General features: G+C 46.3%; 3 protein-coding genes across 4 annotated transcripts; 1 reads left to right on the plus strand and 2 right to left on the minus strand.

Moving 5' to 3' along the window:
- Positions 1-3,821: 3,821 nt before the first annotated feature.
- Positions 3,822-11,928, plus strand: RFC2 (replication factor C subunit 2). The gene is made up of 11 exons (XM_083875521.1): positions 3,822-3,968; positions 4,984-5,053; positions 5,870-5,911; positions 6,293-6,399; positions 7,531-7,632; positions 8,372-8,472; positions 9,500-9,657; positions 10,012-10,077; positions 10,525-10,605; positions 10,948-11,061; positions 11,717-11,928. Exons 1-11 carry the CDS (start codon positions 3,850-3,852, stop codon positions 11,825-11,827), a joined length of 1,071 nt encoding a protein of 356 aa, XP_083731647.1. The 5' UTR covers positions 3,822-3,849; the 3' UTR covers positions 11,828-11,928.
- A 4,094-nt stretch (positions 11,929-16,022) lies between these two features.
- Positions 16,023-26,748, minus strand: LAT2 (linker for activation of T cells family member 2). The gene is made up of 12 exons (XM_083875332.1): positions 25,810-26,748; positions 24,992-25,031; positions 23,544-23,587; positions 22,660-22,714; positions 21,856-22,015; positions 21,180-21,290; positions 20,628-20,658; positions 20,424-20,494; positions 19,921-20,020; positions 19,129-19,191; positions 18,213-18,297; positions 16,023-16,980 (listed from the first exon to the last, which is right to left on the minus strand). Exons 1-12 carry the CDS (start codon positions 25,892-25,894, stop codon positions 16,962-16,964), a joined length of 864 nt encoding a protein of 287 aa, XP_083731458.1. The 5' UTR covers positions 25,895-26,748; the 3' UTR covers positions 16,023-16,961.
- Positions 26,749-37,816: 11,068 nt separating this feature from the next.
- On the minus strand, positions 37,817-49,369 carry EIF4H (eukaryotic translation initiation factor 4H). Of its 2 annotated transcripts, XM_083875087.1 has the most exons (7): positions 49,276-49,369; positions 43,709-43,890; positions 42,741-42,805; positions 42,537-42,633; positions 41,819-41,884; positions 39,818-39,976; positions 37,817-39,697 (listed from the first exon to the last, which is right to left on the minus strand). In XM_083875087.1, the coding sequence occupies exons 1-7, from the start codon at positions 49,332-49,334 to the stop codon at positions 39,561-39,563; spliced, it is 765 nt and encodes a 254-aa protein (XP_083731213.1). In that variant the 5' UTR covers positions 49,335-49,369; the 3' UTR covers positions 37,817-39,560. The 2 variants fall into 2 exon arrangements, with proteins under 2 accessions (XP_083731213.1, XP_083731214.1); XM_083875088.1 differs by lacking the exon at positions 41,819-41,884.
- Positions 49,370-50,989: the final 1,620 nt, after the last annotated feature.

Below are 50,989 nucleotides of genomic sequence, written 5' to 3' on the forward strand. Positions count from 1 at the left end.
AAGGACAAGTTAACACTTGCATATACTGACAACATCATCCCATTTTGCTCTAGAGCTCAAGCACAGCAGCTCTGCAGGAATCAGGGCCCCTGTCACTCTCAGGTGCAGATACGTCAGGCCCAGGAAACCTCCTAATACAGAAATGGTCTATTTCATAAAGCACCAGCTCAGCCTCCCTTCTAACAGCCCCATCATTACTTTCACTCCCACTATTTGTTCTAGCTCTGCTCTCTGCTTTCAGCCTCAGTGACCACAAGATAAAAGGGGTAGTAGCATGAGAATCCAGACCACTGTCTCCAGCCTAGCTGGAAAGGGAGAGAGCACAGAGAGGGAACAACCTGCAGGGGCACTGCAAACTCCACACGGAGTGAGGCCATGTGTGCTCTGTGACCTACCTGTGGCTGTGAGACAGCAGCAGGCTGCAGCTGGAGCTTTAACTGCAGCACTGGGGCCAGCAATGGACAGCCCAAGGAATTTCTCTTAATACTGCAATTTAAGGTCTCAGCCCCTGGCCTTCTAGACCTGCAGGATTGTTGTCCTGATCTTTTTCAGCCTTCTGATATTTGCATTTTTGTACTGGAGTTTCTCACAGATTGTAACATAAACAAAGGGGATGTTTTTGCTTTCCTTTCTGGAGGAGGGACAATTGATGGACTTCTCATTTGACCAGTGGGGTCAGAGAGGTGTCAACCTCATTGCCCAATCTCTGGTCAAACTCCAAAAACTATATAAACCCAAGGGATAAATAAACCACCTCCTTTTTTGCTCTTGCAACCAGACTGTGTGTTGTTCTTTTGTGCCCGTCTAGCGACACAGGATAACATGCACAAATGTTGGCCCTAACAGTAACAGCTGAACTCACAGATTTAACCCAAAAACAAAACAACCTGGAATAGTAAATGGTTCTCCCCTCTCTCCCCAAACCACTGCACGTAAAGAAATTTTTGTTGCTTAATATACAAAGCCATACCTTTTGCTAACAATTGCCTGAAGTTAGTTTCCTCTCATGCTTTATTGCTTTCTGGGATTTACACCTCACATCACCCTCGCTCTTGCTTTTCACTGTCTTCAACTACTGCCTCATTTTTAGTGCCTTCACTTATTTCAGTTTGTTGTTCAAACTCCAAACAAGCCACTCTCACATTCACCAACCACAGCATGCAAAGCAGCAATTCTTCTGCCACAACTTCTGCATTTACCCAATTCTCTGACAAAACGTGTTGAGCTGAGCTTTGGCTTCCCCATGAGGACTAGAGCTTGAGCCCTTGACTAGAGCTGGTCTGAGAAAACTTCCATATGATCTTTAGAAAACCTGCTCCCTACACCTCAAGGATCTGCAGCTGGGACTTCCTTGCTGCTGGGCCAACCACAAGACCATGATTTATTTCTCTGATGGGGATCTCCACTACTAATAATAGATGCTGTTTGAATACATCTGAATACACTGAGGAGGATCACTCCCATTGCTGAATAAAGCATTAGCAAAAAGCCCTCCTCATACTCTATACTGATTACAAGTAATTACTTAGTAAGCTTTTATATACATCTTTTGGGCTGTGAGGGAGAAAGGTCTGAAAGAATCATCTTAAATTCAGGAGTGTTCTCCTTTCAGGATAACACAGTATATCTGCATACACATGTGTTTAGGCATTGCTGATGACACATCAAAAGTTCTGCTATTTCAGCACTGAATTTGGGATTCATTTACCTCTGGATGTATCCTGTGATCTCAATTGTCAGACTACAATAAGAACAGTTCGGATTTTGGAACAAGTTTAAAACTTTCAGCTCACATTTGCCTGCCCACTTGCCACATATCCCTATCAGTATTGTTGTGTCTTCAATAAACACTTGTTCTGCGTTTGATAAACCCGTGGGAAGCTCCTGCCTGTGCTGGGGCTGCAGCTCTTTAGGAGACCATGCTCAAAACCACATTTATTTCAACTCTTGGCAGAAACATGTCACACAACCTGTCATCAGGCTCTCTGCAATGATTCTTATCATTAGCCTTTCTTATTGTCCTTTGAGTGCTTATCAGCAGCAATTCCACACATAGACTGGTGGGATTAATGCTACCCAGGAAAATGATATCTTATCTAGAGGCTGGTACTTCCTAAGAGCAGAGCTGCTGTTTAATTTGGCAAGAAATCAAAGCATATCCAGGGTGCTGCACTAACAGCTGCTGTCACCAACACTATTTCACTGTCTCATGTTGGGTTCTGATGAGCACTGCAGAAAATTAAATCTAAAGAGTAACAGAGTGAGTGTGAGTATTACAGGAACAAACAGTCTGAATATATTAAAAAAAAAAAAAAGCCAACTCTCACCCTCACATGCCATATAATTGTGGTGTTATTTAATTATCTTCTTTACCTCCAATGGAGTTGGTTAATCCACTGTTGATAGTTACTCAGCCAGGCACATGAAGGGTGCAGAACACTTCCAGTTTTACCCTTCCATAACAGTTATCCTACAGCCACTAGGAACCACTACAGCTATTAATAAAAACAATGTGCAAAACAGGATTAAAGCATTTACCATAAAAAACTCGGGTATGAGATTGCACTTTGCAAAAACACAAATTTCACCCTTCAGTTTTAGAGTTTTAGGAGAAACTCACTAAACTCCATCACTGTCGGGCCACAGGCAGAACCAGTTTAACAGGCCAAAGGCAAATGCTCATATATCAACCTCAAAATACCAATAACAGGCACTGACAGTAACACTGGAATACAAATGTTGTGATGAGTAAGAGGAAGTTGCTCCCTCAGAGGAGCATCACTGCTCACACTGAGCTGCAAATATGGTCAGTTCTGGGTTCCTGCCTCACACCAATCTTAAATTAGAAACACTTCCCAAGGAATCAGGGCCCAGACTGAAGGACAGATGCTCTGTGCACTGAGCTAACACAAATGTCATTAATTATGTGGAGCATGAACAGAGCTGAAAGATGTACCAAGGCCCCAGTAACTACTGAGGTTGAAAATTAATACTGATTTCCAAATTCTAATGCTATGGATACAACAACCCAGTTCTGTCAGGGGCTGGTAACATGTAGGGGCACCAATGAGCTTAGTACTGTAACACTTCATCAAAATTATCAATTAAGGGGAAAAAAAAGGAGTCTTGACTAAGGTGGATGAGCCACCTTTATTTAACATGGAAAAGCACATTTAGAATAATAGAATCTCAGAATGGTTTGGGTTGGAAAAGATCTTAAAACGCATTTAATGTCACACTCTGCCATGGGGACACTTTCCTGTAGGTCAGATTGCTGCAAGCCCATCCCAGCTGCCTTTGAACACTTCCAGGAAAGGAGCAGCCAGAGCTTCTCTGGGAAATCTGTATACATTATATGTGTTCAATAAACAGAGCCAGAATCATCCCCCTCACTATAACGTAACTGCTTACAATATTTTGCAAGGCATCTGCTATTGTTTTTTTTTGTTTGTTTGTTTTTGGGTTTTTTTTTGGGGGGGGAGGTGGGGGGGCAGGGATAGAGGTAGATAGAAGAAACAAAGTTTTAGACCACTGAAATGCAAACATGCTATTTTGTTATCTTAACACGCGGTAGGGTAGGGTGGGAAGCCCAGAGAGTCTAAACAGACGAATATAGGCCCACCCAGCCGAGTTGCGCGCGGCCTCCCCTCACCAACAGCTCCTGGCACGGCACGGCACGGCCGCCTGCCCGCCCCAGTGGGCAGCCCCAGGAGCCGGTAGCCGGCCGGCGGGCGCACACCCCGCCTCTCCCCGCAGACCCGCCCCGGAGGCGGTGCCAGCAGCGCGGCCCGCCCTTCCCTCACGGCAGCGGCGGCGGGGAGACGGGCCGGGAGCGCCAGCCGCGCCGCCATGGAGGTGGATGTAGCGGAGGACGAGAAGGCCGGGCCGTCGGCAGGCGAGAAGCGGGGACCCGCCGACTCCGCGGGAGCCGCGCCCGGCGGCGGCAGCGGCCACTACGAGCTGCCCTGGTGAGCTGCGGCCGCGGGCCAGGGAGAGCGGCCGTCCCGCGCCGCCATGACTGCCCGCCACTGCCAGCGGGGGCGGGACGAGGGCGGGAGGGGCGCGCGGTGATTGGTGCAGAGCGGGGGGGCGGGCCCGTGTGCGGCATAGCCAATGAGCGGAGGGCGGGGCGCCGGTGGCGGGAAGGCGACAGTCAGGTTGAGGCGGCTGAGGGGAGTCGGTCGTGGCTAGAGCCGCGCGTTCAGGGTGCAGGAGCTCAGTCTGGCCCGGAATCGGTGACTCTGCCTGCACACTGTGACCTGTCCCGTCTGTTGCCGGGACTGGGAAGGCAGGAATAACAGAACTGCAAAATGGTTTGGGTAGGAAAGGACCTTAAAAGGCCGTCTCGTTCCAGCCTCCTGGCAGGGGCACTTTCCACTACAGCGGGTTGCTCCAAGCCCCGTCCAGCCTGGCCTTGGACACTTCCAGAAATCAACAGTGAAGAAAATCCGTTGTTTTCCTTTGTAACACAGAGAAAGTCAGCCCTGCACATATGAACACACAGGGTGGCTTCTCCCCTCAGGCTGAAGCACCGAATTTCTCTTTGAGTTGAGCATTTTTTCCTTCCTTTTGCTTTTTTATACCAATGGAAGAAAAACCTTTCAGGGTGGTGAGGCCCTGGCACAGGTTGCCCAGAGCAGCTGCCCCAGCCCTGGAAATGTTCAAGGCCAGATTAGAGCTGGAGCAGCCTGGTCCAGTGGAAGGTGTCCTTGCCCCTGGCAGGGGGATGAGATGAGATAGATGGGATAGTTTTTAAGGTCCTTTCCAAGCCAAACCATTCTGGGATTCTCTATGATTAGTGTTGTGGAATGCTGTGGTGAGCAATGACAGACACCCTGCAGCACTTGCACTGAAGACATGTACAGCTGTCTTTGTCCTGTGCTCTCTTGACATAATCCTCCTTGTCCGTCCCTCTAAAGCACTTATTATTGGATTATACTTGTTATTGGATGTGGTGAAGTGTGTGGAGTTTTGCTTTTACAGGGTGGAAAAATACAGACCCATGAAACTGTCTGAAATAGTTGGAAATGAAGATACTGTGAGCAGGTTGGAGGTGTGTACCTGTCCCTGTATCTTTCTATAAAAAAACTTATCTCTGCATAGATCCACAGGCTAGTAAAAACACTGTTGTATTTTTACATTAATACTTGAGTATGTGGAAGAAAGCTTCTTGATTTTACTTTAAAAATTACAAGTTTTACATGATACTAGAGTGGTGTGTAATGAAAATTTGCCTTCTTCAATTGGGTTGTTTAAAATTGACCATTTGATACAGTTTAGAGTATTTGTAGCTGTTATAATAATACTGTTTCAATTAATAAACATAATTCATATAAGAACAGAAAGAAATATAATTTCTTATATTTTTTGGTTTTATTTTGGAAAATAAATGTTTGCCATATCAGTTCTTCCCTAAAAGTGTCTAAGGTGATGTTGGACAGGGCTGGGAACAACCTGGTCTAGTGGAAGGTGTCCCTGTCCATGGCAGGGAGTTGGAATGAAATGGGCTTTAAATTCCCTTCCAACTCCAGGTTTCTATAATTCTATGACAAATTTCTCTCTGAACACAGTCTTTGTTAACAGAAAGATTATACTAGCAAGTAAATATTTAAAACAGATGCAAAGGAAAGGCAAGAGTACTAAAGACCAGTGGCTTTTAAATATTTCCCTGTTATTCTAGGAGCTGATTTCTAACAGTTCAGTTAAAAAAAAAAACCCAAACATATGAAAGCAGCAAGGTTCAAAAAATGAAAATATGAGAATAACAAAAGAAGCTTGTTTCTGATGCTTAAAATAGAACAGAATTCAAAACTATTTGTTCATGGTATTTTTTTTTCTTACGTAATTTCTTATTATCATTCTTTCTTAGGTCTTTGCAAAAGAGGGGAATGTACCGAATATTATAATTGCTGTGAGTATTGCTGTGCTGTATTTCAGTGTTGGTCCTGGATTTGAAATTCAGCCAGGGTGACCTCCCAGTAGAGTTCAGCTTTGTGCCTGAGTTTCCTGCTGAGGGAAGTGTTGGTGGTGTGGTCTTGGAGCAATGTTCTTGGTAGAATACACAGGGAAACAAGTTTAAATCTACCTCAGGTCCCTGCTGAAACACATCTTGTGCTTCTCCCTGCAGCACGTCAGGAGCAGAATCCTGAGCTCAGGCGCAGCTTCCAGGCTGATGTTTTCTCTGCAGTTCCTCTCTTGCAGCCTTTTTTATGACTGAGGAGATTTGTAGAGAGCACAGCTTAGAAACTTGCATTAAAACTTACCAGCAGTTGTTGCATTGTCCCATTTTTAGGGCCCTCCAGGGACAGGTAAAACCACCAGTATCCTGTGTTTGGCTCGTGCTCTGCTCGGTCCTGCACTGAAGGATGCTGTTCTGGAGCTGAATGCCTCAAATGACAGGTGAGAATGAATAAACCTTACCACATTTTTAATGAAGAAGCAAGTTTCCATTAAACCCAGGCCAGTTTGATAGGCTTAATGCTATAGTAAGGCCTCTAAGAGTTATTTTAGTGCAGTCTTTCCAACTAAAAGTTAGGAGAATACCAATCTTTGGTGTTCACCCATCAAAACAGATATTATTTCTTGATGTTTTATAAACTTTATAGATACTTTCATATGTGAAAATAGAAACAAGTAGAGTGAAGAATCCATAATGGTACTTTTTTTCTCAAATTTATTTGAAAGAGTTAAGCTTCTCACTGCATTCATGAGGATCCTAAGAATGAAAAATAAACAGGTTGTTTATACTCAAACTCTTCAGTGCTCAGAGTGAGAGGGATTAGGGCTATAAGGGCAGTTGGGGATTAAAATGTAGGATCAGGGTGTTAGATGTGTAGAGGACACTGACTGTACACCAAGGATTCAGGCATTAAGAGCAAATTATATTTCCCAAGCTCTGTTCAGACTCATCCTGAAGTCTTCTGACATTTCCTGGTGTGTTGTCTGAACACAATACACTTTACCTACTCTGTTAGTATCAGTTATAGAAGAACTACAGAATCACAACATTCTTTTTCTAAACAGAACAAGAAAGTAAAATCCTCTCTTAAGAGAAGTAGGTCTTTGAACAGACTATTTCTAAGAAAGTGTCTGTGTTGTGTTGATCTGATTCAGTCTATTCAGCTGTACTTTTTAAACTCTTCTGAGCTACAGCTGGGGCTGTGGATGGAGCTGTGGGAAGAACTGGCAAAGCAATCTTAAATGCTTCTGCCTTTGTTTATTTATTACCCTTCCCTCGTGCCAAACACAAGTGATTTTGTGGTGGTGCTGCAAGTAAGGTTAGTGGCTTTGTGTATATTTATATTGCTGCTGTTAAATTATTTTCTTCAAGACCCCCAAAGCCAAGGATTGTTAGTGCTTGAATCTAGATCAGTTGGACAGTCTGGCTTAAAGCAGTTGTGCTGAAACAGCTGAAGGGGCAGAAACATACGGCAGTAGAACCAGGAGCACTTCAGCTGCTGTGGCTGCTGAAAAAAATCTATTCTGTGTTTTCACCCAACTGATCATGAATCAATTGAATTATTCTTCCAGAGGCATTGATGTTGTAAGAAACAAAATCAAAATGTTTGCCCAGCAAAAGGTCACACTTCCAAAGGGTCGGCATAAAATAATCATCCTTGATGAAGCAGACAGGTATGTTGTTTTTTTCTTGACATCAGCTACTGTGTGAAATGTGCTGCATCTCTCCTGTCTGTGGAGCTCCAGTCTTGGGCAGTGTTGAGTGTTTCTATCAAGCTGTTCAAAATAAGTTGTTAGGAAATGGATATGGATTGAACAGTGATCTTATGGGAGTGCTCACAGCACAAAAGATCATTGCTTCAAAAGAGATGCTGAATATTGACGTGGAATGCTCTGGATACAAAACAAAGTTGTTTACTGGAAGGATGCCCCATCCCTGGAACTGCTCAAGGCCAGGTTGGATGCAGTTTGGAGCAACCTGCTCTAGGAGAAGGTGTCCCTGTCCATGGCAGGGGGTTGGAACTGAGTGAGCTTTAAGGTCCCTTCCAACCCAAACCATTCTGTGATTCTGTGATTCCTTCTCTTTGAAAAGAGCTTGGCTTGTGTTGAGAATTTCCCTAGATGAAAATGGGACATTCTCCTCCGCCATATTATTAGCAGTGTTCCCCAGAGCATTAATGATTTAATTTTGCATGTTATGGATGTCATTTTGCATGTTATGGAGGTCTCTGTGACTACCTGCATTGCAGGGTGGTTTATTCACAACAAGAAAAAGTTTAGTTTATCAAACCAGAATATTACAAAGCACAGCTTAATACCAGTAAACTCTGCAGGTTGTATGAAAATAGTTCTTAGGCTGCACCTGTGAGTGAGTGGAGGAGAAAATCTGTCCTGACTCCTTTTCTCCCCTCAGCATGACAGATGGAGCACAGCAAGCCCTGAGAAGAACAATGGAAATTTATTCTAAAACTACACGCTTTGCACTGGCATGCAATGCCTCTGACAAAATCATAGGTGAGTGCTGCTGGTTCCTGGGTGTTCATGTCATATGTTCCCCATACTGTTGGCTCACTTCCAAGGCAGCTTCCAGAAATACCTTGATCCAGTTTGCTGCAGGAAAACGTGGGACTTCTGAAAAATCAAACCACCTGTACTTCAGCTGATAAAAGAGTTTATTTGTGTAGTCAGGGCACCCTCAGAGCAGCCCTTTTTGATGGATAGGGCCATATGTGACTGCAGAAGCAGATTTCTCATGCTTTGGCTTAATCTGCATCCAACTCTGCTACAGTTTAGGATGTTTGATGAATTGTTTACTGAGTATTGAACCCTGTTTGTCCTTTCTGAATCATAACCTTAAGTTTGCCTATAGGTGAACACATTGCAGACCTTTAGACTTCTCTTAAAAAAATTACATGATAAACATCTTTATTCAGAAATGCAAGAGAACAGAGGAAGCTGAGCTTTGTATATATTTCCACATATTCCACAAAACTCCAGTTTGGTCTTAAGGGAAGGACTGTAACTTGTGCTCTGGGCATAAAGGGATTAAAAGTGGGTGGGGAAAGGGGAATTTGGGAAGTTTTTTGGGGAGATTTGAGGAAAATTCTGGAATTTTTTTGCGACTTTTTTCCTAATTTTTATGGAATTTTTAAAGGGATTTTTACAGGTTTTTTTAAGGGGTCTTTTGGAGCCATATGGGCATGAAGGGGTTAAAAATGGGCCGGGGGGAGGTAAATTGGAAAGGGGAATTCGGGAAGTTTTTTGAGGGAGATTTGAGAGAATTTTGGGGGAAATTTTTGTGATTTTTATTTGTTCCCCGATTTTTAGGATTTTATTCCAGTTTTTCCCTGGTTTTTCCCAGTTTTTAGCCAATAGTCCGCAATTCTATGTGCTTTAGGATAGGCTGTGTTCTGCTTGGACCTTAACATGCCCTTTTTCTTGTTGGAATTGTTGGAAACTTTTTTGAAATGAAGACATGTGTTTGGTTATGATGTTTTTTGAGAAAAAGAGAGAGGAGCTAATTTCACATCTCTATGCTCAGAGCCAATCCAGTCCCGCTGTGCAGTGCTGCGTTACACCAAGCTGACTGATGCACAAATACTTGCCAGGCTGCTGAAAATTGTTGAGAAAGAGGATGTGGCATATACAGATGATGGACTAGAAGCCGTTATCTTCACAGCCCAAGGTGATATGAGACAGGTAAAAGATAATGAAACAAAGGCTACTATTTAAAGCAAAAAACTTTTGAATTGCAGCTTTCAAGGATTTCTTGATAAAGGTAAAGCAAAGGAGGATGTGACTTGTGACCCAAGAGTAACTAAAATGTTTGCTTTTGTGAGGGTTCAAAATGGGTTAAAAGTGAATTGTTGGGAAGTGGATACCAAATTTGTGGGAGGAAATAGAGTCAGCATAAATTTGTGATTTTTTTTTTTTCTGTTTAATGGCAAACTGCTTATTTGGCATCATTTCCTGAAGTGCATTTCATCCTGAGGAGGGGAGTGAGAAGTAGAGCACTTCAGAAAATAAAGTCTTTTTCTTTTTTTTCTTTCACAGGCATTAAACAACTTACAGTCCACATACTCTGGATTTGGCTTTATAAACAGTGAAAATGTCTTTAAGGTCAGTAATAGCTGGAAACAGTTTCATCAGAAGATCAGCCCATGGCTGTTGAGATTCCATTGGACACACAAACCTTTTTGTTAGTTTGCAGACAGCTCTGTGTATGTAGCAGTTACAGCATCAGGTTTTAAGTAGCCCGTGTGCCTTTTGAAAAGACATCCCTAGTGGCACTTCTGAGACCTTTGCAGCTCTATCAAAGCACACAAATCCAATAACTGCAGGGAAATCTCAGTGATAACTTGGTAATCTATTACTTGGATGTTCTGATTTCATGCTGTTGAGTCTGCCAAGACAGACTGTCTGAAAAGTCAGATTACTTAAAATCTAGTCTGTATCATGGAATATTTCAAATTCAGTACTTCATCTCCATAGAAGCTTGATGAAAATACCAGAAGTTTAATGCAAAGCCTTCTGATATTTCAAGTCTAATATTTCTCTTGGATACAGGTGTGTGATGAGCCTCATCCTCTGCTTGTGAAGGAAATGATACAGCACTGTGTAAATGCAAATATTGATGAAGCATACAAGGTTGGTTTTCATGTCTTGTGTCAGTATAGTCAGGCATTCTTTCTCTACAAAATTTTTTGTTTGCTTTGAGGGATTCACATGTGTGTTGCTGTTTAAGATGAGGGCAACACCATGTAGATGAGTTGATAAACTAAATCCCTTTTGGACAGGAGTTTGTTCAGATAAATAAGCCAACAAGCAAAAAAGGAAGTTATAGTGAAATTAATTGCTAGATGCTTGAGATTAAATCAGCTGATAAATAGTACATGCAACTTCAGAAATTGTATACAGCTGTTCCAAAGATGAATATCCTTTACTCAGGATAAGTGGAAGATAAATGGGGGCTTTTTCTTGCCTGCACAGATCCTTGCCCACCTGTGGCGCCTTGGATACTCCCCAGAAGATGTCATTGGCAATATCTTCCGTGTGTGCAAGACTTTTCAAATGCCAGAATATCTGAAGCTGGAATTTATCAAGGTTAGTACTAACTCAGCTCCTGATGGAACCTTTTGGGCCTTTTTAAGAAAAGGATGTGACTGGAGGCAGTCTCAGGGGTTTCTGTTTAAAATTTGGTGTATATTAGCACAAAGAGAATTTTTCTTGACTCATTACTGCTTTCCTTCCCGCTGCATCAGCAATTTGTCAGTGAGAAGTCACTTGAAGTTTAGCATCTGAACACCCACAGAAGTGCCAGAAGTCACTTTAGTGATCAGCTAAAATTAATAGCAGATGCAATGCTGAATTTATTAGTTACATCAAGGCCTCAAATAACTCCTTGAAAATGTTTTTCAAGTGCATACTTGATTCTAGTCCAATAGATAGTAAAATGTTATATTAAATTAACAGAGTTGAGAAACAGTAAGCTGGTGATATGAAACCACTCTTCATATTTGAAACCTGTCCTCATATGCAGGCACCTTGCTTCATATAAAGGAAGTGGGGAAATACAGGCTTTGATTTTAAAAACAAAAGGCAAATTTTAGTTGGTTTATAGGAGGAGATACATTCTCTGAGGTATGAGTGACTCAAAGCTGGTCTTTTAGCAGTAAGGGGTATGTTCTGTTTAGTCATTTGTAACATATACACAGACTGGGGGAGTAAAGAGAAGACTTGACAATGTCTCTGTCACCAGGAAATTGGGTACACTCACATGAAGATAGCAGAGGGTGTGAACTCCCTTTTACAAATGGCTGGGCTGCTGGCCCGGCTCTGCCAGAAGACTGCAGCCCCTGCAGCCAGTTAGGCACCTCCTCCAGCCTGCTGGGAAGAAACCAGGGTTTGTTGCAAAAAATGTTTCATACTTTTTTTTTATCTAGACCAATAAAGCTCTAAAATTTACTTTAACCCACGAAATTGTATGTGTTTTATAACCAGGATAGAAGAGAGGGCTGTGACAGTCCAGGGCAATTAAGGTCTGTCCAGTGCACTCAGCAAAACTGCTCATGTCCATGGTATTGAGACCTAAGCAGGAGAAACAAAAATGGAATCCTGTTGATAGGGAAAACACTTCAAACCTGGTCATGAGTGATCTCACCAAGACCAAGAAGGATTTTTTTTTTCCTTTTTTTTATTCTTGGATGCTCTGCATTTAAATTCTCTTTCCTGTCCCTGCTTGTCCAGGTTAGATAATGTCATAGTTTCAGCCTGCCAAAAAGCTACAGAATCATGTTTGCCTGTCCACTTTTGGAAACACCTTTGCCAGTGTAGATGGGCAATTAAGTGTGAAATGCAGAGAGAAAGTAAATATAAATTGAATTTGACCACCTGATATGAGATGTGAGACTTGTGTCTCCAAGCAGAGACACCTTAATATAATTAACAGAATCACAAGGTTGGAAGAGACCTTTAAGATCATCAAGTCCAACCCAGCCCTAACACCTCAACTAAACCATGGCACTGAGTGCCACATCCAGTCTTTTTTTAAACACATCCAGGGATGGTGACTCCACCACCTCCATGGACAGACCATTCCAGTATTTAATCACTCTTTCCATAAAATAATTTTTCCTACCTCTATTTCAACCTGTATTTCCCTTGGTGCAGCTTAAGACTGTGTCCTCTTGGTCTGTCAGTTGCTGCCTAGAAAGAGACCAACCCCACCTGAGCACAGCCACCTTTCAGGGAGTTGTAGAGAGTGACAAGGTCACTTCTGAGTCTCCTTTTCTCCAGGCTGAACAACCCCAGCTCCCTCAGCTGTTCCTCACAGGGTTTGTGTTCCCAGCCCCTCACCAGCCTCGTGGCCTCCTCTGGATGTGCTCAAGTGTCTCAATGTCCTTCCTAAACTGAGGGGCCAGAGCTGGACACAGCACTGAATGTCCATCCTAAACTGAGGGGCCAGAAGTGAACACAGCACTCAGTCTCCTTCCTAAACTGAATGACCTCCCTGCTCCTGCTGGCCACACCAGTCCTGATCCAGGCCAGGTGTCATTGGCCTTCTTGGCCACCTGGGCACACCTGGGCTCATGTCCAGCTGCTGTCACCAGTATCCCAGGTCCCTTTCCTCCTGGGCACTGTCCAGCCATACCATCCCCAGCCTAGAGCACTGCAGGATTATTGTGGTCAAAGTGCAGGACTCAGCACTTGGATTTACTAAACTTCATCCTGTTGGACTGTGCCCACCCATCCAACCATTCCAGGTCTCTGCAGAGCCCTCCTACCTTCCAGCAGATGGACACACACTCCCAGCTTAGTGTTATCTGCAAATTTACTAATGAAAGATTCAATACCCTCATCCATGTCATCAATAAAAATGCTGAACAGAGCTGGCCCCAGCACAGACCCTGAGGAACACCACTGGTGACTCTCCCCAGCTGGATGCAGCCCCATTCCCCACCACTCTCTGGGCCTGGCCATGCAGCCAGTTCCTAACCCAGCAAAGAGTGCTCCTGTCCAAGCCCCAGGCTGCCAGCTTTTCCAGGAATATGCTGTGGGAGACAGTGTCAAAGCCTTGCAATTAGGCATGGTCTGGTTACAGCAGTCACACAAAAGAGTGCAGAGACACAAGTTGCTGGTGCTTGCACTTCACTCTGCCCATTTTGTTGATGATTTCCACTCCAAGTGTTCAGTTCCCCACTGCAGCTGTCTCAGTGCCAAATGGATGTTTCCTGGCAGTACCAGTTGGCTTCAGCCTGGGGACTGGTCCTGTAGGGGCTAGGCACACCCTCCTGTTCTCTGACAACCCAAAGAGGTCACAGGTTTCAGCAGCAAGAGCTGGTGGCTTGGTGACTTTCCCCTCAAGTCTTCCTGCAGCTCCTCTGGCAGAGCCTGCAGACAAACCTTTGTGATTCAACGTGCAGGGGAACAAGGGAATTGGCAGCTGAAGTGCAGGGAATGCAGCAAACAGCATTTGGAATAATGGATGTAATGCTCAAAGTACATTCTTTCTTCAGTAGATACGTATTGAACTTAGGCTTTGGTTCCCAGCCAGTGAGTTACTATCAGCACAAACTCTATTAATTACACAACTAATAGTTTAGTACTGGGGCTTGAGCTGCTGAGTTTTCTACAGACACAGCATCCCAGCTTTTGTCCCCAAAAATTTAAATAAGGTTAATTTTCCTTTGACTACACATCACAGCCAGCCTACTCTGTCTTTGCTTTTTCATTAAATGTGTTCATTGCTGAATGGGGAAGGAAGAAGTGTTACCATGGATGTTTCATAAACCAGCAAACACTGTGTTTGGATGACTCAAGGCCAGTCTTTACCATGTGGGATGTGCCTGCCCACAGAGGTGGTGCCAGTGGAAGGGTGAGGAGCGTGGGGCGTCATGGTTCCTGTTCCTACCTGGTTTCAGAGGGTTTCTTCTCAACTATATTCAGTAGCTACATTTCACAGCTCCAGTTTGGAGCAGGCTCTCCTCTGGGCTAATCCTTTCCAGCTCTGCAGAGACATAATCACACTCGCTTTTCCTCAGAAGAGGAATTGTATTGATCCCAGAGGCCACAAACTCCTCCTGCTCTCCAAAGGTGTTTTTCCCCCCTCTGAGTGCAGAGCTGCTGCTTTCCAGCACTTACCACAAACTCCCCAGCTCCATTTTCAGAGCTGCACCAGCCAGAACTACTTTTCTAAAGCATCTTAAATTGAAAACAGGAAGTGACTTTCTCACTTGACTGCCTACTTAATGTGAAGAGAGAGGTAGACCCAGGGGAGATGAAAGTCTCCTTGCATTAGGTTCAAACAACAGTGTCTAGCAATTCTGGTTGAGCACTAGAAATCTTTGCACACCTAAAGCCAGTCCCTAAAGGGCAGCATGGCAGTGAACACACATATCCATACTCATTGCAAAGAAAAACCATGAGGATGTTCAGAGCAAGACTGATAACATTGGTGAGAGTTCCTGAAACAGTCCCTAGATACTCTGGATACCTTCCAGGGTATGGAAGATGGCAATGAGATGCCTGGCTGAGAAGTGCTCCAGAAGCTTTACAAAGCCAAGGATTTACCCCTCACCACAGCTGACTGCTCTGGAGAGCTGCAAAGAGGGATTCACTCAGTAAGTGAAGGGAAGATTCTCCACATCCAGTTCTGCCCTGCCTGCTTTGGCTCCACAACTTTCAGACTCAAGATTTTGGGAATGGCTGGACCTTGTACCAAGAAAATCTAACTGGTGTAATCTGCCTCCCTGCTTAGTGAGAAGAGCAGTATGTTGTATGTTCACATTCTGACCATGCACTGACCTAATGCCTAGAACTTTCTGGGAGGTCTGCAGTTGGATGTGTTGCTGTGTGCCAAGGATCTGTCACTGCTGCTAATCTCCTATTCATGAATGGCTCCCTTGGTTGGGAGATTAATCATTAACAGTGGGTAACACCACCAGACATCACCCAGAACGAGCTCACCCTTGCAGTGAGCAACCTGCAGCACTTCATGGGAAGTGGAAGCTTCTTCAGGTGCTGAGGATGAATCCCAACAGCTCTGTGAGGTACAGGCACAGTTTCAGCGACAAAAGCACCCCTTGCCTGCCTGGGAGCCTGTGCAGAGCCAGCACAGGCTGTCACTGTCTGCTTCTGGCCCATGCTGCCATGCACCTGTGCAGACTTTCTGCAGAGCATTTGACCATCAGGAAACCTATGGGTGTGAGGAGAAGCTGGGCTGGGGTGAGCAGAAAACCAGGCTGTAGCTCCCTGCCCCTGTGCATCCCTGAAGTGCACTAGATTTTCTCTGTTGTAAAAGTCCTGTGGGAACTTGTAGCATTTGTAGGAACCACTAGCAAACTTCCTGAGCCAAACTCCAACCCACACCCTGTTTCAGCTGCACCAACGGTGGGCACCTGTGTCTCTCTTGGTGGTTCTGCTAAAATTAGAGCCAAGTCATTTGCAGCAGGAAGCACCTGACATCCCTTCTCCCACTCCACGGCTCTCTAACCCTCAGCTCCCCTTCTCTGCTCACTCACCATGAGTGTGGGCTGTGTTCTTTCCTGAAGCACAGTTTTCTGATCTGATTTTGAGGAAGAAGGCTTTTCATGCATTTTCTCCCCATAAGATCCTGCACATCACCCCATGTCACTTCATGTCCTCCCATTTGTGTGTCACCTCATCACACAGACATCTATCATTGCAAAACCATAGCAAAACACCCCATTTTCTTTGGAAGCTTTTCAGTTTTAATAAATAAGTGTTCCAGAAGTGCCAGATGTGTACATCAGGGCTCAGGAGATTCTGGGGATGAGGTTCCAATGCCCTATTGAGGGACTAGTACAGTTTGTGAGGCTGGTGGCTGTGGATCTCTCACCGTTGCTGCTGGTTCTTTGTATCATTATAAAACAGATACTGAAACACGAGGAAAACTGCCATAGACCAACACTGAATTACAGGGCGTGGATAAGGCAGGCATTTAATCCTCTTTAGCTTTTGTGAACAGGTTGGAATCTCATTCAGCTCCAGACAACCACTGCTGTTATAAACACAGCCTCAGACTTGCCAGTTCCTCTCACGTAGGAAACTGCTTCTATAGGAGAGCCCAGGAACTAAATCAGAACATAATCCCTGTGGCTTAATACCATGGTGCATGAGTCACCCTGACAGATTAAGTATCTGGCTGTGTTACTGCTCAGCAAGTTAAGGATTCATTTCATGCCTGACAGGAGAAAACATTGCCCAGACTGGCCATCTTCAAGGGGACATGCAGGGAAATGAGACTGGGGTGAGGAGCCTGGGGCTTGCCCTTGGTCACTGGGGGCAGAGTGGTTTCTCCAGTTGCTGGTTTTGCAGTTGGACTTCCCCGGGGCTTCAGGCAGTGCATTTCTTCCTTTCAGTAACACCCTTTCTGCATCATGGCAGGCACAGTTTGGAGAAGAGATTTTACTGAGGGGTGGAAATCTCCCCTCTCCCTGTGTATGTTCTCCGGGTGTGCTCTTATAGCTCAGCAAAAGATTTCTTCAGACTTCATGCAGAATACTTGAAATAAGGGGAGAAAAACCAATGAGTCCATTGACTTTTAATCCCTGCTTTCAACATAACTCTGCTGCCTCACACATTTTCTTTCCAGGGACAAGCTGTGACATACAGTACAAAATGTCCATGTCTAAGCAGAACCCCCAGTTGTGCTCCTGGAGGATGATCCCTGATCAGAGCAGGAGGCACAGAGGCACCAGGAGCCCATTTCTCCATTCAGCCTCCCTTGGTGGAGAACTTCTGCTGGCACTTGTTGGTTGGACATTGAAATTTCAGAATATTACTCTGCTGGCAAAGGCTACAACAGAGGCATCATTATAATGGGAAAAAGATGCCTGGCAGCAAGAGATGGCAGGGTCAGGTTTCTCAGGCCATTTTTTTCATGTCCAGCAAAAGCAAATGCCATAGTGTGCAGAATAGGATGACTGTGCTTTGCATGGTGGGGACAAATCTTAAGTATTCTGCATGGCTTCGGAAAGATCTGATTTTGGGAGTCTGCCCACTGCCGGTGCCTACAGTCTGGGGAATATAAAACCCTGTAAAACTAGAGCAGCTGGCATGTGGCATAAGGACAATCCCACTGGGTCTCCATAGGTGCTCAGGAGAGTAAAAACCCAACAAAGAGAGGAGTACTGGTCCCAGTCCATCTCCCAGCTGGAGTCCTAGTCCAGTCTGGAGCAGGGTGACCAGCACTAACCAGCACATTATTCACTGTCCCTCAGTGTTGTGCAGCCTTCCTGCAGTTTTTTTTTACTTTATCTGTCTTGATAATTCTTTATCAGCAGCATCAGGTTGGTGCTGATAATGGGGCAGGATGTGTGGTTTTAGCACAGTGGGCAGGGCTCAGCTGAGGGAATCCCTGCTCAGAGCAGGGGTTCTGGGTGTCCCTGCCCTCAGCATGGAGCAGAGCTTTCTCAAGCTGCTCTGGAGCAGTTCCAGTGCCTGTGCCTGTTGGAGGAGGGCAGTGGTAGAGCTGGGACATGGACTTGGGCAGATTTGTCTCCATGGTCTGTGTTACTCAGCTTGACATCAGCCAGAGATGAGGCACTGCACAGGGTGGGCTCCTCACACTCCTCCACTGCCCATGTGGGCTGCTGTGCTGGTGCTGTCAGCAAGGGCAGAGCTCCAGCTGAACTCCCTTTGGCATGAACCAAATCCTCCCACCCCTAAATAAACACCATAAACCAAATCTTTCCACCCTAGATTAATGTATCAACCATTTACTGTGTTCCTACCTTTGTTCTGACAGCAGAGCAGGGCCTGACACAGGACCAGTGTTGATGTAGTCTGGCTCATCATCCAGGCTTTCCGGCAGTGAGGCTGTGGGTGAGGATGGGAAGCATTTATCAGTGAGTGGGTTGATGTAAAAACACACAGAGCACTGACACACCATGTGTCCTGCCAATACTTAGCCTTTGGTGCTGGCATATTTTTGTGCCTGGGCTAAGAAAACTCACATCAGTGTCAAGGTCTCCTTGAAGAGGCTTCGAAATGATCACAGCAAATTTGCAAACACTCTGGGCAGCTCTTCAGAGCCAAAAAAGATTTAATCTCAAGAGCGTGCAAACAGGAATCAGTTTGCTTAGACAACTTTCACACCAGAGACACAAAGCTCTTAAATGTATATGTGTACACTCCCCACTATCCCCCAGGCCAGAACTACCCTCATGCCTCACAGGAAACCACACGTTAAATGAAAACTGTGGTTTAAAAGGTCAGCTTGAGAAACAGGCCCTGCCTACAGCAGGGGAGTCAAGGCTGACCACACTGGGTGTGTGCACAGAGCTCTGTGTCACGGGGGATTATTCGGCTCTGCTTCCTCTGGGCAACCTCAGATGTGAGAGGATGTAACACCTGAAGAGCAACATTTTTTCTGTAGCATCACATGGACAGGGTTTAGGCACAGCCACCCAAATGGTGCCCTTTGGAGTAGGACAAACACCATGTCCCAACAGAGCAGCATTCAGTTACAGGAGTATGTCACAATTTGCACGTTGTCTTGGGTATTTATCATGGACAATTGGGGAAGAAATTAACTCAAGACAAGGGTGATGGCTGCGTTGCCCTTGCATGGTCTATACTGGCCTAGTGCACCAGGCACTCTGCCCAGGAGTCCCATCCCCAAACAGCAAATAACAGCTGAGGACATACCTTGCTGTTGCTGGAGTTTCCATGTGTGTATTGCCGTGCTGTTCTCATAGTCTACAGAGTCATCTGTGACAGGGAACAGTTTGGACAGGACAAATGGACTAAAAAAGGGCCTTTGTGAAACCCTCTCCCAGCACTGCCCCCTGACTGCACCGTGCACGTGGCTGAGTTTCCAGCCAGCACAGATCTGCTGATGCTGCCTCATCATTTTTCCAGCCTTGGCCACATGCCTGGATATCTGCAGGCACAGATGGGGATCAGACAGGTCTCTGCTGCTCCTGCCTCCTCTAATCACTCTGCACAAAGCCAGGCAGGAGCAGGGCAGGCTTCAGCAGTGCAGAGAGCATGTGTTAACTCACAGAAGGAAACAAAACTGCCTTCCTATTTTGGTTGCAACATCCCAGGACTGAAGCTGGAAGCCCTGAAGGGACAGTGTGGTTCAATGTCATCCTCCAGAAGCTTCCTGGCTGCAGCCTTCTTGTGCTGGATTTGGTGAGAAACCTGAGCTAGGAGCTAGAACCATAATCATCCTGGCTAAAACAACACTAAGAACCTAGAGAGGGAGACCTCAAAGCTCCTGAATGGCTGCAGGAACCACCAAGTCAAAAGCATCAGGGTGGAGGTATCACCATGTGCATTTTCCTGCTCTGTGTGCAGCAGCCCCTGTGTGCCAGCTCCATGGCACAGAGCTGGTAGGAAGAGCTGAGCTGTGCACAAGCAGGTTCCTATTGGCTAAGCAGGTCACCTTCTCTGCACTTTGTGTGACACACAAAAACTGTGACAGAACACACTTACCTGGATCAGAGCCCTGAGATGCTCCAATGGTGACATTTTCATAGGAATAGGAATCCTCACCTTTCTCTGATGGAGGGAAGAGAGAGGAGTGACAAAGGACCTACGGAAGTGTAAGTGATGTGGGAAGCTCCCTCAGCACCTGCAGGAGGGGGCTGTTTCCCACAATGAAATGTAGATTAGTTAAAAAATTGTTAGTCTTTGTGGTGACCAAGGGATGGAGTATCTGAGTGCAGTGGAATGGGGTGGTCACTCCCACAGGAGCACAATCACCACAATCACCAGTGGTTTTGGGCTGTCATGTTTATGGCCACAGATGCACTGATGGGGGCTTGGACATCCCTCAAATCCCACAGCTCTGCTACACCCTTTTAATGAATGTGTCTCTTGGACCCACAGTTGCTTCAGGCCATACACAGTGATGCTCAGAGCTCAGCAGGAACAGCTTCAGGAGCTCCCTGGAACCAAGGGACAGCCAGGCTGGATGAAGGAGCCCACCTCCTTACCTGGAGACCTGCCCTGGGGTGGACTGAAGATCTTGGTGCAATTGTAGTAGTGACCAAAAGATATGGGCTCCCTGTGAGAAGAGCAGCACTGTTAGTTCCTCCTGCCCAGCACAGGCTTCCCTGCTGAGCTATGGGAGCACCAGGACAGCACTGGGACCAGTATGGCTCCACTGGACGGTGCTGGTGGCTGCACAGGGTACTTACACATAGGCAGTCTCTTCCTGCAGGCAATTCTCTGCAAGAACAAGGGTTTGCTGTCAGCACCCCACCATGGTGTCACCCTGAACAGCCACACCTGGACAAACCACCCCCCCCCAGCACAGCCACAGCCCACATCCCCAGCAGCCACAAAGCCCTGGCACAGCCCCAAAGCCTGTCTACAGCAGGGCCAGGTGGCTGGAGCACACAGCCCTGATCCACCCCAGCTCACCACTTGTCATGGACACATCCTGGAGCTGGCAGGGAGATGGGGAATATTCTCCCTGGCACACCCAATAATCCTCTTAGGGTAAGCACCAGCTCACACTGCCCCGGAAGGGAGCAGGGGGCTGGGGAGTGTCCATCCCCCTCTGCTCTGCCCGGTAATGAGATCAGTGTGTGTCTCACAAAGCAATCTCTAAATTGACCCATCCAGAGCTCTGCCAGCTGCAGTGCTGGCTGCCTGTGTGCTCCCTGCCAGCTCCCATCCCCTGGAACTTCCCATCCCCTCAGCAGCCTTCCTTTCCAAACCCCCAGACACAGAGCTGCAGCATTTACCTGCCAGGAAATTCTGGTACCTGGACTCGTCCCTGCTCCCTGGGGACAAGAGAGGGGCACATTACACAGGACCTCGAGCTGAGGGATGGGAGCAGTTGGACAATGGAGGCACCAAGTATTTCAGCACCAGCAGCTCTACCCCCACTCAGCTCTGAGGTCAGGGGATATGGCTGCAGGGTTGGACACTCCAGGGTAGAGGAACTGGGACAGCCAGGGATGATATTTTAAATAACCTGTGCCTATGGATCTAACCAGGACTGGTCAGCCACAGCGGTATGAGCACTGGGCTTTAAACTCAGACCCAAATTAAGATGGATGTGGACCTGTTGGAGCAAGTCCAGAGGAGTGCATGAAGATGCTCCAAGGGCTGGAGCTCCTCTGCTCTGGAGACAGCCTGGGAAAACTGGTATTGTTCAGCTTGGAAAAGAGAAGGCTCTGGGGAGACCTTAGAGCCCCTTCTAAAGGGGAGAGGGACTTTGGACAAGGGCTGGGAGTGGCAGGGCAAGGGGTATGGCTTCCCACTGACAGAAGACAGGGATAAATTGGATATTGGGATGAGATTTTTCCCTGTGAGGGTGGTGAGGCCCTGGCACAGGTTGCCCAGAGCAGCTGTGGCTGCCCCATCTCTGCAAGTGTCCAAGGCCAGATTAGATGGGGCTTGGAGCAACCTGGTCTAATGGAAGGTGTCCCTGCCCATGGCAGGGGGTGGAAGGAGATGATTTTTAAGGTCCTTTCCAACTCCAACCCCCCTTTGATTCATTGTGTCTGTGCCTGTCCCAGGAAGCTGCTCACTGTATCCAGTGTGGTGGGAATCACTGAGTTCTTCAATGGCTTTCCTGGAAGAGAGAAAAGAGACCTAAAATCCCAGGTCTTAGCAAGCCCTACCAGCAGTTACACACCATCAGGAGGACCATCCATGAAACCTCTCTGTGAGGTTATGAACCACACACATGGAGCAAAGGGAGATTAAGGATTTGGGGTAAAATCCCAAGATAGGAATAACTATGCTTGAATATTGCAGCAGTTATCATGGCTGTGTAGTTTCTAGGGGTTTTGGTGATGGGGAGAAGGGGATTTATCACACTAAACTGCTTATAAGTGAATAATGGCCATTTTTTTCCATGATGTATCTATTATGTACAGCCACACTCACTTTCCTGCCTTTGATTTAATCAGTTGCCAGAAGAATGCAGTCACACTGAAGAAAATGCAGAAAAAGTCTAAACATACAATAAGTCAACCAATAACAATCAATAAGTGAAGCAACCTGATCAAGTTGAAGATGTCCCTGCTCCTCACCAGGGGGTTGTATTAGATGACTTTGAAAGGTCCCGTGCAACACAAACTATTCTTTGATTCGGAATACAGCCCAAGCCACATCTATAGGGCCCAGAATGCAATCCCAAATGTTCATGTATGTTGGGTGAACTTCATCCAACATTGGCTCTAGACCTAGATTTTATTTGGTTTTTTTTCCTACCTTGCTATTGGTAAGTTTTCAGGTTCCTTAATTTGTTCCAGCCTTTGGGTTGCTGCTGGCAACAACAACAGAATTACCACATTAATTATCATGGCAGCAGGAGATATTTCAAAGAGCACAGAACATCCACCAAAGAGGAATCCCTGGGACCGGGAAGCATTTTCCTAATGCATCCTAAAATAGCTTCCAAATTGTTCCTTAAATGTTCAAAAATGGTCAAAACAAGAAACAACCAGAGAAAAGCTGGTGTCTGTGCAGACCACAGAGCTTGCAAACCCTTGCTGGGGGAAGCTACAATCCCAGCTGCTGCCCTGTTGTCTCTTGTCCCCCAAACCCACTTGATTTGGGGGCCATTCCCCTCCCTCCACACTGCAAGGTGCAGTCCAGAGCTTTGGTCAGGCTGGGATGAAAGACTTGTAGAGGGCTCTGGTGGTTGGAGCCGGCAGAGTCCTTGGGCAGGGCAGAGCCATCTGCAGACAGACACATTTCACATGGACCTGGCAGCTGCTTGTTGTGGCATTAAACCCAAAAGTTCAGCTCTGAACCCAACCTGCTGCAGGAAGCAGTGAGAGGGGATGATGAATGAGTCACTCCTGTCACCCACACCTTCATTTTCACAGGGTGCACTGCCTGCTTCCAAGAGCCCCAGCAGCTGAGTGTCACTTGTCAGTGACATCGTTTCAGTGAATTATTTTCAATGGAAAGGGCATTTTTTTCCTAGAACTCAGAATTCACATACCTAGAAGCATCCAAGGTGGCTTGGATGATCCAGGTCTCAACATTTCACGGCCTGGCTTCAAGGTGACCCTTTGAATGTTACTTTCCCCCTGTCCCATGCCTGCAGGGCCCTCACAGCAGGAGCCACAGGCAATGCTCATACTCACTAGTACAGGATCGGATCACTGCAAACCTCTGCTGGCTTTCCAGCCTGGAAAAAACAGCAGGAAAGCCTCAGCTGAATTGTGGGGATTATGGCAAGAAAAACAGACACCAGAGACCTGAGTGGTTGGTGAGTGAAGGACAGAGAGCACCGTGCTGGGCTCTGTGGGAGGCCAAGCTGCACACTCAGCGTGTCCTGCAGGACCTGTGTGGCTTGGGAGAATTCCTGGGCTCTTCTTTGATCCTTCAAGGACAAGATGTGGTTTTGGACCACCGGATAGAGCAGCCAACATCAGCAAGGGAAGGATCCAGGGATGAAGAAAACATCATTTAGGATAATTCCCATTCTGATGCTTCAGCCACCAAAGGCCAGAAGAATGTTTTTACCCACAAAAAAATAAATGTTCATGCATGAAACGGCTTCAAACCTCATTGCTTCACCTCCACTGCTGCCTCTGCCCCTCCCACTATCCCTCAACATCAACATGAATAAAATAACCCTATCAATGATAACCTGTGCCCAGTAACATCTTTACTTTTTAGTTATAGGAATGCTGCTTTTCAGAGCACTAGAGAATTCAACACCTTTTTTACTGCAGGTGTTTCTACATAGGTACTTATTAATTCCAATTTTGGGAACCCTTTTCCCCTTTTTCATTGGGGTTGCCCCATACCCAGCTGGGATTCACGGCCCAGGGCTGATGGAAGAGCTGTCAAAAAACCCAAACAGAGCCAAACCACTTTGCTTGCAAGACATCCAAGCCACTCCTCAAAAGAGCACACAACACCACAAACCTGAACACAAACCACCTAATCCAGGTATACATTTCAAGAAGTTGGGACAATTCAGCAACAGTCCATGAGGGATGGAGCCTTCAGTGGCTGCTCCATCAATCTACAATGGACCACTCCAAAGCTTTCCCCACAGAAACAAAAACCCCAACCCCTTGGAGGCCTTTGCAGAGCCCCACTGCACCTTGTTTGCTCCTGCAACAAAGCTTTTTCTAACATCATTTACTGTGGTTTGTCTGTTGCTGAAGGAAATAAGGGGCAGTGCTCGTGTGTACACTGCATTTCCTTCATTTCTTGTGCTGCAGGTCAGTGCTTGCTCTGGTGCATGGTCCAGCCAAGGCCAGGGGCTTCTTTATGAGGTAAATAACCTTTCCATCTCATCTCAGGGTACAACAGAACAGGATAACAACTTGCCCTTCTCTCCCAGACCTTTCCCAACTAGTCAACGATTCAGTGACATCACAGTCAGAGCTTCAGTTTCATTTTGGATTATTCTCTGTAAAGGCATTGCCCCTTCAGCAGCACCTTGGGCTGGGGCACACAGGTGCTTGCACCCCATCCTGGTATTATTTTATTTTTTATAAATCCAGATTTCAGCTTGGGCCTGGCTCTGGGTGAGTTGTTTGGGGGAGAAAAACCATGATGGGGAAAGGCAACTTACTGTCTCCTCCGCTGACTCAGCTGTGTCTCCCGTTTGGTAGCTGGAAGACAAGGGAACAAAAAGCTCTTAGAAAGGCTGATTTGGGAGTTAGAGATCAGAAAGGCCAATAAAATACATTCACAAAACTTCCTCAGCAGGTCAGGACAGTGGAGGCAATGAGCAAGATTTTGCAGGGGCAGTGAGCAGGGTTTTGATGACATTTTTTCAAACTGTGTTTAAATTGTGGGTTCTGTCTCAAACCCCACAAAGCAAAGCAGTCAGTGCTGCCCCCAAACCCGCCTCTCCCCTAATAAAGCCCACCCAAGGCTCAGGGAGGGGCTCAAACCCCACCGGTTGCTCCCCCTACTCTCTCCATGAATTTATCCTGCAGAATCCCTTCCTTGCCCGCCCTTCCGCTCCAGACCCTATGCAGGATTGGTGTAATCGGAGTTAATCCTCCCAGGTGGGACAGGGCTCCAAAGCCCTCGGTGTCACCGCTGCCCCAGGGAAGGGCGGCTACAGCTTTTGGGGGCTCCTTCCCTCCCGGGCTCTCCTCGCTCAAAGCTGTGGGAGCATCCCCGCAAGGGCAAAGCTGAGCACAGCCCAATCCACACTGCGGGGACATTCCAAGGGGAAAATGCAGCCGGGGCAGGGCAGGACACGAAGCGGGCAGGGCACGGAGCGGGCAGGGCAGGGCACGGAGTGAATGGGCAGGGCACGGAGGGGACGGGCAGGACACAGAGTGGATCGGCAGGACACGGAGCGGGCAGGGCAGGGCAGAGCGGGAAGCGGACGGGGCACGGAGTGGATGGGCAGGGCAGGAAGCCGGCGGGACTTACCGGAGCGCTGGCATCTGATGCACAGGCTGACCGCCGCCCCGAGCAGCATCAGCGCCGCGGCCGCGCACAGCTCCGGCTGCAGCATGGCCCGGCCAACCCCGGCCTGGAACACACGCCGGGGGCACCCCGTGAGCTGTGGGGACACACGGACATCCCTCAGAGAGCTTTAAACCCCACCCCACCCCCCCACCCCCCCCAAAAAAAAAAAAAAAAAAAAAAAAAAACACCACAAAAAACAGGTGCTGCTCGCCCTCAGACCCTACGGATCCAATGAGGATGCAGGAAGGGTTTGGGGTTGTGTGAGAGGGGCGATGCCCTTCCCTGCACTGCTCTGAGTTACACATTTCCAGCCCCAAACCCAACCCACTGCCATCAAACGCTGCCAGCAGACATTTTTTCATATCTAGAAGAGAGGGCAAAAGGCAGGCACTCGGCAATATTGAAATGATCAAGACCTTTGCACAACGTGTTCTGGCTCTTTCCTGCAGCTCAGAGTGACTTCCAGGGTTAAATTCCCCACGACTTTCTCTGCACTGAGCTGGCTCAGCCACTGGCCCTTCCCCTCCTCTCCGTGACCGGCTTTTTCACAGCATTTTTTAACAATCAGCACGACTTGGCTTCAACTTCTTCCTTTAAAATCCAAAACATCCTGCAAATATCACAGAAAGCAGCCCTGCTGGCACTGAGATGGATCAGTGAGCCCATTCCTGTTCCCCAGGGTCAGATTTTCTTTAGTTACAGATTATTTTTAATTTATTTTTTTGGGTTTTTTTAAACTTTCTTTTTTCCCTAAGGATGGAGACACTTCAACATGCCAAAGGCCAGTACATCATCACTGGCTGGCAGGAAGATTTCCTACTGTACCTTCAACCTCTCTCATTACAACTTAAGCCTGTATTATATTGGAGGGAAAAAAATATATATTATAGCAATTGATAATTGAAATAATTCAAAATAATGCAACAAATGCCAGTAGCAGACAACAGAAAGCAGCAGCTTGATTCTGCTCTGCTCAGTACCTTCTGCCTCTGCCTGATTAAAGTGGAATAAACAACATTTCTCTGCCCAAAGGCTGCAGAAGTTTGGAAGTTGCTCTGACAGCCCTTGGAGAAAACCCAAAGCCTCCCAGGGCAGCTGAGCCTGTGGGGGCTGAGCAAAACCCTCCTGTCCCTGCCAGGCCCTTGGAACAGCAGCTGGGCATGGTGGTGGCAGGTTTGTGGTCCAGTTTGTCATTGCAGTCCCAGTCCTGTGCCACGGTCCTGATTCTCAAGGCAGTGTGAAAATAATCGTGGTGTAAATCAGCATGGGCAGGGACAGGAGAGGGAGGAAAATCCTTCATTTCCACTCAGACAGACCTTGAGCAAAGCCAGGAGCAATGGCTGCAGGGGTTTGGTGTCAGCATCTCCTCAGAGGTTCCCAAACACCATCTGGGTGTCCAGGAGTGACCTCGATGAGGCTTTGAGACCAAACTGGGCTTATTCCTGTTATGTTCCAGCTTCCCTGGGCTCTCCAGGGCCTGGCAGCTACCAGCACTCACCCCACCATGGTTTTGCCTTTTATAGGCCCCCAGAGACCTCTCTTTCCCTGCAGAGTTTTTTGCAGCACTTTCTGAAGAAGATGAGATGAGTTATTCTAAGTTTAAGTGCCCAGACCTCCATGCACCCACCCCAGAGGGGCAGGACGAGAACCCAAAAGAGCCAAGTCAAAACCATGTGATTTCTCCCATCATTTTTCCTTTGCTCAGCATTTCCCATGGAAATCATGAGCTGTGGATCATCTCTGAAGCATCTCCAAGAGGCAGCTGAGGGAAGTTGCTCCAGTGCTGGTGACTAAAACAAAGGGCTGCAGTGCTGCTGCTTTGTTTGAAGCTTTCCTGGCTTTTTCTCTCTCTCTCTCTTTTTTTTTTTTTTTTTTTTTTTTTTTTTTTTTTTTTTTTTTTTTTTTTTTTTTCCTTTAAAGTGAGGGCAAGGCAGAGCTGAAGGCACCTGACAACAGCGACCTGGTTTGTCCCATTGTATGGCAGGCCTCCTTCTCCCTTCCTGAGCCAGATTTATTTTGATCTCAGGCAGTGAGGCAGCAAAACCTCTCTGCTCCTGAGCCTTCACTCACCAGGGACAGAAAAAGTGGTTATTTGAGGGGCTGATGAACAGGACATGGGGTGTCCCACCCCACCAAGAAAGTCACATAAACACCATCAGCCCAGAGATCATTTGTGCTCCCCAAACACCCAAGGCCATGGAAAATCCTTTCTTTTGGGACAAGGCTGCTCTGGTGCAGACCTGACAGAAGGAGGTGATGAACAGATTTATGACAAGCAGAAGGCTGGAAGCACTTACTCACAGCTAGCAGGGTATAAATAAAATATTTGGAAGGCTGGATGAGCTTCCCTGCTCTCTGCCTTGGGGAGCTGGAGAGAACAAATTCTGCACAGAAGGACGTGTGGAGTTCAGGGATGGCCAGCTCTGCTTTCAAGATGATAAACCCAAACTGGGGAGAAAACGGGTTCCCATCTTGTTTAGGAGTGACACTGGGATACTGTTGCAATGCCCTGGTCTGTTCATGCACTTCTCTCTTCTCCTTTTGCCTGTTTTTCCCCTTTTTTTGTGCAGAGAAAGCCTGTGGGAACCCTGAGCACCATGACCTCACAAATCCCTCAGGAGCAGCTGCTCCAGACAAGCAATTCCTGGGAGAGAAACCCTCTGGGGTGTGGATACAGCTGTGCTCCCCTTCAGAGGGGGAAGCTCATCTTCCTGAACAGGGGCTGCTCCTCCTTTGGCCTCAGATATTTTTAGCAATGAAAGGAGCCAGGATTTTTTCTAACTAAGAAAAAAATTTGGAGAAGTTAATGAACTTGCAAAAGCTTCTCTACTCTGTGCCAGGTCTTGCCCTAATTTAAGGATTCACCCCAGCAACAAGGCTCACTATGAAGACCCAAAGGAAGGAGAGGTGGTTTTATCCAGGAAGACTGAAAGGTCTTTTGCTTTTAATTCCGCTGAAATGGAGAGTAAGAGGACATGGACACTCCCCATTCATTGTCCAAGAGCAGCACAACAAAGTGAGAAAAAATTTGAATTGAAATAAGGCAATTCTGGCTTATAAAATGAGTGGATATAAACTGGATATGCACAGGCTGGAAATAAAATTCCTAATGGATGGAAAGTCTGGAAGAAGTTCCCAAAAGCAGCAGAAGAGGCACAAAGCTCACAAAAAACCAAAAAAAACAAAAACAAAAACAAAAATAAAAAAACAAACCACCAACCAACCAAAAAAAAAAAAAAAAAAAAAAAAAAAGAAAAAGAAAAAAAAAAGAGAGAGAGAGAGAAAAAACCCCCCACAAACAACTGCAAGAGCACTTAAAGTGAACTTTAACTTTTTGCTGAGAAACCAGGAGAGTGAGGAATGTGCTGATGGGGCCTCAGCAATGCCTGATTTTCCATGAGATAATTTCTGATGAAGATATTTTAGCCCTTTGCAGACTTCAAGCCCACCCCTGAGTTGTGAGAGGAAGACTAAAATCATGTATTTATATTGTGCATTCTATCCATCAATCAAAACATGCCTGAAAGGCAAATATAAACCAGTCACTTTCCCTCCCCTCCAGAAAGTTTTGTGGTCTGCACCAGTTTGCAGTAAATTAATTCTAATTCAGGCTGGTAGGATGAGTCACTGGCATGTAATATGAAGTGGAGAGTGTATTTAAAGACTCACCATATGAAATTCAGCACACTGACTTGTTGAACAGATGCAATATTCAGCTTGAGTCAATGTCTCTAACATATCTAAGAAAAGCAGCTCCACTTTCTGTTTGCCTGTGTGGCACAGATTGCCACAGAAAGTCCCAACAATTCAGAAATTAAAGTCTCAGACCAAGGCAGCTCCTGTGGCTGGAATGAATTCAATTACCAGCTCTGAGCCTTCAGAAAAGCTCCTTTCCAGAGATCTCCACATCTCATTTCCTTACCAGATTTATGCCAGTGTCAGGCTTTTCAGGAAAGCTTCTGCCATAGAGTTAAATCTGGGGTTTTTAGAGCCATTCAGGCAGATCCGGCTTTTATGCCAACAGATGCATTTCAGTAGAACAGATGATAAAAGGGGAAAATTAGAATTGATAAACCAACTCACATCAATTATAACTTTGGAAAATGCTTTTAAAAAACCTTGGGTGGAAAATACAGTGCAAAACCCCGATCACAAACAGATATGGAGCACAAGAAAGTAACTCATGGATATATCTTATATTTGTAACTTCCCTGTTCCAGGCAGCACTGAAGCCTCACAGCAGGAACCCAGGGGATGCCATGTTAGCAATACAGCAACCCCTGTGTAACTACAGACTCCAGAACCAAGAAAATGAGCCAATCTCGGGCAAGATTATCCCAGAATTATCCTCTTCTGCTAAATTATCTGCCTCATGGCCCATATTACACTGAACATTGCTCACACAAGAGAAAACTGTTGCAAACCCAAATCTCTTTCTATCCAGAATTAGCTATTTCAAGCACTTACATGAAGTAAAATAAATATATTGATGCCAGTCAGCTCTGAAATCAATGGAAAACCCAGGAAGTGTTGTTTGAATCAGCTATTTTTAAGGACTGGGCTTTGGAGGGGGAGCAGCGTGGGCAGAAGAACCATGCAGGGATGAGGGAAGCTTCCCTCTCAACACAGATTCACTGACTGAATCTTCCAGAATATTTTAGAAGATGTGAATGCAGGAATAATGTAATTGAACCCATGCTTCCATCAGCAGATGGACGAGGGGATGTAAAGAACAGTACAGTAAAGCAGACAGTCCAGGCTGTGTGGGATGGGCTCAGCTCAGGTACAGAGGGGTCTCCAGGGGGCTGAGAAGAGAGAGTTGGTAACTCCTACCTTGGAGCTGGGGATGGCCTGGAGCAACAGGCAGGAGGGAACATCCACCACGTTGCTTTTCAGAGAGGTTTCACAGGGATGATCTTGCACTTGTTTAAAGGGTCACCAAGGTCTGACCTGGGATCTCTGAGCTCAGTGAGTCACTCCACTGTCCCCAGAGCAGCCCCAAGCACTTCGGGCCCTTTGCTCTCCCCATCCCTCCCTCCCTCACCCACCTTATCCACAGCTCTCTTCAATGTGTCCCAGCTCCTCCAGCACCTCTGGGCAGTAGCTGCCGGGGCTGGAGGTTCCTCCAGGGCTGGTGAGCAGTTGCTGGTTTCCTGTCCCCCTGTGAATCACCAACCCCAACATCCGCTGCCCGGCTGCGCAACCTCGGCGAGCGGCGCCTGCACAACCCACCCCAAAGGGTCACTTGGTCCCCTGTGGGGAGAGGAGGAGGCTTGGACAGCATGGAACCACACACAGAGCACTGAGGGCACTCCCCTTGAGGCTCAGAGGGTGCCCCAAAAGGAATTCAGGGTTTCCTTTTAGCAAATAGAGCCCTCACAGGAATAACTGGGCACACTGGAAGCGGCAGGTGCTGCCAGGGAAGTCTCAAAGCAGGCACTGCAAACCGTGAGCCCTCTCTTAGTTTTTATAAAAAAGGTGGTGACAAATTTCAAAGGCAGCAAATAGCCCGAGGTCACTATTGCTAATGGCCAAACCTGGAGCTCCTGTCCAGTGCTGTAAGAATCAAACCAGTTCTTATGCTCCAGCGCTGGCAGTTTGCACACAGCAGGCACAATTTCACTGCACTCTTGAAAAAAAGTAATTCCTCAAATGTTTTGGTGCTTGAATGGAATAAGGAGGGTTCATGAATTTCCCACTGGGGAATTATGTATTGGCTTAAAGCCCTGTCAGAGTCCATGCAAGAGGGAATCTGCTCCAGCACTAGGGAACTCTGCACACACACACAAATTTGTAGTTGTGGAACAACAGTACAAGAGCCATGGGGTGCACGAGTTACAACCATAAACAAAATGTTTCATGCTGCTCTCACTAAGGCTCTACAAAGCCTCTCTCATATGTAAATTGTTCAGTAAAAGGAAATTTCGTTATATTTAAATTAGGGCACTCTGAAGCTGCCACCACCAGCCACCTACACTCAGCTCTCTGTGCAAGAAGGTGACTCTGCATCATGAAAAGGATTAAGGAGCCAATTGGTTACAATTTTTGCAACTCTGGGATGAAATCTGGCTATCGAGCTTTCAGAAGAAATGTTACTTCAATAAGATAATTATCCATTGTATGTGAAATAATTTTCTCTCTTCCAGTTCTAACATGAGATGCAAAAATAATGCACCTTCCAGAGCCATTCCCAGGCAAAATCTGGGTGCTGAAGCCTATCTTGAATTCAGCATAATCTGAACCAAAGATAAAAAGAGGCAGACTCCACTTTTAATTGCTCACATGGTTTTCTGGGTGGTCTCTGTGCAAAGGACATTGCAAAGTGTGAAATGTTTTTTTCACTGCCAAAAGAGTTGTTACAAAATTGGCACTTCTAGCAGAGGTCTTAGTGATTAAATAGTTTATTAACAGCTTTCTAGCAGGGTTTTTATGTGTTCAAGTATAAGCTGACAACAGAAGTTTTGCAAGAGAGTTCTTTATAGCAGAACTGATCCTCAAAATATGCTGGAGACATTTAAAGTTCATCTTTTGTACCCAAAATTAATTTCATCAGGAACAGCCACTGCTCAAAAGGTGCCACGTATTTGTTTACAGGTTCTCTGGCGGGTCTCGGCTTCAGGTATGACTCAGTGGGGACATTACCCTGGTTGGCTTGGGCTGCACCTCGTGTTTGTCCCCAAACTGTCCCCTGATGGAGCACTCAGCCTGTCCACAGCAGGCAGAAGCTGCTCCTGTGCCCAAGGAGCAACACAGCAGAGTCACCCCAGTGTGATGTAACAGGTCCTGGGTAGAGTGATGCCCTTCAAAGGCATCAGTGCTCTGCAGAGGCCAAGACCTTGATTAAAGGGTAATTACTGCAGCAGCACACACCTCTGGGTGGATCCTATCTCCCTTCTTTTCTCCTCAGAAGGGCTAGATATGAAGGTCTAGGATGAGTCCTCACTCTGAGCACTTTCCCAGACCAACCTTCCTCCAACACAGAGTGACCCCTCAGGCACCAAACCCAGCTTGGGAAACGGGGCTCTATCCTCCTGAAACCTCTGCCTCATCGAGACCTGCTGCTAGAAACCACTTCTGATTTGACAAAAGGTCAAACACACAGGAGCAGCATCTTTTTATCTGCTGCAGTGAGTTATAGAAACAGCACGCTGTAATTTCACCTTTCATGTTCTTTTCAAAGCTCACTCATTTCAACTTGGGCTTGTTTTCCCCCCATAACAGAGTTCCTACTCCTTCAGGCAGGTTCACCAGTTAACCTAAGTAACCTAACCAGCTCATCTTTTGATACAAAGCTCACAAGCTGCAGAGAGATCTCTTGGGTCCAGAAAACTCATCAGAACCCATCTTCTACCTGGCTCAGGTTGCCTGGGCCTGGGAAGCCAAATGCCCTCAGGGCTGATTTATATTTTTTCAAATAAAGTGGGGGAGGGGCTGCTCAAACACCAGCTGACTTTGCTGGAATCAGGTGTTGTGACTAACACTGATCAAAAATCAGCAGTGAAACAAGGACTGGAAAACAGGGCATCATCTAAACCCTTTCTTCTGCACAAACACACCCAGTGCTGGGAGGTTTGAGAAAGCTCCAGCATGTTTTCCAAGCTCCAACAGGCTCCAAGCTCACCAGCTTTGAAAGTCAAGCATTGCTGTGCACCAGCATCAAGCCCCTCTTTGCCTTGGGACAGAATGAGGAGGTGTCTCATCCCAACCACTAACTAGGATTACAGTGCTTTCCATTTGTTTAGCAACGTTTTCATGGCAGCTCTAACGCAAGCCAAGTCTTGGAGGAAATTTTCTGATGTGCTGAAGTCGTGCTGGATAGTTTTGTATACATCCAGAAGCTTTTATCTCTGCTGTAGTGGAATGAGCCTTTCCACAGGCAAAGGGGAAGTGCTGCCTCCTCCTCCTCCCCTGCCCCAGCTGCACATTGGCTCTCTCTGAGCTTAAACCGAAAGTGGCTCCCTTCCTGCTGAAGGAAAATAAATGCTGCTACCACCCAGTGGAAAGTCATCTCACAGCCAGGATCCCCGTGTGCTTCACAAAACCTTGGCCAAGTGAGCTTTGCAAAGACTAATCCCAAACATCCCTGTGATACAAAGCTTCCTGTTCTTACCCTGCTGAGTTCATCTTTGTGGACATGGTAATTCTCAGTTTGAAGACAAAAACCTAGAAGGTTTGAATGCTTTTATTTGAATTTTTATACAGCAATACAAATTATACAGATTCGTTACAGTACAGATTTTGCAGGGGTTTATAGAGGTACTTTGTGAGTTTTTGGTTTATTTAAAAGAAAGAGGCAGATCTCGGGAGCACGGTGACATGAACAAAACAATCTTGTGGCAGGAGGCAAATCCTGACCACAGGGAACACTAACCTGGCTGAAACCTACTGAGCAGAAAGGTGGTGGTAGCATTCCCAGCAATAACATCCCCAGAACATCAACCCTGGGATACTCTAGAGCTTTACACAGGGATTGGTGAGCACACAGGTAAGAGGGCTGTTCCTGTAACAGCGCTGGAAGTCCTCAAAGCCCTTGGATGCACTTTGCTGCAGAAGGGACAGAAATGAGGGAAACTGATGTCACACTGAACCTGCTGTGGAGCAGGCGATGCCACGGAACGGTGGAAAAGGAAACCTGAAAATGCTTTGGATTCAGTCACTCAAACAGGTACAGTGAGATGAGGAACACGACTCCAGACCTAATAACACTGACAGCATGTGCCCACTGAGACACCACATGTGCCGCCAGCACCTGATGGCTCGTGTCTTGTGTCCATCTGGGGTTCCTGTGAGCAGACAGAACAACAGCAGAGCTTCCCTGCAGGCCCTAATGCACAGGAGAGGGGCTGAACACATAATGTCATCAAGATATTGCTATTACTTATGTGCATCAGGCTTGAGAGTCAAGTGTCTGGCACTGAAGGATTAAAGCCTTTCAGCAAGCAGGGTCAAAAATATGATTACACCATCCGAAATGCTTCTATTCAGTTTGGTTTAATACTGCTACAGCAAGTGCTATCACGAACAACAGAAAAAATTACAGACTATATTAATAAAATGTATGCACCAAATAAAAGATGTCTCTCTGCCACTTGGTTCCTGCAGTGGGTAAGTGGCGTTTAAGAGGAGGGAGTCAACTACCAGCTGAGAAAATTCCACTCTCAGCTGGAAATCAAATTCTTTTTCAGTCACAAAACTCCCCTTCCTAAAAATTTAAGACAAGCAACACCAACTAAATTGCATCCCAAGAAACCATCCCAGGGAAGCCCTTAAGAAGTACAAAGGTAACTGATCCTACACTAGAATATGCTGGAATAGGAGAGCGGTCTCTTTCCTTCAGAGCCTTTGCACTCCACTGGCAGTGAAACACAGAAACCATCAGAATGTAAAACATAAACTTAACACAAATTTCCAGATGCTCAATGTTAACAGCTCCTCCCTGTGCTCTTGCTGTGAGTGCAAATAACCCCGAGAAGGCTTCTGTGCACAGAGAGGGAATGAATGGGGCTGGAACAGAAAACCTGTGACTACACCCTGGAGCCAACCTGACACACAGAGCCTGTGTCCAAAACACACCCAGGGGAACTGGGGGTTTCCAGCAAAGTCACTCCAAGCAGATTTGTCCAAAGCAGGCAGCAGGACAAGGGCTGCTCTGTAAGCTGCAACATGCCAGCACTCTGGTTGAAGAGGTTGCACATACATTCCAAAATTTGCTGGCTTTAGTATTAAATCTTTCCTACGAAGAGGAAGGGTTGGAATATTGCAGGATTTACTCTAAAATTCTCACAATTTTATCATCTTTCCTGAAGACAAGTCAGCAGCAAATACAAGTAGCAAATACTCCTACTAGACTATGTACTAAAGTCAGGATTGAAACTATAACAGTATTCACAAGTTAAAAATATCAGTATCATCCAAAACTGCCCTGGGACAGCAAGCTTGGCCACAATCATCATCAGCACTGGAACACCTGTAGAACTTCAGAAGTTCATAGTCAGCACTGGAGACTCTGAGTAGTGGCAACAAATCTCAGCAGGTGAACAAGTTGTTGCTGCTTTAGGAAGGCCAGTAAGCCACACTCGAGGGCATGAATTTAATGTGACTCTACCATCACCAGCTCATTATCTGAGTGTGTGAACACTCCACCTCTTTCTTCAGCCATCAGAACCACCTCGATGGCCACAAGCACAAAGAGCCCCCTCAGAAGTTGCTCCAGGCTTGCACAGCCCAGTGAGTCGGCAACACACCCGTGCCAGCACTGGGTGCTGCCCTGAGGACTGGGATGAGCTCTCCCAGGAGCATTCCTGCACTCAGGACTTCAGTGGGGATTATTTTTTCGTGGCTGACAGCAGAGCTTTGCAACACATTAAATGCTACTGTCCACTACTGCAGTGTCCAGACTCCCACCTTTGCCACTTGCAACCAAACTGGAATAACATGGCAAAGCACTTCCTACAGTAGCAAAGCAAACTTGGTTTCAGTTCCAAAACCTGCCTGGTGCCTTCCTGCCTTCAGTTTTGTTTTTTAAGTTTAAGCTGGAAGAAAGCACTGCACAGCTACTAGAAATAACTCAGTGAGAACATGAATAGCCACAAAGTGAATGATCCATTTGCTGCACTGCTCGTACCTCCTCAGTCTGGGCTTTGCCATGCTAGGCTTAGCTTTAAGCAGCAGGGAAAGTTAAGCATCACAGGTTAAACCTCAACTGCGTTTCCTGGTAGGGTGGGAAGAAAATAATCTTGCTTCCTCCTACAAAACTAAATGCCACATTCATCTATTAAATATAGTTGTGTTAACTGTTGACAAAAGCTGGTTTGATAAGCTTTTGTATAGGAAAATGTTCATCCACTACATTTTTGAAGGAGGGAAAGAAGAAGGACGGGAGGAGTCTGACCCTGAGCCACATGGGAAGCACAGTGTGGAATGGTCCAAAGAAACCAGGCAATGCACCGATATTTGCATATTAAAAAAAGACACAATGATTTTGGGTTCAGGCTGCACTCACTAGCGGGAAACCCTTAACCAAACCAGTATTGGCATATACAGAGAAAGACATCTAGAACTCAGCTGACCCATTTGCCACCTCTCTCACTTCTCAGGGTTCCTTTTCTCCACACAGTGATGAAATCCCTGCTTCCAGCAGCACCAGTTTGACAGAGCAGCTGTGGATAAATGTGGCAAGAGCTGCAGGGGACCAACTCTCAATCAGCCCTGCTCTTCCACACAGGCAGGACAGCCAGGTGCTGGAACACAGCTCCAGTGCAGGACTGGGACTCTGCTCAAGCTGTGGTAAGAGCAGGTCTAAAGAGAGGGTGACTAGCTGGAAGCAGGAACACTTCCCATGTTTTCAGGCTATGGAAAGCTGTAAAACCAGCAGGGAAGTCAGAGCTCATTTCCTCAATAAAAACATGGCTCTACCTCTTTGAGCTTACCCTGCAGTACATTAAAGCACATCCTTCAAAGCCACAGGGCAACAGCCTCCTTTACCATTATGCCCAGTGGGAAAGGGGGGCAGTTGGAAAAGTTTGGAGGAAGTTGGCAAAAAAACAGGAGTTGATCTATTGACTGCCTCAGCACAAAGCCCAGTGACACTGCCCAGTGCTCACTGCAAGGACAGACACATCCTGCCCAGTGCCAGCCCAGGGCAGCAGCAGCAGCCCCCATCTGGAGGGGCACAGCCTGAGCAGCTGTAAGACCTGCAAGCTGCAGGAATTCAAAATGCCACCTGGCAGCAGTAGCAATGCACTCAAGTGACACTGAAGTCACAGGACAAACGAGTTTGGCTCATTTCCACCCAAAATTAATTTTCACTTCAGTTTTCCAGCACTCTTTAGATTAGGTTCCTCCCCTTTATCTTTTCCTCTTCCCCCCCTTATTTTGTATCAGAATGGCTCTAGGACAAATTAACACAATATTTGAAAACTGAGGGGGGGAAAAAACATGGTGGAGTAGACTCAAATAAAGACCAATGTTAAATATTACTTAATGTTTTCTTTTATTTAAAAGATCATTCACAAAATACCATATCCATAAATTTATTTTGTTATGAAGCAGAATGTACTAAGTGTTTGGAATTCCTCCTTTTTTTTTTTTTCTTTGTTTTTACATTTAAAAGTCAACTGCCTTGACTAGAAGTGAGTTTTTTATATGGGAATTTGTTCTTAAAATCTTTTCCACATTGAAGATGTAAATAGATCAATTATTGGTTTGGAATACAACCACACAAATGCATGTCTGTCTTAAATTAAGTATTAGTGTTAGACAAATGGTTCTTATCTCAGAAGCAGATTAAGTGAAAGGCAGAAAAAAGGAAAGAGTAGTTCTGTAAATTGCTGGGACTCTGACTTACAATGGGAACTTCAGGGAAGAAATTCATCACTAGCAGTGGTGCTGGTAGTGGGGGAGCCGTGCTTCCAACCTCCTCTGGTAAGTACTCTGGGGTGCTGGCTGGTTTATCTGAAGGCTCTCAGCACTGGCAAGGTGGGCCCAAAGCTTTTCCTAGACACTGGACATGTCCAAACTTCAGTGTGGTAGAACCAGGTTTTGGTTTTAAACATTAATGATTTCTCCTTTTGCTTCAGCCTCCCCTCCCTCCTCCCATACAACACTGACAAGAAACATTTCAAGTGAAGAGAGGTGTAGTAACAACAGATGCTTTTTACCCAAACTTCTACATGAGAATCTATAGCAGAAAGATTTCTAATCTGCCCATTTTCAAGGTATTCTGAAAGCTGAGGTCCTAAACCTGTACCCCACTGGGCAAAGAAATACAGGGGATAGTGACGATCAAATACTGCATGGCAAAGTATACACTCCTTCAACAAAAATAAAAAAGTCAATTTTATTTGTAGAAACTTCATTTAAAAATTTACCAAACATGTAAAACCCAAAGAAGTAAGCAGGAAGAGCCAGTGAGCAGTTGTGCTCAAACAGGCATGGCTTTGCAGCACTAACCTTGAGCTCAGAGTTGTAGTAGCATCATACCATTTGGAAGTCAAGAGCCAGCAGGAAGAGGCTGCTGGCAGAGGCTTTATCCATACTGATTCCACCAGCTACTCAGCAGGCTTGTCAGGCAAGGCATCCATCAAATTGATCCTTCCTGGCAACCCATGTGAAAGGGTAGCTGCCCCCCTTAGTTTAGTAAGGGGCTCTGCTGTGAACAGTGACTATCACCAATTGTCATAAATGGTATTTCACTACTTGGTTAGAACTGTAAATTTCTGTTCAACTCATCTGGACTCTTCAGTTTTCCTCTTCAGAGCCACAGCAATACAGAACGAGACATGCAAGTCAGAAGAGGAACACTGAGGAAGTAAAAGGAAACAATACAGGGAAATAACTAAGTCTAACCTGTGCTTCTAAAAGTAAAACAAACCCAGAAAGGAAGAAATGAAGCAGCACCTTTGTCCAGAGACCTCCACACTTGTGGAAGCAGCCACACTGCCTTATCTACTGTCAACTGTGCTGCTTGGAAGGAAACAGAAGAGGGAAACTCAGCACAAAGCAGGCACTAGATACAGCAAAGCCAAGAACGTACTAAAAAACCACTTGTTAACAGCTGACATGCATTCACAAGCTCTGTGTTTTCGGTTTCAAAGAGGACAAATACCAGATGGCAGGAATGGTAAACTGCAGGGTTGACATTCCAGCAGAGCTAGTCACTCTGTACTGTCTTGCTTTTTCTCCCGCCTCCCCATTCCCTCTCAACCCCAAACTCAGTCGTGTTCTTTTACTACTTCCTCCCGGGGCTTGGCTCCTCCAAAGATGGCAGAGTTTGGATTGGCTACTTGATTGAGGGGAGTATCAACTGTTCGAGGTTTGAGCTGCAGTCGGGGTCGCTGTGCTCTTTCCTCTGCAAGGAAAAACATTCCACTTGTGAGATCTGCCTGGGAAGGCCAGGAGCTTTAACCTGACAACGAAGCAGGAGCCTCCTCTGCAGAGGAAGGCCAAACCCCACCCAGCAGGAGTTTACCTTCTGTTGGCTCTCTAAAGTCCATGGAAGACCCACGGAGGGGAGGCCCATCTCTGAAGCGACCGGTGCCACCACTTCCCATGGAGGCACCTGGTGGCCGCCGGTCTCCAGGGCGGGTTCCTCTACCCCGGCCTCCCAAGAAGTCATCATCTTTGAATCCTGAAGATGGAAGACAGTGAATTTAAAGAGCATCTTTTGCAATGTTTTTAATCTAGACTTATCTGGATGACTGGAAAGCCTTGCTAGTCACCGCTGTCAGTCCAAGGTGCTGCACTGAGAGCTTTTGTCTGCAGACAGATTGTTTCACAGAGCTCTGGCACCTTCTGGAGGAGCTGTCCGGGTTCCACTTGAAACCAAGTACACTATGCCAAGTTCAGAGAGTGCTTTATCCACTTAGAGGCTTACTGGAGTAGTGGAGAGTGGGTCAAGCAAGTTTAAAATATGAACCTTGGCTGCAACTTCAGTTTGTTAACATCATTAGCTGACTTGACAGACTACACTACAAGTGCTCAGAGCACTTCCATAGCCAGATCATCACACTGGCTACAGCCTCAGCATGAAACCTGCAGGAGCAGAGCAAAGGGAAAAAATAGCTGGGCAGTACTGAAATGCACTTAAAAAACAGAGTAAAAACCCCAAGGCTGTTTAGCTGTACTATGAACTGACCAGGCACTTACTAAACTAATTACAGGGCTGGGGAAAAAAAACCACAATCAGACTTTAAGCTGATAGTGTTTCTTCAGTTTATGTATCAAACAAAAAAGTAAATCAAGAGCTATCTGTCACTGACCAGAGTTCCAGTCTGGACCAGTGATTACCCTTGAGTATCTCCCCAAGCCCCCACTGCCTGGATTTTAGTGGGAGGAGGACACTTCAGGCTATCAGCATACAGAAAGGGAATACACTCAGATTTTCAGAAGCTGCCTGGAAGAGAAAGTTGTTTGGTTCCCAACTGAGATTTTCCTTTCCACTTCAGTACTTGGCAGAGCTGTCCCTTACTTCAGTGCCAAACAAGCCACCTTTAAAGATTTGATCAACAGCAAGGCTGTACAACCCGAGAAAAAAAGCTTCTGTAGCAGCTAAGACTGAAATGCTAAACTTTTGGCTCAGGAATCACTCATCCAGCATTTAAGAGGCTGAAATGCATCCACGTTTGGAGAAGCTGCCAAAGAAGGTACAAAGCTGTGACACAGAACACTTAGCTCCAAAGGCAGGTTAAGCAGCACTGCAGCAAGCTCCTCTCTCCAGCACCATGCTCCAGTCCATGCCAGGGGCAACGGCACGCTTTGCTTCTCCTACATTGTTCATTCCACTCACGCAGAGACCAGACATTGCAAACTTGTATTTGCCAACATCTCCCCATCAGAAAATGGACCAAACCCATGAGTTCAGAGGACAAAAGCAATTGTGTTAATGTCACCCTGCATTCTAATAGCTGGAACTGACTGGAAGTCAAGAGCAAACCCAGTGGATCCATCACTACCTTCCACTCAGCAAGCTCAGTCATTTGCTGCAGCAGCATGACCAAAACAGGCCTAAACATTCAGGAACATTTTGCATTTACAAGTGCTTTGGAACACTAGTCTGACTTTAGAGACATCAGTTACTTCAGGGACACACGTATAATGACATCACATCTCCCTGAAAAGATGAAACCCTCTGCTCTGACAGAATATCAGCCTTCCTACATGATCTGTCTGTTTCTGCTACTATTCAGAAATTTACTTAGTTGTATGTTTGAGAAATGCTTAAAACAGTTACCCATAGGCTACATCTGGACAAGAATTCTGTCATTTATGGTTGTTTCATAGAATCTTCTATTGAGACACTTTCCTCTCAAGGCAACGGAAGATTCCCCACGAGGAATCCCACCACAGCTGCAGGATGTCCAAAGCTGGCACATACAGTAGATTCAATCAAAGCAGTAATGGTGACAAATGAAAATGAGAACATTTCAGTGCCTTTTAGGCTTCCTATCTGTATAAGTGTTAATACTGATACCAGAATTGAAGTCATCTCTGGACTCCCATCCACCTCCTCTGGATTCTCTGGAACCTCCTCCCATTCCTAGGAAAAAAGCCACAATTGTGTTCAAGTCTGAAGCTGTGGGAAAGACTGAGCAAGGGAATACCAAACAAATGTTTCAGTCTTTCAATATTCAAACTTATGCTGCTGGAAAATCCTTTTCTTTTTGGTACTATCAAGCTCCATTGCACAGGAACACTCAGTTTAAGTTAACCAAGAATAAGTGGCCAGAAAAGTTTCTTTAATACACATTCAACGGAAACCTCTGGTGAGTCCAGTTCAACCAACCTTCAACTAGAGGCAAGAATGTTTTTATACTAGAACAAGAGACACACTCCAAAAGAAGCACTTATCTACACGTGCTTACTCTTCACATATCATCATAAAATAGTAGCAGATCAGACTGTTGGGCTTATGATTGTCCTCTGCAAGACACAACAAGTTATTAGGGGTATTGGTCTCACTTCCTGGGTTAGGAGTGACAACATATCCAGCCTTTGGACACAAAGCACAGCTAAATTTCAGACACCTCAGGAGCAGCAGCAGCAGCTGGTTAGAAACACATATACATACAAAATTTCACCTTTCAGTATAACCTTCATGTTCACTTGCATGCCTTGTCAGCATCAATCAGCACCAGAAGCCATACTACAACCATTATATTTAAGAAGCTACTTAGAAAAAGGGGAGTCACCTCTGTCATCAGGGCCGCCTTTTCTGAAGCCAAAGCCACCTTTGTCCTGTTTCCTGCCCTCTGCTATGTCCACTCGCAGTGATCGGTCACCCAAGAGCTGTTAAACCAAGAGAGAATCTGTTCAGGATCTGTCACAAGGGCTGCCAAAGACTTTCAGGCTTATGCTTGTCTTTGATTTCACAAATTAACTGCAAGTGTACTTACTGCACCATCGTATGTAAGAGCTTCCTTGAGTGACTCCACCTCATCAAACTCTACGTAACAAAATCCTGTAAGAAACAAATCTCGAGTTAACAGCACTTTAAAAAGCCTTTGTAAGAGGCTACTCCTCCTGCATGCCTGCTAATAGCTTCCTTCTCTTTTAAACATGAGTTGTGATGTGCACATGGCTCAGAAACCAATCATCACCAACAATGAACACATTTACCTGCACCTGTTAATGATAGGGCAAATCCTGAAACAGAACTCGAGGCACCCTGTGAATGCCAAGAGCCTAATTCTCTTTTCCACAGGGTTCTCATTATAGATTAGATCTGATCTATGCCTTCATGCAGTTATTCAGATGAATATTGACACTTTGTTCCTAGTGGTTTAAACAAGAAATTGAAATACTTACGTGGTCAGCAGTGTGATTTGTCATCACTTCATTTAGTGGATTTACTCCTTTTCAGAGCTCTCTGTTATCCAAGGCAAGTCTTCTCTACTCCTTAAAGTAACTTACAAATATAGTCCATTTCCACCAGACAATTCCCATAGCAAATGAACTTGCATCCTCTAAAGCAACTGCCTGAATGGGTTATCTACTTGCTTTTTCTCCCTGTCTACTAAAAAAAGACAGAGCTGAAGCAATGGGTATCTTCTGAAGTAAAGGAATTTCTCAATACTCAAGGTCATGGGGCTTAAGTGGGCCAGAATTCATACCAGACAAGGTTTGAGAAAATTCTTTTATGTCAGGGCAAATACTGCCTGCTCACTCAGGTTACTCTGTATCACAGGATGATGAAACAGTGACTCTCATTCAAATGATACACTTACATATTGGTGAATAAGAAAACCTGCCTAAGTCAACATAAAAGCAGAGAACAACTGTGCTTTAGACTGAAATTCCCTTTTAAAGTGACATTTTCTCCTACTAATTTTTCATCCAGCACCAAAGAACTCTGAAAACTCACCTTTAAATTTGTCTGTTTCCTTGTCTCTGACTAGTCGTACGCTCCTTATGCTGAGATCCTTGAAAATGGCATCTATGTCTCCCTGGACAGTGTTGAAGGGCAGGTTTCCCACATAGGCTGTGAAAGGGGGTTCTGTTGGCAGCTCTTTATTTCTGCGGGAGCCAAGGCCACCACCACGAGACCTGTTGGGAAAAGCACAGAGCCTCTGGAACTGCCCCCCAGCGCAGCCACAGGGCAGCCCACGGCACTGCTCAGGTGCTGTGCTCAGCTGCAAGTCCATTTTCTCTCAGCTTTGGTTAGTTTTTCTATCCTTTGGCCTGTACCTGCCACCTGAACTGTTGGTCAACTCCTTTCCAGTATATTACCTGATGCAGTATTTCAGTGAGAAACTGAATACATTACGAGGTGAACTCATTCATGAGGTGATGAATGAACTTCTCAACCCACAACTCATTAAGGAAAGCAACATAAGGTTACCTCTAAGGTCCCCTGCTCAAAAAAACTCTACCTCGTAAAAAAAACTATCTTAGAATAGATTTTAAGAATAATTTATGGTGATGAAGATTTGCATGGCACAGGTTTGTCAACTTATCCAGAAATTAAGCTGGATCCAACGCTTTTAACTAAACAGTACATTACCAACACCCACTCCACAATCATCCAAATTATCTCAGCAACATTTAGCTTAAAAGAAACACCTTCCCCCAAGTCTGAAGCTGTGACCACAATTGTTGGATATCTGGACTGGAATGCTTTGAACTGAACACAAAATAAATTTGGTTGATCAAGGGGTTCTGAGGCAGAAAACAACATGTGCTGTCTGGATGTTACTTCTTTTGTCTTGTGAATTACAGAGGTGAACTGGGTGGTCTTTTCCTGCCTTGTCCCTCAGTACCAGTTAAACTCTTGGCACTGGGTGCTGAGGAACTAAATTGTACCAGCTAAATTCTTTACTGTAGTAATGTAACACCTGTGTGAACTTCCTGCAGAGCCAAATCCTCAAAGGCCAACTTGGAATTTCTGTACAGAGAGCAAGGTATGTACAAGGCAACCTGAAGTTAAAGCTCCTAGACTTGTAGACTACAGGATGCTGCTGGTTCCAACACCATCAGCCCCACATAAGCAACCTGTGACTTTTACCTAAATATCTACTTACTACTCTGTCCACCTTCCCTTTATCACCTTCCTTCTACTGGCCTTTGCTTGTGTCTGAATACAAGCTGTACCAAAGCAGGATTTGCCAATGTGATATGGACCAAGTAACTTGCTGCGGAGTCTTTCCTAAAATCCAGAAGGTCAAATAATTTTATCATTTCCTTTTATTCTGGCTGGTTGCATTTAGTAAAAAAATCCACTGGGCAAGCAAGGTACTTGACAGTATTTTTTTTCATTCAAGAATAAATATTTTACTACTAATGAATCAGATAATGCATTAAGTTTGAATAAGATTTTTTAACTCTTCCTAGGTGAGCCTGTCATTTGTGCCTTATTTAGCAGTTCCATGCACCAATCATTTGTCACCAACACTATCAACATGCTGCTAAATCCATTTGAATCACAATCTACATATCTTTAATTAGTGTCCACCCAGGTTTGCATTTTAGCACTTTTGACAATATTCCTCATCTGCCTTTGTCTCATTAACAAGTCAAAAAGGTACTGGAGAACTAAAGCTGTAATAGTTGTGAATTACTTTAGTCACAAGACTGAGTTTTAAGGAGGAACTCCAAGTAAACAGAGTTGCTCTTCTAAATAATCCCATAATACACAGAATTAGTTCCATGCCTTTGTCTTTATTTATCATCTACAGCATTAGGAACAGCTACCAACATACCATATTAACTTGCATCCAAAAAAAGAAAATCTTAATGCTAATGTCCTACAGGAGCATCAGAATTGAGTTTCAAAGGAGCTTTCTCTCCTTGTACATATTCTCAGGACATCCCCTGAGCTGCCAGTCATCTCACAGGGAACTGATTCACCCAAAAACCCATCCTGGAGTTGAGCCCTCAGCCAGACCAACAAGGTGATCTGGGCAGCTGCAAAGGGCACTTTGCCAAGATGGGAATGAGGAGGAGAACAAGGGCTGGAACTACAACTCTCATCAGCAACCTCCACTCAGCTCTATCTGAGCCACTTGTAAAACCACACTCTCAATTCCCAAAAGGATTTTCTGTGCTACAGACAAACCTCCATCCTACCACAGTGCTCCAGGACTTCACGGGCTGCATGTGTGGAAATACACGCCCTGTTGTGAAATCCAGACTGATTTTAAAGTAAAAAAATTAAATATTCTCATCCAATTTGATATTAAGGCTTTGGTTATCAAATAAGTAACTGTACCTTTGATATTTTAGTTTCCATTCGAAGAACAGGAATGGTCAATAACTAAGTTTCAAACCAAGTTTCTTATGGAATTCAGGTACAGCAACACAAAAAGAAACTGTTTCTGTACTTCCCTACATTTTCACTGAAACAGTGAAATAAAAGAAAAGGACTGAGTTCAGCAACCAAACAATAAGATTGGAAGAAGATTCTCTCATTTGCAACAAAGTAGGACAAAAGTAAAAAAATAATTGAAAACACATCTGAACTAGGCAAACCAGAGTTCTGAATAAACATCTGCATTTCCCACTCTAAACTTTTGCTTGGACACAATTAGGTAATAATTGTGTCATCTTACTGTGAGAACCTGAAAGATATGACTTGATTCTCTTCTCAGAAAACCAAAGCAGAAAGCTGAAGGGGAGAGCTTCCTTCTAACAACATCCCCATAATTAAATTTTGGTGGGCTGAGTTAATGACTTTGGCCATATTGGGTAGAAAACAACTAAACTCCCATTTTAAAGCTACTCTTTTGCAAAGTTTAATTATGTCTCCAGAAAAGATCTGCCAGAAGTTCAAAATGAAGACTATTCTGAAAGCCTGTATTTGAGTTAAACAGCCTTTCATTAGAGATCGAAGCTCAGGATTTACCTTTTGCACAGCACAGACACAACAGCCCACCTGGGTTCTGGCATTAGAGCTTTTCTGGGGCAGCACAAGGGTCAGCATGAGGACAGTGTCAACCCCCCAAGACCACAACATCAAATTCAAACCCCATTTATTCAAGCAACCCAGGACATGTCTGAAGTATCAGACGTCTTCAGCAAAATGCTTACCCAAGCCTAAAAATTAGGAGGTATCTTTTAATGCTAGATGGGTAAGACATGGGCTCTGAGCTGCCAGAAGCCTAAGGACCAACTCCTCATTTTCACTGAACTGTGAATTTCACTTCAGCAGGTGAATCTTGAACTTTAGTAGGGTGCTCAGCACTCCTAGCCACACCTAAATAAACAGACCAGCAGCGAGCCAGGAGTGGGAAACACTCCCTTTCTTTCAGCTCTGAGAAGTTCTATGGACTTTCAGTTTCAACTAGGCCTCAATACGCTTAAATACAGGTTTTCCTGTCAAGTGTTGGGCTCCAAAATACTTTCTAAAAAGCTCATAATAAGCCTTTTGTCATTTATGTCAGCATCACATTCTTCACCAGGAACAAAGTGACTTCTGCAACCCCTAATATTATGATTCAGCTTTTAGTCAGTGCATCACTAAACATCTCAGGTGCAGCAAAATCCCATCTCATCACACCAGTCATATCTTGATGCTCTTCCACCATTGTTTTGGTGATTATGGGAAAGAGGCAGAAAACTGACATGTGTCAGAACTTGCTGGGCACTGATTTCCCATCTGTCACACTGAAATCCTGTGCTCACTCCCTGTGTACACCAAAGGTCATGCAAAATACAGCTTCCACAAAAGCTACTCCATGTCAGCTGAGTTTACACTATTACTGCAGCCCCAAAGGGCCTAAAAATGAGCAGGAGCCACTTTAAATTAACGTGGGATTCTTTAATCAGAACCTTCAAGAACAGTCATGCTTTCACTACATTTCATGTATTACAGGACTTCACACAACAGCCAGAGACCTGTAAATTGTGAATTAGCTATTAGTAACTTAATAATGATAACAATAAATTACATAGGAGTATACACTGGTCTCTAATATTAGTAGTATCTGATGTTTAGAACTGCAGGTAAATTAGAATAGGTGCTTTTTCTTATTCGTAAAGACATCTAGCAATTTGCAGGATGCCTTTAGTTTACCCAGCAAGGAACCACCTCTTCCCTGACAGCAAATTAAAGTTCTCTTACAGGAATCTGAATATAAAATAACATCTGAACTGGCATTTTATTGCTTCACAGAATATGCCTAAATTGACTAGGATCCCTTGCGCTGCAATATCTGAGTTTATAATGGGTCAAGTACCACTTTAGGCTGTTGGCAAGGCTGCTTGGCTACAAAATTTTAAAAAATAACAGAAATGCAAGTGGCTACATCATCTGTTTGCTCTGGGATATCTCTGAATTAGGCACAAAGGGAAACAGTGCATGAAAATGAGCCTGAAAAGCTTGAAGTGCCAGAGTACTTTCAAAGACAAGAAAAACTTACTGCTGTTCTACCTCCAGCAGCTCCTCCCTGCTACCTCAAGAGGCTGAAACAAAACCAAGTTATTCATCCAAGAGCAGAAAAGAGCATGAACACTATTGATCAGGAAATACACCCTGGAAGATTAGATTATACAGTGATACACTTGTGAACGGAAGAATACACTTGTGAATACACTTGCTTCACAAGGAAGTTTATTCCACACATTTATGCCTATTGTTTTATTTCAGTACACAAAAAAACATGTAGCAGCACCAAACTCCATAAAAATCAATTGTTTGATTGCACCTTCCTGATTTAATACAAACTTCTAATTACTAGTTATTGTCTCCGTAGCTCCTCCCCTAAAAACACTCTTCGGCAAAGAAACCGAGACGAGCCCGATTGCCAAGGCTCAGGGATTTGCAGTCAGCACCTGGAGCCCCGGATAACGCGGGACGGCGGCTCCCAGCGCTGCTGGAGCGGAGACACCACAAAGCCCTCCCATTTCCTCCCGCCGCAGGCACCACAACGCTGCCCGCTCCCGGGGGCGTCTCGTCCCGCCAGCACAGCGGCCTCCTGCCCCGCTCCGGCCCTTCAGGAACGTTCCCTCCGCCCATCCCGCTCCGGCCCCGCACAACCTCCTCAAGGCCTTCCTTGGCTCTGGCCCAGCACCTCCCTAAATCCCCCCTCCGCTCGCCTCCGGGACGGCGGGAACAGCGACACCCTCCTCCTCCCGCCCCTTCCCGGCGCCCCCGAGCCGCTGGGCCCCGAATCCTGCGGCGCCGGCAGGAGCGGCGCGGGCACGGCCGGGACCCCCCCCTCGACCCGCAGCCCCCACCCCGCCGCACAAAGCGGGCCCGCCGCGGCCGGCGGAAGGGCACCCCCCGCTCTGCAGGAGGGCGGGCGGGGACAGAACGAGCCCGAACAGTTCCCAGGGGCAGCGCCCCCGTCCCGCAACCCCCGCCCGCTATCTCTGCGGAGCGGGGCAGGCCGGGCCCTGCGGCCGCGCCCCCGCCGCGCCCGGCCCGGGGCCACCGCTCCCCGCTCCCGTCCCAGCTACGGGGGAGCCCCGAGCGCCGCCCCCGGCCCCGCTTACCCGCGGCCGCCGCCGAAGCTGCTGTAGGCCCGGTCGTCGTAGGGATCGAAATCCGCCATCGCCGCCGCGGCCTCGTCCCCGTGCGAGCGTGACAGGACCGCGCCCGAGGACCCCGCAACGCTTATATAGGGCGGCGCGCGGGCCAGGGCTGCCCCGCGTAGTGCCTGCGCCCAGCTCGCCGCCCCGACGGGGCTGTCCGCGCTGCTGCCTGTCGGGAGGCGCGCCGCGCGGCTCTCTGCCGTCGGCTCGGGGACGGGATCTGCTCTGGAATCTGCCCGCGGTTCTGCCCGGAGATCTGCTCCGGATCTGCCGGAGGGGCTGCCTGGGATCTGCCCCTGGCTATGCCCGCAGTCTGTCGGGGATCCCCTCGGGATCTGCCCGGGCTGGGCCGCGGTAACGCTTCCGGTGAGCGTTGGACACTCCGGCGCTGATACGAGCCCAGCCCGCGGCTCCGGTTCCCCGAGCATCCCGCTGTCGCTGCGGGCAGGGAGCACAGAGGTCATGGAAATGGATCCTGCTCCGGGTGTCACAGTCATCCGCGGTGATAACAGGGATGGATCCTCCTCCGGGGTCATTCCCTGCCCTCCCGCGGGTGGATAGCAACACGCAGCGTTCACAGGGCTGCTGGAGGATAGTGCTGGATTTTATTGCAGATTGAGATAACGGGCTGTACCCCAGAGTTTCACAGTGTCCTTAAAAATACCATTTGTACCAAGCGGTTTGTCTCCTTTTGCCAGGCCGTAATTTAATGTTTTCTAATAAAACCACAGACAGATTCTCACACAATAAATAACCAGCTGTACCCACAGTTCATGTCCCTGACCGTGCACTGCCCGTCCCGGCTCAGCCCGCAGGCTTTGCCCCTCTGCCCCCGCTGAGATCCAGGATCCGGGATCCGGGGTGGATCCAACCCTCCCTCCAGAGATCCCAACCGGCTGAGGGAAGCCCGGGAGCCCTTGAGGGGATCGAATCCTGCGGAGGAGCAGGGATGGGGAGCAGGGAGGGGACGCGGAGCTCAGGGGAGCGGGGCTGTTGCAGAGTCTGGAATGTGTCAAGATTATCTCATGTTCTTCAATGTAAGATCTTCGCATACTTTCAGCAAGAAAGGAAACCCAACCCGTGGGGCAGGCAGCAGCCAGGATCCCTCACTCAAGGACATCCTGGAATTAAATGAGCATTAAGGATGTATTAAATTCGGATGTTGGTGCACGTCTGTGTATACTTTGCTAACTTAGCAAAAGACTCAAGGTCCATGTATCCTATAGTTGATTTATGTTCATTATAATTCTAAAGGCCCTGTGAGGACCGTTCCCCTCAGCATGTGTAGAAGTTATCTGAGGTTACACAGCTTGTAAATTACAAACCATATCGGGATTATCAATCCCGATAGACGGGCACTACGTGGAAAGTTACTAACTCTGAACTTCTGAGTATAAATAACGGTACGAAAAGCCCGGTGGGGTGTGTTGGATTTGCGGAACACCACCGAGCACCGTGTGGTGGCGATTAACTCTGAAATAATCAATGTGTCCGTCGAGTGTATCGCGGCTGGCCTGCGGCACAGCGCGTTTCAGCAATCCGATTATTGTGGGATGGGGGACTGAGGAAGCGGGGAGTGAGGGGAGCGGGGAGTGAGGGGCGGCCGTGAGGGGAGCGGGGCGTGAGGGGACAGGGGTGGGGCTGAGAGGAGCGGGGGACACTGAGGGCAGCGGGG

This window comes from Zosterops lateralis, assembly GCF_965231275.1.
Source record: "Zosterops lateralis genome assembly, chromosome: 19".
In the NCBI taxonomy this organism is placed as follows: Eukaryota; Metazoa; Chordata; class Aves; order Passeriformes; family Zosteropidae; genus Zosterops; species Zosterops lateralis.

Bases quoted from the DNA above. Each gene is read 5' to 3' on its own strand.
- RFC2 (XM_083875521.1), top strand. From the start codon at position 3,850: ATGGAGGTGGATGTAGCGGAGGACGAGAAGGCCGGGCCGTCGGCAGGC. The intron at 8,473-9,499 runs GTGAGTGCTGCT...CTCTATGCTCAG, and splicing joins TGCCTCTGACAAAATCATAG to AGCCAATCCAGTCCCGCTGT. The intron at 9,658-10,011 runs GTAAAAGATAAT...TTTCTTTCACAG, and splicing joins CCCAAGGTGATATGAGACAG to GCATTAAACAACTTACAGTC.
- LAT2 (XM_083875332.1), bottom strand. From the start codon at position 25,894: ATGCTGCAGCCGGAGCTGTGCGCGGCCGCGGCGCTGATGCTGCTCGGG. The intron at 21,291-21,855 runs TAGACCAGGTTG...TGAAATACTTGG, and splicing joins TGGGCAGGGACACCTTCCAT to TGCCTCCATTGTCCAACTGC. The intron at 18,298-19,128 runs GTATGTCCTCAG...CCTCACCCACAG, and splicing joins GAAACTCCAGCAACAGCAAG to CCTCACTGCCGGAAAGCCTG.
- EIF4H (XM_083875087.1), bottom strand. From the start codon at position 49,334: ATGGCGGATTTCGATCCCTACGACGACCGGGCCTACAGCAGCTTCGGC. The intron at 43,891-49,275 runs GTAAGCGGGGCC...TTTTCCCAACAG, and splicing joins AGCTTCGGCGGCGGCCGCGG to GTCTCGTGGTGGTGGCCTTG. The intron at 42,634-42,740 runs GTAAGTACACTT...TTGGTTTAACAG, and splicing joins CTCTTACATACGATGGTGCA to CTCTTGGGTGACCGATCACT.